Genomic DNA, 72,089 nt, shown 5'->3' with positions numbered 1-72,089 from the left:
TCTCTGAACGCAACCTCTATTAATGAGAACCTCTATAATTGACACAACGATTTTTTGAACCTCGTTAATTGGCACGACCTGCTTAAATGAAAAACTTGGTTAATTGAAAAAAAAATTGCCGGTCCCTTGAGATTGCAATTATCCAGGTTTCACTGTATTATTAGTCCACAAATTGTCAAATCGTATATCGTTGTCATGACACTAATATAGTTGTGAGAAATGGGCCCCTGGATTAATTTAATTAGTAAAATAAGATTTCTTTATTGTCAGAGCTGGTACATAGGTCTTATAAATATCACAAAAGTCCATGACACTAATATAGTTGTGAGAAATGGGCCCCTGGATTAATTAGTAAAATAAGATTTCTTTATTGTCAGAGCTGGTACATAGGTCTTATAAATATCACAAAAGTCCATCAGCTTGCCCGTTTCGGGCGTACAATTATAAACTAACCTAGTGCATGCAAAAAACAATAACATAACATCATAAAACGATTAATTGTCTATGTACATAAAATATTGATTTATTTGTAGTCTAGTCGAAATGGGAAAAACGAACCCCGTCATGTCCGTCCTTCCGTCCGCCCGCCTGTCCGTATGTCACAGTCATTTATTTCAAGAAGTATCACTACATAGTATAAAACAGGATAGTTTTTATCCCAAAAAAAACCTCGGTTAAAAATGAAAGGTAAGGTGTAGGATTGTATGGGGAATCAATAACCGCTAAACCGATTTGGATGAAATCTACATCTTTGATTTAGTTGAAAATGATACTAAACTTTACTTAGAACCTAAACTTAAAGAATTATTAACCTCAGACGACGCAGACGCTTAAAACTCCCCCACCCCCCACCTGCATCAAAAATCTGGGTGGCTCCACTTCTTAAATAAATTTTAAGAACACAGATTAATTCTGCCAAAGGAAATCTTTCAGAGAACGCCGTGGTTGACCTTTGTAATGCCCAGAGCACACTCGACTAAATACCCATAAATGACATAATGCAAAGATGCAAAAACTATAGGTATTTCCTTTGTTGTTATGCATTTGACCCGCAAGCTATTTTCCTTGTTAACAGTATGTTTGGATTTTGTACCATTATAACTTTTTTTTATGAATCACTACAACTTGCCGTATAGTAAATTTTATTGACTTCCCAGCTATGAATAACCCTTTTGGTTTCGCCCTGCTTGGCAGCGTCTATTCTGTGTTCCTCCGTCGCCGTCACACAAGGAAAATGCCAATATTTATACAACTTGTTTAATTAACCATATAAATAATCAAACACGAGAAACCTACAGGATATTTGTGTCTGGGATTCGAGGTTTTCCAAACTACACAATTTGATTTACAATTTAAGATTCATATTAACTTATTTACAATATAATGTATGTACCTAATTTTAAAACTAATACGTAGCGGAATTATGAGTGAAAATCGTGTTAGTTTAAATCAACATAGGTAGTGAATCACGACTTTTACAACCAACAACAGTCGTGTAAAAATAGGACTTCTAAGTAATAATTTGAAATGATACATATTTAATGGTGTTCATTCATATTTGATTGACTAATGTTAGACGTAAAAAAGAAGCGCTCAAGATTCCATTTTTTGAACCACTCGCTACGCTCGCTTGTAAAACAAATAAGTATTAAAGCCATTTAAGCATAACATTTGTATGGCATGGCCGTTTCCTAATAAGATCAAGTTCGCCATACATTTAGGTACTATGGCGTACTTGATCTTAAAAATAACAGACGGACTATACTTAACAATACTTATCTGGGGGCACGGTAGTGCCCCCGCCAAGTCGAGCGCGAAGCAAACACTGCCGTACCATCCTTTACTGGAACCATTTCGCCGCATTTTCAGGCCCCTATTTGAGATCCTCTGGATAAGACCAGAACGCAGAAATTTTCGTCATCCAGTAAGCTATAATCACATACTTAAAATCCAAAATTTCAAGTCTGTAGGTCTGTAGGTCATTTAGTTCCGAAGTTAAGCGAAAGCAAAGTTTCGCATTTATGACACTCATTCATTCACTCATGATCATCAGAATAGAATTAGTACTTCCCATAAACTCAAGAGAGCTGAAATTTGGTACAGAGTTATGGTTTAATGGCCACATAAAGGATAATCCTAAAAATATTGCAATATCAGTCACGTTTTAAAGATCTAAGAACTGCACAAGTAAGTTTGTAATCCCATATAAATATATGATATTACAAAGTTACTGTTGCAGTTCCTACAAATAGTAGGTAAAGTACACTACGATGTACGATGTGAGTATTAATGAAGATATGTTTAGTTATGATATGTGTATACATAGTATGGGTATAAGTACCCGAAAAGAAGGACTGCCTACAAAAAGAGATGAGATCCCATCAAAAACATTACATGTAAAAAGGTGCAAGTCTCACAACGCTTTTACTACAAAAAAGTTTTGAGATGTAATGTGAAACCAAGAACCAAGTCAGTTATTTTAATCAGTGCCAGGGGGTGTTAAAACCGTATCAATAAGATATCTTTAATTTGTAATACATATAATGACTTGGCAATCGCACATAATGCTTTACTCGTACCGTACTCGTAAATATGTGTAATGCTCAAACTGTAATTAGCGCTAGCGTTATGTTCAATTAGAATTATTTTTAATAGGTGACGATGATCCTTTTGTCATTATACTCATTATGCAGCCGTGCGATGGCTAAGTCATTATACGTATTACAAATTAAAGATATCTTATTGATACGGTTTTAACACCCCCTGGCACTGATTAAAATAACCGACTTGGTTTCACATTACATCTCAAAACTTTTTTGTAGTAAAAGCGTTGCGAGACTTGCACCTTTTTACATGTAATGTTTTTGATGGGATCTTATCTTCTATCTATATGTATGTCTATAGGGAAAATAAAAATAAGTATGAAAAATCGGATGTGAATATTATTCTCAAGGGTTTACCTACTGTTTCACATAACATTTCCGCTTCTAATGGATGTGCCATGATCAGCCGTAAATAAATTAAACCGTTCAATTTATTACGTATGCATATGCTAAATAGTAGTCCGGTTTTGAGCACCTACCGACCGCTGAAGATCTGCCGAGGAATTTTAATAGGAATATTATGCTATGTTCTTACTTTACAATGTAGTGTAGTGAACAACCATTATACACGGGTGATTTATTTAAAGTCATTTAATTTGAAGGGTGCATTCCTGAGCTTAAATTAAGTAACTTTCTCAAAGAAACCGGTATTCTAATTAAATTCATTTTGGAGATGATTCATTATTTATTTGTACGAGCGTGTGTATCTAACACTTTCCATGTTTACATGCATCTTATACCTTTAAACGAGCAATTCGTGTATATTTATTTATTTATTTATATATATATATTTCGGGGATCTCGGAAACGGCTCTAACGATTTCGATGAAATTTGCTATAAAGGTTTTTGGGGGTAAAAAATCAATCTATCCCTGGGAAAACGCGCGTTTTTTAGTTTTTACATGTTTTCCGAGCAAAGCTATTAAATTAGTGTTTAGTATGAGTTCATTTGCTACTAAACGCAAGTACCATCGCCCACACCACAGACGTACATGTCATTGTCATCGCTTACGCTTACATACTATTTCTATGGCCCACACTGTTAACTGACAGTATTACGAAAGGCATAAGGTCCACCGATGGACAGTTAAAGATAAAGAGTGTTGCTGTTTTTGTACAGTCACATGTTTTAATTTATGACCCATTTTTGTCTCTTGTCACAGTGACAATAGCATGAGGTTTCATATTGATTGTCACTGTGACAAGGTACAAAAATGGGTCATAAATTAAAACATGTGACTGTATCTTCTCGGACGATCGATATTCGAACGAAATGATTAGATTAGATATATTTATTTCTTAAAGAAAAAGACACAGTATTTTACACAACAGGATAAAACAAAGGCTTTCATTAAAAGATCGTCAATTTAACATTAAAAACAGAAAGAAAAAATAAAACAATATAAAATTTACAAATAAAACAATGTCATAATAAAAAGAAATGTTAATGTATACATAGTTAGGGCCAACCCAGGTATTGTCGAATGTCAAGAACAGGGATGTTGCGAACATCCGCATCCGCAAACGCGGAACTTCCGCATTATTTTCAACATCCGCATCTGCATCCGCATCCGCATAAAATCGATGCGGATCTTATGCGGATGCGGATGTCGAACAAGTCGGTACAGTAACGTCTTAGCGGCGGCGTAAGTCGTTTCGTCATTACCTATAACGAAATCGTCTAGATCCAGAAAAGTCGGCCAAGTTACTGTTTATTAAATATAACGCACCTATATTCTTACTTAAATACTAAACGTTTCGTTTTTTTTTAAATAAAAAAATACTAAAAATGTAATATTTGACGTTTTCTAAGTACCTAATCTTGACATCCGCATCCGCTTCCGCGGATGTGAGCCTTTAAATATCCGCATCCGCGGATGTCAAAAAATCTGCATCCGCAACATCCCTGGTCAAGAACAAAAAACAAAATATTACAAAAAAAACACTCAGTTGTAAATAACTTTATCAGATTATTTAAATCAAAAATAAAATGAAAATAATATATTAAATGTCAACGATCTTAATAGGTAGCGAAAAAAATGTCATTGATATGTCATAGACTCATAGTTTTAGTTTTCTATTCAGATTTTAATTACTGGTAAATATTGGTTGGTTCAGAAAAAATCGGAACTCTTAAACCTCGACTACGCTAAGTTTGCACCGACCCGCTTGGCACTTTGGGCGTTTTCAATTGTTTGGTTGATTTAAACATAATGGCCGTGTTATAATAACGAAATTATTTACTTTTTATGAAAAATAACTGCCACTCAGTTTCCTTAAATGTAGCGGCATGGCAGCGCAGCGGTGTGCCACGCCCCATGCTTTATTGCGCACCTAATCTTATACCTTTAAACGAGCAATTCTTGTATATTTATTTATTTATATATTTCGGGGATCTCGGAAACGGCTCTAACGATTTCGATGAAATGTGGTATAATGGGGGTTTTTGGGGGCGAAAAATCGATCTAGCCCTAGCTATAAGACCTATCTTATCTCTGGGAAAACGCTATATTTTGAGATTTTAAATGTTTTCCGAGCAAAGCTCGGTCTCCCAGATATTTAACCTAATTTGCGCAACTCATGGAAGGCTCTACATACTTAAAGCGCGTGTGGCAATGTTAATGTGCATGTAACACCCCTGTAGTGGCAAGCGTCCATAGGCTAAGGTGACTGCTTACCATCAGGCGGGCAGTATACTTGTTTGCCACTGACGTGGTATGAAAAAATGTGACGTTTGTATTCAAATTGCTGCAAAGTTAGCTTAGACGGACTCTAATTATTATTATATTTATTATGGTACGAAGTGGATACGAATTTTTTTTTTCATAAGTAGACCAGACCAGCTACCATGGTCGCATTTTTATCACCTGTCATGCCATGCGTCACTTTCGCACGTACATATTTGTCAGAACGTGACAGCCATGGTGACATATGATAAAGAGCCGGCCATCTTAGCCCTACAGGTACCTATTTGTGCAGTACCTATTAATTAAAAACATGGAAAAAGCGAAAATATGATTTTTAGTTTGAGATTTAGGTGGATTTTTAGACCTGGATTTCTTGGTAGGTGTATGCCAAGGGTTCACGAAGATTATTGTAAAAAGTTCGCGAAATGGCACAGCACAGGTTTCAGCATGTGATAGGAATTAGGAGACGCGTAACTGACTCGCTTTTGCGTTTAAAAGAAACATAAACATCAACATCTTCCAACTGCGAATGAAACCCGTTAAAATTCGTAAACTGATAGGTAGGTTAGATTTACGTCATTAAACTTAGGTATTCTTGTTACGTCAGTGCGTACGTTACGTGACGCTCTGTCGTGAACTTGTGCTTGTTTTTTTTGCTAAGGCGTGGCTAAGGCAGTTGCTTTTTGGCAATCAATAAGTGTTTTGTACTTATAGAAAGTACATTCGTAAAAGTAAATCGCATAGTTTTAAGTTTATGCCAATGACTTTAAGTCTTTGGTCTTTGCAGTGTCGAACTAAAACGGAAATCGTATATGTCAATGTTTCCTTATTCCTACGGGGATTTCCGATAATTGTGAACCTGTACAATTACTGGGTTAATACATAAGTACTTACTAACTTTTTATCTTCCCGTTGTTGGGTTTCATTGAATTTCATTAGTTTACAATCTTATAAACCTACAATACAATACATCACTACACCTTAAAAAACGAAAGTCCCTCGCCGCGTCTGTCAGGTTGTGTTGTGTGTGTGTGTGTGTATGTATATTCGCGATAAACTCTAAAACTACTAAACGAATTTTCATGCGGTTTTCACCTACCTATCAGTAGTGAATAAGAAAAGATTTGGGCGTTGTAATATACAAACTTACTGAGGCGAGGTGGGCCGAGGTTGATTGTCCAATTTTTGATTAGATTTTTCATGCGAGTTGAAGCCCGAATGAAGGTTAGCGTTAACTAGCACTTAATTTTTCAAGGTGCAAACTAGTGATTTTTATGAACATTAAAATAAAAGATTGTAATACGAGAGAGTTTCTGTCTACTTCTATTGGTATACTCTAATCTAACCCGATACTGATCTAGCGAAAATCTAAAAACCTGTTATACCAGCTATCGTGAAGAAATACCTCAAAATTTGCATTCAACTTTGCACACTGGTTTCACAGAATAAAGAGAGCCTGGATGCATTCTTTCCGAGCCGGTGTGGTGCTAATTCATGTAGGTAACATGTTAGATATATGTACCTACCTTCTACCTTTTGGTTTAAGAACCCTTAATTCATAAGATTCGATTAGGTACTAGAGTCCATTTACAAACATTATAAATCTAGTCACGTTACCCGGTTTCACAGTAGGTACTCGTATAGATGTAGATGCACGTGACAATGCCAATCGTTTTGACATTGGGTATAATGGCCTATCTTCAACTACCTAATAATTCGGGTAGTTGGCTAACAGTAACCTCATGATAGCCATGATACGAGTATTATTGACCTTGAATTGTTGCAAGTTAATATATTATGATTAATATTTATCCAAACCCAAAGGTATTTAGTAGATACAGTCGACGATCGCCTACCTATTTAGTTCTCTTGTTGTGTTGTGGCCAGAGGGGCTACCGCGAAAACCGAAATTCGCAAATCGCGAGGATCTTTCTCTTTTACTCTAATGAAGGCGTAATAACCTATATGTAATTATATGCAAAATTTGATATAAATAATATACATCGTATTGAAAGTATTAACTTGTAATGAACATGTAGGGGAAACTGGGGAGGGTTGATCACCCCTTTTGTTTTTAGCATACATATTCTTAACTATTTGTAGTATTAAAAAACTTTATAGACCATACGACTCAGAATTTATCTCTTCATTAATAGTTTGAATTAGAACAGATTTGTGCAATAAATTAGATCATTATTTAATGAAAACCCATACTGTTGACTTTTACCATGTAAGGGAGACTTGTTTACCCCTGGTCGGGAGCCTTGATCCTAGGGGATCAAGTGACCCTGGTTCTTGGGACACATGGTAAACATATTTTTACCATGTCTCCCCATACCAGATTCTCATTGATTATATAACTCGGATCGCTATTAGCAATGCATCTATAATTTGTAAAATACACAGCAAACATATATATATTGCATCTTCCATGCTTTGAAGTTGTATTTCCGGTAATCCGATGTCTAAGCCGAAGGGATCAAGTTTTCCAGATTTGGGGACACTTGGTAAAAATATTTTAAGTGGCAATGTCATATTTCGAGGGTAGTATCTACATTAATTTATTCACTTTATCTACGGAAAATTAATATATGAAGATATCAAACACATATTAATCCATAATCTTATACTTTTAAAAAACAATGTAATCGTATTATCCATAAAACAACATAAAATAGGGAATCAATTTGTGTACCCAAAAAAAAACAAAAATCTAAGTTATTAACATAAAATTTCTTGTAACAAGCTAATTTTTTTTAAAGTTCTTATGAAGGTATTTTTAGCGTCAGATACCTACAGCAATTTTAATTTTTTTATCCATCACTGGTCGTTATTGTTTACTATAATAAATAAGTTTAGAAATTTACTGCTCACGTTTTGAGGACGGTGTTTGAGCTGCATAATCCTAAAATCCTTTCTATGGAACGTCGGTTCTATAGTACATAACGTCGGAAAGCCATTGAAATAGCATTTCATCCATAAAAACAAATATCGACGGTTGAAAACCAAATATCGTTATAAGTGTTTTTTGTCGGCCGAGTAACATCCCCTGTGTGTAAAACGTTTAACTTGATAAAAAAGACCAAGTACGGGTAGTTCGTAAAATGTTGATGTCAACTTTAGTCAGTCTTTTCAAAGGCCACCGGGATAATTCCGTTTTCGGAGTCGGTTGTATAATTAAAAACGGAATTATACGCCATTAAATTCCGTTTTAATAAACAATAATGAGTCAAAAAGTTCAAAAACCTTGAAAGTTTAAATCAGTGTTTCTCTGGTCGTACTTTCGCGGCATGATTTACTAAAGAAAAGAAAATATTTATGATAGCTCTATGAATCATTTTGTAAGTAAATTTATTACAATGTATACTTGATCGCTTTGGGGGTGACATGATCCCGGAATCATATCTCCCCTGAAGAAAAAGACAAAGTCACCCCATACATAGTAAGATTATAAAACGTGCCGTACTCGAAACATGTGTTCGCGTATATCAATGTAATCCAAGTTAATCATCACTTCAATAAACAACAAATAAAATAAGCACACTCACTAACATCATTTCCATCTCATATTATAAAATAAATCCAGTTAAAGCTTACCGAAAATTGAATATAGTACGCAGAAAATCTTTCACCGTCCGCCATTTTTGAAGCACTGACTTTTCCGATACAGTGCCATGACCTTGGAGGATACAACTAAACGGAGTAGCCATTAACAAGCTTTCCCCTCTGTCGAAAATAGGCGGCCAACGGTCATACACAATGTATGGACTGACGTTTATCTGACATGGCTATTTTTACGTTATGCATACATTTGACGTTCCCCTCCCCCGCAAAAATCGGCAGACTGTTTTGTACAGAAAATTACAGACAAGGCGTCTCCCTTTGATTATATCCTCTAAGGCCATGACAGAACGTGAAGTTAGGAACGATGAATGAGTGTTACCAGCGCAAAAAATTGTATCTCGTTTGGTTTGATTAAAAATTAAGTTTACCAAGTGTCCCCTAGGGATCGACTCTCCCCACCCTCACCTACGCATTCTACGTCACTGTTAATTCATTTGCGCCCCGCACTTGTGGCATATCTTGACCTTTTAAATACGTAATGTTGACTAAATAGGTATCCAAAGGTTCGGTAAAATTAATGGACATTGGACGTAATTATATACATACTATTAGGTAGGTACGAATATTTTTCTTATCAGTGTGATGATATCGTCATCACACTGATGCGAAGCGTTATATTAAACCGGGCGTCAAACCAGTTTGCTTTTGAACGGTGTGCAAGTTGTCCTCGTACGGAACGCAATGCGCAATACTTGGGCTTTTCCATCTCAAGTTAACATATTATACAGGGTGCTTCCTGTAACAGGAGCAATAAATTAAACTGTAGGCTGTACTCCTCAAACTGACCAACATTTGTTCAGCAACTTTTGAAAATAACTCGTGTTTTGATTTTTATTACACTTTAAAGTTTATTCTAAGACGCAATGTATTGCAAATTTAAAAATAAAAAACATAACAATGTTTAAAGCGTGACAAGCAACGTCAATGTGTTTGATGTCAGCGTACATTGAAGACAATATTTATTTTGTATGAAAGTCTAAAGGATTCATAATGTTTAAAAGTTGCTGAACAAATGTTGGTCAGTTTGAGGAGTACAGCCTTTAGTTTAATTTATTGCTCCTGTTACAGGAAGCACCCTGTATAGGTACCTATATAACCTGTCCTGAAATTTACAACTTTCTGTGCTCCGTTTCGGTTCGACGTCGATGACATTTTTGTGGGTGATTATTTGATTTGGTGTAAATCGCATGTCGCCGGCGTTTTCCGGTACTAAACAAAGTTGGATCTTTACCGTGTCTTATAATTATAAGTAGTAAATAAAAAAATATTTACACATGCCGTTTTCCATTTCACGCTAACTTTAGAAGATCTATGTTCTTTAAGGCTCCCAAGCATAGGTTCCCAAACTTTTTTGGGCCACCGCCCATCACTTAGTGGACGCTCGAGTTGGGCGTGCAGCGGGGCGGGGCGTGCGGCTTGCATGTTAAACAAATGCAAACGTATAGGAGCGGCCTGCTCAAATCCCTTGGCAGCTCGACGCCACGCTGCACGCCCCGCCGAACGCTCCGTTTCGAGCGTCCACTCAGGCCTTACACTTAGGTGTCAAAAAAAATTTCAGCACCCACCATCACAGAATAAAAGAGGAATTAACGTGTGGGACACTATTATTGAGAAATTAAATAATAAATCTTCGATAGATAAAAACGAATTACATTTTATTTGTCAAACACAAGAATAATCATCCAGTCCGTAAGTTGACACACGTTAATCAAAATTGGCTTACCGGCCTGCGTTCGCAGGCGGAGGTAAGCGAATCAAAGAGGTTCGCTACAAACGTATTTTTAATTCACGGAATAACCGTGAATGTCTACCGATACTTATTACCATAGAGAAAAATATACATAGAGTGCTCACTCCATACATCAGTTCAGACTATTAATTTCAGTGTCTACATCTAACATCGAGTAGCGGAACTATCAGTACTGCTACTTGACAATAGATTTAGCACCGACCGGAAAGTCTTATCTCAACAGCATAAGACTTTCCGGTCGGTGGCTACATCTATTGTCAAGTAGCAGTACTGATAGTTCCGCTACTCGATGCTAGATGCTAATAGTCTTTTTGGTACTAAAACTGATGTATGGAGTGAGCACTCTCTGTATTTTTTTCTCTATGCTTATTACGGTTTGATGTCAGGGGCACGTTCGAATTGGCCTGAAAGACTTAAAGAAGACCTAATTTAATAACTTTCTCAACTTGTTAAAATTACATTAAATTAGAATTTTAGACAATACGAATAGATTTACATATTCCTAAGCATACAGTTTGTGTTTCCTATCAAAAAAGCATTTCGAGGAATGAATCCCCAGCAAGCTGGAACCCATTATAAAACATTCATTTTCATTTGCTCAATGCCAGGAGGTGGTGTGCATACAATTCTAGCTCATTTTCAGTTTTTGCTTATAGCTCGTAAACGGTACCTACGTATGACGGAAAATTTCGTCTAAACATGATAAAAATTGATATCTGAGGATCCGAAAAGTAACTTAAATATGAATTCGTATTCGTAGTCCAAAGGGTCAAAATGTCACTACCAACGCGTGTCACCTAAGCGCCTAAAACTATATTAGTACATTCATTATTGATTGCACAAATTAAATTGTGTCGTCCAGAACTAAATGGCAACATCGAACATTTTACCGTGAACGCGAACAGATTCGTAGGTATAAATCCGAGCTCGCGCGGAGAGTTCCATAGGCCTGGCACAGGTAAGGTATTAGCTGAAACTAAATATATGGTCAGTTAAGTTAGGTAAGGATACCTGCATTTTCCCATCGTTTACTACGTAGGAGCGTTGACTCAGAAGAACCAGGACGCGTAGCCAACACGCCAATCGCTTACGCTCCGTAGCGATCGAAACGCAACTGTCACTGTCACACAATATGGAAGAGTGATAGAGACACAAAGCGTTTCGTTGTCGAAGCGATAGCGATTGTAACCTTGGCTAGGCCGGCAGTGTTACAGTGTGCTTCGATGGTGCATAGCTGCTACATTTCTCGAAGTCACTATACTGGTTCTCCAGAATGGGACACTCACCTGCGCGCTTCAAGCAATAGTTACTAGTGTCCGAACGTAAATTGCTTCAAATGGCAGCGTGCGCCATCCAGTCCGACTGGCCGTCACCTTGAGTGGCTGACCCGTTGTAGCGTCACACGGTCATACATTATTAAAATGGAGGGCGAAGTGTTTTTTCTGCCTTATCATCTTTTGTAAATACGTATCTGGACCCTCATATTTGTAAGATTTTAAAGAGGTTCCGCTCAAACACTCCACAAATTTACTTAAATAGATATTGTATGAAGATACTCGTTCTCCGTTGCCCCAACCTTTATAGTACATATTTGTTATAACCAAGAGATCAAAGGGACGCATGCCTGTCGAGGTAGTTTGGCGACTTCTGTCTAATCTTTGAACCCAATGGGAAAACTAGGACCTTAATAAGATTGGCCCGGTTCCCTCATGATGTATGACCTATAGGTACTCGTACTTTACTGGATCCTTTATCTATCTAATACCTTTAAACGAGCAATCCTTGTTTATTAAATATATATATATATATATATTTCGGGGATCTCGGAAACGGCTCTAACGATTGCGATGAAATTTGCTATATGGGGGTTTTTGGGGACGAAAAATCGATCTAGCTAGGTCTTATCTCTGGGAAAACGCGCATTTTTGAGTTTTTTTATGTTTCCCGAGCGAAGCTCGGTCACCCAGATATTATTTTTTAACATAAGAGGGGGTCGGGATTTCGCATGCCAAATTTAATAGGGCAGATACTTGAATAGGTATTACCTTTCCGTCGTTTTAAGAAAAAGTACTTTTTTTTTAAAGTATGATGATGAACCTATGAAAAATAACATGAAATTAACGTGATAATGATATATATGTACTACCCGCTTTGATTGACTCAAAAGTTTTGTGCGTTATCAACTTATCATAGTGTGGTGTTATATTACTGGTGTTTATAAATAAGTAACTGTAGTGACTTTACGGAGTAGCGGAGCGGAGGCTATTGTGTAAAAAAAAACCGATTACAAGGGACACCAGCACAGCAAGTTGGTTTCTATACTTTATAGCAAATATTTTAGTAAGTTTTTTAATGTCATAGAAAAGGCAGTGGAACAATAAGTATATGTAGGTCATTGTAGGTAGGTAAGAAACTAAAAGTTCATGATGCACGTCATGTTTATTTCACTCAATTGTGCTATTATCTATAAAAAGGGACCTTATTGCCGATGGCGCTTACGACATTGACATCGATAAGCAAAAAACGTAGTAGTTTAAAATTGGGGATTCTGGCACATGTTTAGTTGTTTTGATTCCCAATTTAGCAATTAAGTTTCTTTGAATACTGGAACAGTCAATGTTGCTGTCTATCCAATGCGGAGGTCAATTTATGTTATGTGACGCTGATGAACTGATCAGTCATGTTGTGCTAGAAAACTTAAATCGGATTTAAAGGTCCCTTTGTAGTTTTTTATAAATAACTCTTAAACGGTGACCTGTAGCAAAAATGTTCTGATACATAAGTAATCTTCATAAAATTGTCTACATTAAATATTCTATACGCTTTTTCGCTAGGATCAATATTTAAAAAAATATTTAAGGGAGAAAGTTAATTATAATCAATTGTTAATATTTTTTTGTAAATAACTCGTAAATGGTGGCCTGTAGCAAAAAATGTTCTGATACATAAGTAATCTACATAAAATTTTCTACTTTAAATATTCTGTACACTTTTTCGCTGGGATCAATATTTCAAAAAATATTTAAGGGAGAAAGTTAATTATAATCAATTGTTAATATTTTTTGTTAATAACTCGTAAACGGTGGCCTGTAGCAAAAAATGTTCTGAAGCATAAGTAATCTACATCCAATTTTCTACATTAAATGTTCTATAAAAAAATTCGGTAGGTTCAATATTTAAAAAAATATTTAAGGGAGAAAGTTAATTAATGGGGAAGTTAGTGCACTGAGTTGTCCCTTTTGTCCCAGGCGATGCCGCTTGACACAATTGTTCCTTGGATCATACTTAATTGATCTGAAGTCTTAACCTGCATATTAACTTTTGATTTCCCCCCAAAAAGGGAGAGGAGAAAAGTGGTTCCGGCGGTACACTCACTGCGCTCTGTTTGATATAAAGCCGCAATCCGATGATTGATTGACATAATTGTTCTCCCAGAAGGAGGTTCGTGGGGTATTTGTCTTTGGTACGGTCGTATAGAGGGCGGCTGGGTGACCTCCAGAAAATTCCGACTTTTGGTCTACCGCTTCCGGTCAGAAAAATGTTTGACGGCCCGGCCAAATGGTCGGACCTAGGTGGGGGATGCTCGACCAAATGTCATAGAGGGACCCTGGCAGTTTTTGACGCCGCCATTTTTTTTTCAAAATGGCCGACTTTTTTATTTTAATTTTTTCAAGTTTGTCCTAGCGCGCTGAAATTTTGGTCACGGAAACTCGAGGTCCCCTAGATTCCTATGAAAATTTCTTTTTTTGAAAAATGTTTTAATTGCGGAAAAACTGGGCACATTTATTTTGTATGGCAACTTTTAAACGGTGCGTGATAGGTGGGGGGTGCTCGACCAAATGTCATAGAGGGCCTCTAGGAAAATAAAACTGCATTGAAAAATATTCAAAATGGCCGACTTTTTTTTTTTTTGATTTTTGAAGTTGGTCCGAGCGCGCCGAGATTTGGCATGGCAGGAGATAGAGGCCTCTAAATTCCTATGAAAAAAAATATTTTTGGAAAAAACCCAAGATGGCGGAAAAAATGGCAATTTTTATATTGTATGGCAGCTTTTAAACGGTGCGAGATGGGTGGGGTTGCTCGACCAAATGTCATAGAGGGCCTCGAGAGTAATGGAATTGCATATAAAAATTTTCAAAATGGCCGACTCTTTTTTTTTCAAGTTGGTCCGAGCGCGCTGAGATTTGGCATGCGGCTGACTGACGAACCAAGCAAAATCCTATACAAAAACTGTGTTAAGCGAGCCCGAAGGGCGAGCTTCAGGCTGGGAGTAGACGTGTGCGCCGATTAAAAAACGATCGGCGGCGGCGTTTTCCAAAAAATCGCCGGCGGCGGCGTGTTTTCGGCGTGACCTTGACTTTCAAGTTTCTACAGAAAAATCATTAATTTGTTGTTTTTTCTTGAAAATTTGATTAATCCTGAATGGTGGTAAGTGAACTACGTAATCTACGTATAGTTTTGAATAGGTTGTGAGTAAAATAGGGTCGCGTTTGTAAATGAATATAGGATATAATAACTTACTTTTCCTAGTAACTGGCTTGCATTAAGGGGTTACCAGCGCTCGTAGCACGATCGCATTTTTATCACCTGTCACCATGCCTATCACGTTCTAACAAGTATGTAAGTACGAAAGTGACAGGTATAATGACAGGCGATAAAAATGGAACCATGCTGCCACCACTGGTCCCAATGACTTTCGATCCGATCTGTGTCGCTCTGTGACTGTTTTCTCATGTTTTCCATGGCTTATCTTTAAATATCCTTGAAATTTGCTAGACATAATGGACTGCTATGGCTTCCCTTTAATGGTTTTCTTGTCGTACTAGCACCAGCCTCACTGAGACGTATCTTCATCTTTCTCGTTTTATCATTGCTGAGGATTGCGACCACTTGTAATTTGTCTCCATTTCGTGCGTTCGCGGTCATAAACCGTGTGAACTGCACGGTGCAGACTGCAGACTACCACCAGCCATCGACTATCTCACACATGCTCCACTCCGAGCACGTTTGCCATCCATCCTTCACTTCACTTTGCTTGCCTACTGTTCGGTATTGTGAAGTCTCAAGCACCTCGATACCTGCATGAGAAGCTCCGGTTTTTGCAGCGCCAAAGATTATCCACTCTACTCATGTGTCCAAAACACAAAACTGCAGCATTTCGTGGCAGTTTTAAGTATACCGCCACAAAATGCTGGAACTACCTGCCACCACCTTTTAAGCAACCTTTTAAACATCATCCACATATCTCTTCCACAACTTCACTGCCCAAGGCCCACTGCCCACCATCCCCGTCACTTACAATCAGTTGTTAGCTCGTTAGTCAACAGAGCACAAAATCTGTGTGACCCTGAATATTTAAAGAGCGAGATGTCGCATATTCAGGAGGTACTAAGGAGGAACGGGTACAAGGTAAAAAAGTGGCAACCCAGACGGAAGTCAAGAGGAAAACGTCCTGATGTCTCCAGACAACCGGCATTTTTGCCGTATGTAAAAGGGGTAACCGATAAAGTTGGCACGGTACTTGGAAAGTACTCTATAAAGACGGTGTACACTCCTTTATTCAAAGTAGCAGGGAGCCTAAGGTCACCGAAGGACGTTATTCCGTATCAGTCACCTGGCGTTTACAAAATTGATTGCAGTTGTGGTAGTTCCTATATCGGAGAAACAAAGCGCACAATAGCAGAAAGAGTTAAGGAACATATTGCAGCTGTCAAAAATCGTCAGGTGAACAAGTCTGCCGTGGCTGAGCATTTACTGGAGTCAGGACCAAACCACTGGATTGAGCTGCATAACCCTAAAATCCTGTCCACGGATCATCATTTCTACAGCAGGAAAGTACGGGAAGCCATTGAAATCAAAAAACATAGTAATTTCAATCGGGACGAGGGTTTCAAGATCTCATCCACATGGAATCCAGTCATTAGTAAATGTAAGCGTAAACGAATATCGACAGTCGATAAATCGAATATCGTTAGTGTTGTGTGTCGACAGAGTGACATCCCTAGTGCGCAAAACGTTCAAGCGGATAAATAAGACCAAGTGCGGGTAGTTCGAAAAACTCGCGCGGTTAGACGATGCTGATGTCAACTTAAGTCAGTCTTCTCCGAGACCACGGGGACAACGCCGTCCTCGAAACGTCGGAGGTAAATCTTAAAACTTAGATACGCGATTAAGTCCCGTTGTATAATTTGACTCTGACACTACTTTTTGCTTGGACAGAAGATAACTTTTTAGTTTAACTTTAAAAGACTGTAAAGAAGTTAGTTGCTTACAAGGTGGTGGCAGGTAGTTCCAGCATCTTGTGGCGGTATACTTAAAACTGCCACGAAATGCTGCAGTTTTGTGTTTTGGACACATGAGTAGTGGATAATCTTTGGCGCTGCAAAAACCGGAGCTTCTCATGCAGGTATCGAGGTGCTTGAGACTTCACAATACCGAACAGTAGGCAAGCAAAGTGAAGTGAAGGATGGATGGCAAACGTGCTCGGAGTGGAGCATGTGTGAGATAGTCGATGGCTGGTGGTAGTCTGCAGTCTGCACCGTGCAGTCCACACGGTTTATGACCGCGACCGCACGAAATGGAGACAAATTACAAGTGGTCGCAATCCTCAGCAATGATAAAACGAGAAAGATGAAGATACGTCTCAGTGAGGCTGGTGCTAGTACGACAAGAAAACCATTAAAGGGAAGCCATAGCAGTCCATTATGTCTAGCAAATTTCAAGGATATTTAAAGATAAGCCATGGAAAGCATGAGAAAACAGAGTCACAGAGCGATACAGATCGGATCGAAAGTCATTGGGACCAGTGGTGGCAGCATGGTTCCATTTTTATCGCCTGTCATTATGCCTGTCACTTTCGTACTTACATACTTGTTAGAACGTGATAGGCATGGTGGCAGGTGATAAAAATGCGACCGTGCTACGAGCGCTGGTAACCCCTTAATGCAAGCCAGTTACTAGGAAAAGTAAGTTATTATATCCTATATTCATTTACAAACGCGACCCTATTTTACTCACAACCTATTCAAAACTATACGTAGATTACGTAGTTCACTTACCACCATTCAGGATTAATCAAATTTTCAAGAAAAAACAACAAATTAATGATTTTTCTGTAGAAACTTGAAAGTCAAGGTCACGCCGAAAACACGCCGCCGCCGGCGATTTTTTGGAAAACGCCGCCGCCGATCGTTTTTTAATCGGCGCACACGTCTACTCCCAGCCTGAAGCTCGCCCTTCGGGCTCGCTTAACACAGTTTTTGTATAGGATTTTGCTTGGTTCGTCAGTCAGCCGCATGCCAAATCTCAGCGCGCTCGGACCAACTTGAAAAAAAAAGAGTCGGCCATTTTGAAAATTTTTATATGCAATTCCATTACTCTCGAGGCCCTCTATGACATTTGGTCGAGCAACCCCACCCATCTCGCACCGTTTAAAAGCTGCCATACAATATAAAAATTGCCATTTTTTTCGCCATCTTGGGTTTTTTCCAAAAATATTTTTTTTCATAGGAATTTAGAGGCCTCTATCTCCTGCCATGCCAAATCTCGGCGCGCTCGGACCAACTTCAAAAATCAAAAAAAAAAAAAGTCGGCCATTTTGAATTTTTTTCAATGCAGTTTTATTTCCCTAGAGGCCCTCTATGACATTTGGTCGAGCACCCCCCACCTATCACGCACCGTTTAAAAGTTGCCATACAAAATAAATGTGCCCAGTTTTTCCGCAATTAAAACATTTTTCAAAAAAAGAAATTTTCATAGGAATCTAGGGGACCTCGAGTTTCCGTGACCAAAATTTCAGCGCGCTAGGACAAACTTGAAAAAATTAAAATAAAAAAGTCGGCAATTTTGAAAAAAAAATGGCGGCGTCAAAAACTGCCAGGGTCCCTCTATGACATTTGGTCGAGCATCCCCCACCTAGGTCCGACCATTTGGCCGGGCCGTCAAACATTTTTCTGACCGGAAGCGGTAGACCAAAAGTCGGAATTTTCTGGAGGTCACCCAGCCGCCCTCTATACGACCGTACCAAAGACAAATACCCCACGAACCTCCTTCTGGGAGAACAATTATGTCAATCAATCATCGGATTGCGGCTTTATATCAAACAGAGCGCAGTGTACCGCCGGAACCACTTTTCTCCTCTCCCTTTTTGGGGGGAAATCAAAAGTTAATATGCAGGTTAAGACTTCAGATCAATTAAGTATGATCCAAGGAACAATTGTGTCAAGCGGCATCGTCTGGGACAAAAGGGACAACTCAGTGCACTAACTACCCCATTAATTAACTTTCTCCCTTGAATATTTTTTTAAATATTGAACCTACCGAATTTTTTTATAGAACATTTAATGTAGAAAATTGGATGTAGATTACTTATGCTTCAGAACATTTTTTGCTACAGGCCACCGTTTACGAGTTATTAACAAAAAATATTAACAATTGATTATAATTAACTTTCTCCCTTAAATATTTTTTGAAATATTGATCCCAGCGAAAAAGTGTACAGAATATTTAATGTAGAAAATTTTATGTAGATTACTTATGTATCAGAACATTTTTTGCTACAGGCCACCATTTACGAGTTATTTACAAAAAAATATTAACAATTGATTATAATTAACTTTCTCCCTTAAATATTTTTTTAAATATTGATCCTAGCGAAAAAGCGTATAGAATATTTAATGTAGACAATTTTATGAAGATTACTTATGTATCAGAACATTTTTGCTACAGGTCACCGTTTAAGAGTTATTTATAAAAAACTACAAAGGGACCTTTAAATCCGATTTAAGTTTTCTAGCACAACATGACTGATCAGTTCATCAGCGTCACATAACATAAATTGACCTCCGCATTGGATAGACAGCAACATTGACTGTTCCAGTATTCAAAGAAACTTAATTGCTAAATTGGGAATCAAAACAACTAAACATGTGCCAGAATCCCCAATTTTAAACTACTACGTTTTTTGCTTATCGATGTCAATGTCGTAAGCGCCATCGGCAATAAGGTCCCTTTTTATAGATAATAGCACAATTATCATTAAATGTGTCAACATTAAAAATATACACACGTACCTGCTTACAACTTGTTTCCTCTTAAATAGGTTTAAACTTAACCCAATATAATAGGAAACGGAACATGGAAGAAACTCAAGAAACCTTTATAAGTCTTATATCACTTTTAAAGTTATATTGGGTAAGTAATGCAAGATCACATTATTTTTTCTAAGCACAAAAATCTAAATTAAATAGGTGGCTATATGGCTACTTACAAAAAACGATTGTGAATTGTGATTGTGTGAATAACTTATAAATCACATTTACAAATAATGTGAAAACAACTACTTATATAAAAATCTAAAAACAAATTATTTATTTATTTTTGGATTTCACACAACGTTGAAAATTTTCATAGTGGTTGAGCACCCCCTTGTAGTTGAGATAAAGTTACAAGACTTGGTGTACATTATCAGCATAATAAGTGTAACCAAATAAGGGGGTGCCACTTATTCTAGCTCGAGTTTGAATTTTTCCCATACAAACGTGAACCACCCTAAAGTACGTAAGAAGGACGGCCTGTATGCATTAGTAAGACATTTTTACCTTGTTGCTCCAAATGGATTTTTTTACAAAAAATATATTTTATGCAATAAAATATTCTGCATTATATAACTAAAAATTGAGGTTGTCGCTATTTTCCAAGTATTAAAAAAAATTAAGCCTTTATGAACAAGTTAGAACCTTGATTTTTTTTAAATGAATTTCTATTAGGTGCATGTAACATCCAAATTTCAAAGAAATCGAACAACTAATTTGGCTACAAAAAAATAAAAACGATATATTTTTTTTTTAGTTAAACCAAGGGGATTCTACGCTTGAAATTTGGTAAAACGGTAGGATTCCGGTCAGACCCTAATAACAATAACAGTCTGACTTGCTTAATTTGTTTATGAGTTTCTTTCAAAGTCGTCTAAGTCTGTTTATAAACTCAAGCGTACACTACTTAATAAAAATGGATTCATACAAACAAAGATACCTCTGCTCTTGTGAGTATATAATATATTATATGTATAGATACCTAAGTATAATAAAAAATATTATTAGTTTTATCTTATATCAATTCAGCAGTTTCAGCACGTATGTGTTTATTTTAGTTACCTATAATTATAACTATTATAAGTACGCACATTATGTATAAATAATTGTATATTGTATCATATTGGACCAATATTATTGGTAAGTAAAGTAAATACCGTCACAATTCGCAATGAGGCGATCGCGATCTTGTATCATTTCAATATCGCCCATCGACGTTGCTCGCCGGCCACGGCGCCGTTCAACGATCGCGGCACGTGGAGCGATACGTTTGCAGGCGGACTGTGCTCACTCACGTATACACTTTCAATTGTATATTCAGAATATTCAGATATGTCAGAATGCCTCGATCGCTTCGCCCCACGTAGACGACTTGTTGAGAGGTAGACCCTGCCGATTCCATCCGGTAGTGTTACGTCATTTTGCTGTCGTGTCAAGCCCGTCCGTTCGTCCGTAGAGCGAAGTAGATATAACCAATTGACTGGCGTTCTCGCTCGCTCTTACTAAGTCATAGGACGTAGATTTCAACATCTCTGTCAGTGTACTTTTGGAAGTGGTGGCGAAGGGTCGCGTCGACAGGACTAACAATAAGTCCTCGCGTAATAAAGTACTCTAAAACTAACCGCTAAACAGTGACCGTGTGTCCTCGCGTCTGAGTGATTCCGGCGACATAAACCTAACTTTGTGCGAACTCACATAACCTACAAAATGTCGGAAAATTCGCAGGACGTTTTAAAGGATGCAGCCGCGGCGACTGCAGCAGTCGTTGGCGGATCACTATTTAGCACATTTGATATCATAATGTTAGTTTTCTTATTGGGAGGTGCAGCCTGGTGGTTGTGGACCTCTAGAAAGGACAACAAGAAAGATGAAATACTTCTTAGCAAATATTCCATACAGTAAGTAACTTGTTGCGTTGTTTTCTTAATGTTTTTTCCTGTATAGGTATATGGCGAAGATAGGTATGCCTATACTTAATAATTATTTTTGACGTTTCAAATACATTGCAATAAGTTCGAATTTAATATTTCAATAAGTTATTTGGTAATTACTTACATGTAGTTACGGGACGATTTATTTTGCAATTAAATGTCCTAAATCAAGAGACGTGATAAGATAAAGTTGAAGTGGGTATCCATTTTATCATATACATAATTAACATGCTTAACTAGTTCTGTACTGAGAGTCAATAAGACGTAAGTATCCCTGCAGGCTGCAATATTGTATCTAAGATCTAGATTTATCGATGCGTACCTACCCTAGGCGAACAATCTCCATCAGATATATCGGTGCGGTTTAAAGCCCCTCACAGACGGAGCGAAATAATCACTACATAGTATAAAACAAAGTCGCTTCCTGCTGTCTGTCTGTCTGTCTGTATGATCTTTAAAACTACGCAACAGATTTTGATGCGGTTTTTTTAAATAGATAAGGGATTCAAGAGGAAGGTTTATGTATAATTTGTTAACCCGTGCGAAGCCGGGCGGGTCGCTAGTATAAATATATACAATTAATATACCGAAATATATCTTATATATAGCTAAGTACCATACACGACCACGATACCGAGGTGTGTTAATTTTCGTCCAGGTCTAGTTTTCGTCCACTTGACGAAATTTGAATATAAAGCTACATTGCTGCACAAATTTGGACTTATTGCAATCCTTAATGTCTAAACAATATACATATCTATCTACACAAAAATGATATTTCGCAAGTAGCAAATTAAATATCAAATATAATTAATCTTGCCTTCTAATTGGTAATAGCATTAACTAAAGTGGTATAAAATTCTGTTGTGGAAGGTGCTATGATCTTAATTTTATTAACATTATAACATATTAACTTCGTAAAGACAAGCCTACGGGCACTACGAAGTTCGTTGGTGCACACATGTTCGCTCGGAATTATATATGAACGGGTCTATCTTTTTATATTTGACATCAGATCTTTACATCTAGGCATCTAACATCAACATCTCATAGATCATAAACTAGGTATGTTAAATAATCCTATTTCTTGCATTCAGGGCTGGTTAGTTTAATACGCGTTTAAAGCGCAAGATGCGGCATCTGCCACCATAACTACGCGGGAACGAACGCGACTATAATACGCCAGTCCTAATTCTTTACCTGTCTTTGCTTGTTTGCTTCAATAAATGATGCGTCGTGGCATTTGAGATTGGAGGACATCAATGGGAACATTGAGAACAAACTAAAGTGGATACTAGCTATCAAGTAAACATTAAGTATTTATCAAGGTATTGTGACTACAAAAGACTTGAAATGACGGTCGATTCGGGCAACGTAACTAGGTACCTATTTATTTACTTGATTGCCCGCCACGCGGTACTCACATGCTTATACCTGTGAGAAATGTAGGTATAACTTTATGTATACAGATAGCTAATAGCATGATCTTTTAACACGCACTCCCACGTAAAACTACGATCTCTATTTAAGCGTCAAGGTGGGGTTTTGTGACATTACCATTTTCTGCTTACATATGAAAGATATACTTAGGACATCATTTTTATATGAAGCTTAATTTCCAGACTCAGTAATGATCTTGCCTGGGTAACTCGTTATCCATCATGCCCTTTCCCTCCATCCGAACTTTCAAACCAGACATCCAGAAAAATAAAGAAACAGAGTTTAATAGATAATTTTACCGATACGGACCCTAAACTATGAGTAAGCCGACAAGTACTTGTTTTTTTTTGTTTTAATACCTACGTTCAAGAGTGGCCAAGCACACATTTTGCCTGGGTTGTTTCGGTAGCAGTAAATTTTTATAGGTAGGTACGCATTTCGATCAGTACTGGGGTCAATCAACTTATCCATGTAGGTCGTTGACATGAGTAAGTGCGTATTTTAAATAACATTTTATAAATATGCACTTTCGGTCAAGTGTGATATGCAATGGACATGAAACTCATAACTTGTCAAGAAAAACATTATATAGGTATACCTACTCTATTGGGTGTCTATTTGGATATCAATAATATTTAAATAGATACAAAACAGCACAATATGACTAACAGCAAGTAAGTAGGTACAACTAAATCATCAAATGATTTTACAGGCCAGCTGGTACAATTCAAATTACGGAAAATTCTTTCATAAAGAAACTACAATCATCAGGAAGAAGCTTAGTAGTATTTTATGGATCTCAAACAGGCACCGGTGAGGAGTTCGCAGGTCGCCTGGCTAAGGAGGGCATCCGATATAAGATGAAGGGAATGGTCGCTGACCCCGAAGAATGTGATATGGTAAGTTGTTAACGCACCTACTGATAAACATTTAATTATAGAAATAGCATATAATAAAGACAAAGGATTCATAGTCCAGAGAACTTTCACTACATTCAATAGTTTAGGTAGGCAATCATCAAGTTCCAAATGGAGTTCCTTTTTTTTAAATCTTAAAACTACATAATAAGGATATCTGATTAGAGAAGCCTCTTTTTTTTAGGAAGAGTTAACTAAACTCAAGGATATACCTAATTCAATGGCTGTGTTTTGTATGGCAACCTACGGTGAAGGAGACCCAACAGACAATGCTATGGAGTTTTATGAGTGGCTGAAAAATGGAGACCCTGACCTAACTGGATTAAATTATGCTGTGAGTTCTTGACACAAAATAATACTTTTTATGAAACTATTGTATTCAAACAATAATTAAAAAAACGTAAAGTATAGTTTCTCACCCATCTCTGATTACTGAATGATGATAGAATGTAATGGTTGGGTACTGAATTTAAAAATAATAAGAATAAATAAAAGTACAAACTTGATAACCCATTGAAAATTAGGTAGGTTGGATTTAAATATAGAGTTGAAAAATTAAGCACTTCACCATAATCAATGTAGGTATCTTCTTTGATAAATTAAGTGATCTATATAAATATATAATAAACTTTAATGAGATTACAGCAGGGGTCGGACATTTAGAAATATAGTTAACATTTGCATTAGTAAAAGAAATTAAAAACTAGCTTAAATCTAAAATAGGCCCTTGAGGCATTGTACCAAGGATGCTGGCGACATTTCCACGCTGTATCGCAATGCTGATACGTTGTGCGAGGTAGCCTAAGTGATCTATATTATAATTTTTGAGGAAACTAGTTTCATTCAGTCAACAGACTTCTCAGACACCAACCACACTTCAGACTTGTAACAGATTTCCTTAAATGTCAACTGGAAGCTGGAAGAGATACCATACAGGGATAAGCTTGCCTTTGTTGTATTTAATTAACTCTGTAACTGCCTCGTCTCGTGTTTCTTTCACTATGTACAATAAAAATACACACATGTCTACAACATGTGCTGAAATAAGATAAAAACTATGTTTAAACTTACAGGCACCGCGTTTTTAAAAGTTACGGTATGGTATGCATACATAATAATTAGAAAGAAAGAAAGAAAAGAAATTACATTTATTTATGACAAACACAGATGACAAAAACTTGTTGACAAATATACAATGTATATATAACCTATAGAGCAAATGCCATAAAAAGGTCACAACTCAGCATGTAACTGGCAAGCCAGCGCTGTTCTTCCGTTGTGTTACTTATAATTATGCATTTTCTATTTACGAACTTAACGGCGTATTACTTAGTACTATTTAAGTACATAAGGAACCTGTTTTCTAAATCAATTACCTAGCTTGATGTACGTAGATAATATAGGTATTTACACAATTTACATTAATATTGCAAATATGGAATATCTAATAGCTCTACCAGTGAGCTTACCATGTTAAACGTTAGATCTTATAAATTTAATAGTTACACGAATATTCTCTTACCTGTTGATATAACAGCAATCAGATTTGCAACGAAAAAATTAAACATAACATACATACATACATTACTTATTTAAACAAGACATATACACTTAAAATGAGGGATAAAGAACTTAAACTTTCGATAGTTTCGATTCATTTAAATTGAAAACTATCGAAACGATAAACGAAACAGACCACAGATAACAATCAGATGAATCAGATCTCCGGTTCATAGATGTTAGGATCCTATAGATGTGCTATTAGGGTTGTCAGATGGTCGGGATTTGGCGGGTTTATCCCGATTTTTAGCATGTGTTCCCGATTCCCGACAAAGTGAAAATTGTCCGGAAAAACAGCTTCACGTTAAATACCTAGTGAAAAAGGCGAAAAAATTGTAAAATCGGTAAAAAGTAACATAAAATACATGTGGCAAGCGCAAAATCCCGAAAAATGGTTATGAATTCCCGATAATATCGCCTTTCGTTCTGGTAACCCTATGTGCTATACGCTTGCGTCCGTGAGAGACAAAACAATACGCAATGCGACACTATGATTGGTCGAATTTATTTGTTACCCACCATAATCCATAAGTAATTATAAGACCAGCCGTTTTTAAAACTGATCTGCAAAAAAAAAAACAAAAAATAGCCATTAAATCATTTGGACAGCATACAAGTTTTTTGCTCGCAATAAATAAAAGCGGCCAAGTGCGAGTCGGACTCGCCCATGAAGGGTTCCGTATTTAGGCGATTTATGACGTATAAAAAAAAACTACTTACTAGATCTCGTTCAAACCAATTTTCGGTGGAAGTTTACATGGTAATGTACATCATATATTTTTTTTTAGTTTTATCATTCTCTTATTTTAGAAGTTACAGGGGGCGGGACACACATTTTACAACTTTGGAAGTGTCTCTCGCGCAAACAATTCAGTTTAGAAAAAAATGATATTAGAAACCTCAATATCATTTTTGAAGACCTATCCATAGATACCCCACACGTATGGGTTTGATGAAAAAAAAAATTTTGAGTTTCAGTTCGAAGTATGCGGAACCCCAAAAATTTATTGTTTTTTTTCTATTTTTGTGTGAAAATCTTAATGCGGTTCACAGAATACATCTACTTACCAAGTTTCAACAGTATAGTTCTTATAGTTTCGGAGAAAAGTGGCTGTGACATACGGACGGACAGACAGACAGACATGACGAATCTATAAGGGTTCCGTTTTTTGCCATTTGGCTACGGAACCCTAAAAATCGAGCTACAACTAATGTTCAGCAAATAATTCACAAACGGTCAACACTGGTCAACATTATAAACCAATATCGGTCAGCTTCTGTTATAATTTATCAGCTTAATAAATATAGCTTGTCAAGCAAATCTTGTCAATAAAAATAGTCGCGAAATTCAAATTTTCTATGGGACAATATCCCTTCGCGCCTACATTTTTCAAATTTGCCGCCTTTTTCTACTGACAAGATCTGCTTGACCAGCTATAGTTGAGCTGCAAAATTATATAGTTGGTCAAGCAGATCTTGACAGTAAAAAAAATGTAGGTGTGAAGGGATATCGTCCCGTAGAAAATTTGAATTTCGCGCCTTTTTCTACTGACAAGATTTGCTTGACCATCTATAATTTAGTCGGCAAGATTTAAAAATTGGTTGGCAGAAAAAATATGTCTTTAGGCGGTTTAGCTGAGAGGTATGCATATTAAAGGAATGGTTATCTGATATAATAAGGTGGGTTACGTTTGATTTGAAAAATTGGCAGAATTGCAAGCGGAGCGAGATCAGTCCACTTGATACGAGCAGCCATCGTGGGCGTACATTGATCTAGTATTAAACTGGATTGGGCATGAGTGGTGGGGATAACTGACAGACCGGGATAGTCTTATGTATCTTTCAGTAGGAGTAGCACAGTCACAGTCTCACTTTTTTTTTTTATTCCCCTCCGTAAATTAGTATGCATGATTGGTCGAATTGATTTGTTGCCCACCATAACAAATAAATTCGACCAATCATAGCGTCGCATTGCGTATGTTTTGTCCCTCACGGAGGCACGCGTAGACCACTTCTATAGGATGCTACCTTCTGCCTTGTGGCCTATTTGCTGAATAAATGTTGAAGTTTGAAAACTATTTATACTTGGTCAACCTGATCTTGACAGTAGTAAAAAGCGGCAAATTTGAAAAATGTAGGCGCGAAGGGATATCATCCCATAGAAAATTTGAATGTCGCGCCTTTTTTTACTGTCATGATTTGGTTGACCAGCTATATTTACAATATTATAATAAAGGGTATTTTTATTCTTTATTTAAAGGTACTATTAGATTAGATATCACGCATGCACAAGCAGCTATGTTTATTTTCTTTAACCATATAGAGAGTCCCTTGGTCCGAGCCTTTGCTCCGATCTCATTCATATCAATCTAGTTTACGAACGTACACGGACGTGACATAACGAACGGCTGACGTCTCTGAGTCGAGTCTGACAATAGCTGTCAGAGGGCCTACCGCGAACCACGTTCGACGTGTTGCCTCCCTGTCACACTTACGTACGAATTCACAAGTGCGACAGAGAGGCAACACGTCGAACGTGGTTCGCGGTAGGCCCTCAGAGCTGTCTGGCGGATACGATGTTCAATGTTGAAATTCTTCAATCACATTATCATTTAAAACTAAAATATTAGTTTACTATGAATTAAATTTGGTTTTAGTGAAGCTTTAAGACTTTTAATAACATAGAGTATTTTTATTCTTTTCATTCTATGAAGTGTTGTCTATAAAATAACTATAGTTTAATATATTTAAATTATGAGTGTTTTGGTGCGGACTTTACCCTTATTTTTTAGAAAAATAATATGTAAAAGGCGCAGTTTATCTCCATGGCTTAAATTGCGATATATGGTATGATATTTTCCGTAATTATATTTCAGAAACGTGTAACAAGGTCATCATTACGTCAATGTATAAGGGCTTCCAGTTAACATTAGAAAATGTATCTAAGGTCAATATTACGTGTTGGAGTAATTTAGTTTGTACAAATCAAAGTAATATATAATGTAATTTGTATTGTATTAACTTACGTCTGTCTTTGTCAAAATGTATTAATATAAATAAAAAAATTACTTTGTCAAAAAAGAACTGTACTGAACCTGTAACAGTTTAATTAGGTCAGCCTTCCCATTTATTGTATGTTCATTCATTCAGTGTTAATATAGTGGTCCTATTTTATCATTCAACTGTCAACTATAGGAACCCATCTAATTTTGCCAACTCCATTTGTGTCTGACTATCTATTTTACATAAACCAATAAATTATCATCTAAATTACTTTAAATTATTTTTTATTCTTTTATTTATTTATCTTTGGACCCAAAGTTAAAATTTAAATTTTATTTGTATGCTGCTTACATCAATCAATCAATTCCTTTATTTTAATTTTGAATTAATTGTTTGATGTTGTAGCTTACTTGCAATAAAAAATATAGTTTCAACTTTAGTCACATTTAAATATTGGCTTTTGTATATTTACATTTTTAATGTGTTTTGTATGTTTTTTAGGTGTTTGGTCTCGGCAACAAGACTTATGAGCATTACAATGCAGTAGCTATTTATTTAGACAATAGGTTGGAAGAATTGGGTGGCACTAGAATCTATGAAGTGGGTTTGGGAGATGATGATGCTAAGTAAGTAATGCCAGTTTTATAATTTATTTGTATTTTTCTTTATATCAATTATTAACATAATTGTTTTACTTGTAGTATTGAAGATGATTTTATCACTTGGAAAGACAAGTTCTGGCCATCGGTGTGTGAAATGTTCAACATTGAGAGCACAGGCGAGGAGGAGCTGGTTCGCCAGTTCCGCCTGGTGACACATGCGCCCGAGGACCTCACTCCCAATAGTGTCTTCACTGGTGAAATTGCTCGGTTACATTCCCTTCAAGTGCAGAGGCCGTAAGTATCTAAAACATGCAAACATACTGTTTTTTTTATACAACTATAAAAAAGCAATTTAGTAGAAATAAATATATACCCATAACGAACCAGGCTTGTATTTAAGTTATTTATGGGCATTACAAAAATAATATGTATACAAACATTTTGTATCAGGTGCTTTATCATGGATACTTTACTTAGCTTTATTTATGTGGTGGAGTTTAGACTGTTACAAATACATTTACAAACTTTTGTAAATGTATTTGTAACGGTAAAGACTTCTTTATAGTGTAGATGGAGTTAACATCTGAATAATTTTTCAGTCCTTATGATGCTAAGAACCCATTTTTGGCTCAAATCAAGGTGAACCGGGAGTTGCACAAGGGTGGTGACAGGTCATGTCTACATGTCGAGCTGGACATCTCCGACTCCAAAATGCGATATGAAGCAGGTATACCCACATTGCTTGTACTTATTGGATTATTAAACTTATTTACATGTCAATTACAACAGAGAAGCATTGTACAATCTAATTTTTTTTTATATTAAAGTTTAAATAAATGCTATTGTACAACTCCATACTTACATGTTTCGTCTTAGAACTTATTTACATCTTACATTGAGATACACAATATTTATCTTTATAGTAAGTTATAGGTCTGTTTCTGACCAAATTTTAATTGCTTTGGTTGAAATTATTGACTTTACCAAGTGAACATTAAAGAAAAACTAGCTAAAAGTAAACACAATAAACACCCAACATTAAAAAACGGCTGTGTAGGTACATTGCCAACTAATTTTTATTTTTTGTTATTTACAAATAGCAAAAAATAATAATACTATTTGCAAATCGATTTTTCATGAATAGTAAACGAAAATTAGCTATTGCTAGACCACCAGAAATATAATTAAGGGGCCCACTTATTAACAGTCCGCCGGACGATAACGGCCCGTCAGTTGTTCGGAACTGTCAACTTTTTGTTCTAACTGACAAGCCGATACCGTCCGGCGGACTGTTAATCAGTGGGCCCCTTAATTATACTTCTGGTGGTCTAGCATGACCTGACCGCCTGGTAGCCTTGTATCAACATTCGTTGGGAAATTTTATAACTTTTTACTTTACAAAAATTATTGTTTCCAATAGATTTTTCTAATAATTGCTTTTTTGAAATTTGTAGTAAATAGTGTTTGTTATTTCCAATGTTAGGTAATTAAGGAGAAACATGCGGCGGTAGTTAAGAGTATGCTCTTCCTTTTTGTAGGTGACCATGTGGCTGTATATCCCATCAACGATACAACTTTAGTTGACCAATTAGGAAAATTGACTAGTGCCAACCTTGACGAGATATTCTCTCTCATCAACACTGACCAAGAAAGCAGCAAGAAGCATCCCTTCCCGTGCCCCACCTCGTACAGGACCGCTCTGTCTCATTACATTGAGATTACAGCTCTGCCTAGGACTCACATTCTGAGAGAACTGGCTGAATATTGCTCTGATGAAGAGGTAAATATATCTTGCATAACGGTTTTTCTTAAAATAAACTGATTTACATTTTAAGAGAATCCAAAACGGTCCTTTGTCTATGCTGTGTTACTTATCTGCTGCTTCCATCTTTCTTTACACGTGTTTATCTCTAAAGAAATCATTAAGCTTTATCGCTACCGGCGTGCGCTTTACTTTTCATTGCGCTGAAATTGTGTTTAAGTTCGATGACCATGCTACTATTTTTATTGACTGTCTGGTCTGACGCTGGGGACGGATGGTGGTCAATTGGTCATAGACACTCTTTCCTAAAACAACACAACCACTGTTTGGGCACAGGGCGGACACGCCATACATCAAAAATCATTTGCGTTTATATGTGTGCGTGGCACGTCTGTACACGCGTCATTGTGTATGTGTGGGTAAGTCGCTTTACTCAGAGGACGCCAGAAGTCGGCCAGATTCATGTCGCGGCCAGTCGCGGGGCAAGGTAATGCGAGTCGGGGCGGGGCGGTGCGTGGCCGTTCTGTATGATAATACTATCACTTATTCTGTGGTTTGGGTTCGTTAAAATCGCTTAGAAAATGCGAAAAAATTAACAGTTGTAAGAAAAACAGGCATGTTTATTGCATTATAATTTTCTAATTACAGGACAAGAAGAAGCTGTTGTTAATGGCAACCAACTCTCAGGAGGGCAAGGACTTGTACCAGTCATTTGTGGTGGATTCTTGCAGGAACATCGTGCACATCTTAGAGGACATAAAGTCGTGTAAACCCCCGGTAGATCACCTATGCGAGTTACTGCCACGACTCCAGCCTCGATACTACTCCATCTCTTCTAGTCCTAAGGTATATTTTTTCACCGTTTTACTACTTTTAGCTAATTGTAACTTTATTATAAGAAATTGAAAGTTAATAGGTATGTATGTATGTATAAACTCTTTATTGTACAAACACAAAACACAAATTTATGGCACAGGATAGGCAGTACAAAGGCGAACTTATCCCTTTAAGGGATTTCTTCCAGTTAACCTTTTCCTTCTTCCAGTTAAAGAAAGTTAATAGGTATATTAGGTATGTGATTAAATACGCATATACCTGGAGTACCTATATTTTTTATGACAATTTTGCTTTTTAAATAGCAGTGACCGGGCAAAATTCATAGAGGTGTATATTTTCGATATCTATCTACTTGTCCAAAGTAGATTGTTTTATTATTATGATCTATACTATACCTACAGTTTCTTAAGTGATAACCGGATGTCTTAGTTTAATACCAATACATTTTGAAAAGTCATTCATGTTGTCTATTAGACATACAATCTATTCTGTCATGGGTTCTGCAAGAGAATAGTGTCCCATAACACCGTATTACTCTTATCGATCGCTCCCCTATCGTACATCACCTTCACTACTACTATATTACACAGTGTGATTGAATGAACTAGTGGCTCTGTGAGCTGTAGACCTCGCGAGCATAGCTTATTGGAACCGTGCACGATAACAGCGCCACACAGCGGTTTGATCAATCAACAATACAAAGATTTTAATTTATTAAAAAAAATACGAAGTTTAAGGGAAAAAAAAATACAAAAAGTTATGTCTTACTGGGGATCGAACCCAGACTTTCTGTGTGCAAACAAAAAAAAGCGATTATTTACAAAATGCGCCATGATAGTTCTTAGCTAAGCTGACAAAATTCGGCTACCCATTCTCGAGTACAAACTAAATATCTAAATACCGCCTAAACCAGCAATACAATTTTTCTGCATTTTTTTTCCATTTACTATGTAAATATGTCTCAAAAAGAAAATACTCTTATGATATCGATACGACTATTTGTTTAAGCGCGAGGTATCACAACTCCTCCATTTTTGAAAATTTCCAAAAACGGGATCGACAAAAAAAAATTATTTACTCATAGAATCTGGTCACAAAATTTCACAAGAATCGGTTGAGAATTGTGACCTGTAGAGGAGAACATCCGGACATACAAAAGCAAAATGCCCGAGTCAAAACGTAGACCTTCGCTACGCTTCGGTCAATAATAGTTACTAAGGAAACTATTACTCAAAACAATAGTTATTTGTACAACAAGTGATCAAAGTTTGATATTTCTTCGAGTGCTTATTTTGAGTCCCGTGCAAGCGAAAGATTCTATACTAATTTAGAATCTTGAGCGTGAGAACTTTTTACCTCAGCAGTGAGAACATATTAGAGAATCCGAAAAATGTATTCCTTCTTCATCACTTACCTCTATTCACTCATGTTATCTTAAGATATACCAACAATTAAGTTTTCACCTCAGCAGCTCGAACAAGGGTACTTTGCTACTTAAAAACAGTGAGCAAAATCGCATTTTGCTCATTTTGTCTCACTCAGTGAGCAAAATGCGATTTTGATCACTGTTTTTAAGTAATAAAGTACCCTTGTTCGAGCTGCTGAGGTGAAAAATACATTATTTAATTATCTACGACATTAGTAATGTCGGTGCAGACAATCAACTTTTTATCTTGTCTCGAAGATTTGAACACAATTGCATTTCAATGCCATGTTATCAGTCGAGAAGATCCGTGCCACGAGTATTTAATATAATAATCACTTCGAACAATACTTATTAGAGTAGGTATTAGAGGGTAATTATTATTGTCTATTATTATTCACTACTCCAAGCACAGTGGTGCGATTAGTTGAATATGTTAGCAAACTCCACAAGTCTAGCCGAAAGACATAAATTGTTTTTGGGCAGTATTCTGTGTAATTATTATATAATTATTAGGTTAGTAGGATGGTATTTATATATTCTGTGGAGAACGCTTCGAACCTTGAGTTTTTCAGAACCGTACGATACATATTCGATTAGGTATCAGTCGTTTTTCGGTGAAGGTAAACATCGTGTGGAAACCGGATTAATCCCAACGTGTTCTATTTAAACTCAGGGTTCAAAGGTCAGGTGGCATTCGCTTTCATAAAAACTGACGCTGCGGCAATGCTGCCTATGAATCATGACAAAAATGCCAAGGCTAGGAAGATAACGAATGTCTATCCTATGTTAGGGTTGGACGCACCAAACTGTCCGTCACCGTTGAAACGTTCGCAATGTTTGTCTATAAGATAAATTTCCTAGTTCGCTGCTGACTGGCGTGGATCAGATCGTCAGTTGTGGTTAACCCTTTGACCACCTAAGACGTCAACGGACGCGCTCGGTTACAGCTCAATATATGAATAACCTTCGTGCATTCTGCCAAGGTTCACGATGTCGCGACGCGCACGTAAGGCGCGGCGTTCAAAGCAGGGATGTTGCGAACATCCGCATCCGCAACCGCGGAACTTCCGCATTATTTTCAACATCCGCATCCGCATAAAATCGATGCGGAGCTTATGCTGATGCGGATGTTGAACAAGTCGGTACAGGAACGTCTTAGCGGCGGCGTAAGTGCTAGGTAATTTCGTCATTACCTATAACGAAATCGTCTAGATCCAGAAAAGTCGGCCAAGTTACTGTTTATTAAATATAACGCACCTATATTCTTGCTCAAATACGTCGTCTTGTAAAAATACTAAAAATTTAATATTTGACGTTTTCATGTACCTAATCTTGACATCCGCATCCGCATCCGCGGATGTGAGCCTTTAAATATCCGCATCCGCATCCGCGGATGTCAGAAAATCTGCATCCGCAACATCCCTGGTTCAAAGGGTAGCAACTGGTCCTTATAGTCGTAGTATTTGACGAATTTGTTGTTTTATAGCTACACCCGGAGACGGTGCACATCACCGCCGTGGTGGTGAAGTACAAGACGCCGACGGGCCGGCTCAACAAGGGCGTGGCCACCACGTGGCTCGCCGAACACAAGCCGAAGGATGGCGAGTACCCGCGCGTACCGGTCTTCATCAGAAAGTCGCAGTTCAGGTAAATTCAATCAAAAACATTTCAAATATTAAATATTTTTTATCAAGTAAAATGGTAATTGTTTTTTTTTTTATCGATTATGGCAAGAAGTAGAGAAATGGGGATGGGATTATCTTTGTTTCGTTATCACGTTTTCCGATATCAAAAATCTATTTTAGACAACTATAGGTATAATTTTGCCTTAGTACTTTACCGCCGTCATAAAAGTAGAATAAAAAACGGAATAATAATATATTATGTTGTTTAAAATTTAAACAATATAATACATTTCGTTCGTTCATTTAAACTTTAAATGAAAGGAGCTGTTTCTCATTCTCATTGTTTGATGAATGATGAGGTGACATTGACTTTAGTTACCAAATTTTTATTAAAGGATCAGCCAGCGGTGTGCTTAGTACACTACACGGTAGGTACCTACTGTTTAAGCGGCAGTAAAAAACGCAATGCAAAGCACGCGCTGCGTGTTAGCTGTATCAAGTTGAGTTGAGATCAGCTAAAAGGAAGATGAGGTTTCTATAGAAACTTATGCGCAACATATTAGTGTTTATTTTTGGTTATAAAATATATAGTCTTGAGTATAGTATTGACCTTCGCACGATCGTGGCCGCTCCATCCGCGTTACTTATCTTATCAGAGAATATTAAAAGAAATCATGAACATTTAGTCGTAAAAACATTACCACGTACATGAATACCTATAATCGACGTTATATGTTCTGCATTTTCAGTAAAAGACTGTTTTATTTAATGAGAAATGCACGTGAGTTCACCGGGTTCCTATAGTCATTTTGTTTTAATACCAATCATGGTACATCTGCATACCAAATCAGACCATTTTAACCTTCGATCAACACGGGGTTCCGACACGTCGGAAGGGATAGGCCCAAGCGATATCTTAACATACAAATCATTCTGCCATTTTTCGCGGGGGGAACGTGCACAAAGTCGCACTTCTCACACACTTACGTACAAAATCCAATCTGTAATGACGACACAAATACATAGAAAATGACACCCAACACAGACAAATCTTGCACACCTCGATCTGTTTTTGTGTACGGACGAGTCACAAGTGTCACAACACGCACACTAACACATTTTCGTCAAGAGATGAGAAGTCGGATTTGTCGCTCGACCGATCCGCAATTTGTACTGGGCGAGAAAAATCGATAAATCCAACAATTACATGAAACTAAAATATAATAATTGTGTTTAAATGTAATTAAGCGTATGATATGTAAAAACATTATTACATGTTAAATGTAACACCATCTTTTTGTAAATTTGATGTATTCTACCTGTTTTTACAACAAAAAACCGAGCAAATAGGCATTTTTGTGTAGCAGTGTTAACTCGCGCGAGTCGCGCGACTGGATTCGGTCTAGTTTAAAATCCAAGTGCAACTAGTTTTATTACCCGCGCTAGATCAGTTGATCTTGTACCTCGGCAGAGGGGAAATAGTGCGAATACCGCCTCCCTTCCGTGTTGCTTTAAGATTTTAACATAAATAGCTGGTTATTCATTTGAAGCGTGCATGGCTCATAAACAAGATTTTAAAACCCAAACCCGAATGATGACATATATGTAGATTTAGTGTAAAAAGAGTACAGTCACGCTCCGTGATTGTTACGCCATTTAGGGTTCTAGCTAAATTGGACACTCCATAGGGAACAACCAATTTAGCTAGGACCCTAAATGGCGTAACAATCCCGTGTAGTGGCTGTACATAATTTATTTGGAACTTGGGATTTAATTTATTCCATTGTGGTACGAGACTTGCTCCGTTAAATGTATGAGGCAATAAATTGACGAATCTTTGTGGTTCTTAATAGTTAGTCTGTTAGAAAAAGAAGTTTTAAACTGAACCGCGATTACGGTGCAACCTACATTTGACTTTAAAAAGCGGCCAAGTGCGAGTCGGACTCGCCCATGAAGGGTTCCGTATTTAGGCGATTTATGACGTATTAAAACAAAACTACTTACTAGATCTCGTTCAAACCAATTTTCGGTGGAAGTTTACATGGTAATGTACATCATATATTTTTTTTAGTTTTATCATTCTGTTATTTTAGAAGTTACAGGGGGGGGGGGACACACACATTTTACAACTTTGGAAGTGTCTCTCGCGCAAACTATTCAGTATAGAAAAAAATGATATTAGAAACCTCAATATCATTTTTGAAGACCTATCCATAGATACCCCACACGTATGGGTTTGATGAAAAAAAAATTTTGAGTTTCAGTTCTAAGTATGGGGAACCCCAAAAATGTATTGTTTTTTTTTCTATTTTTGTGTGAAAATCTTAATGCGGTTCACAGAATACATCTACTTACCAAGTTTCAACAGTATAGTTCTTATAGTTTCGGAGAAAAGTGACTGTGACATACGGACGGACAGACGGACAGACAGACAGACATGACGAATCTATAAGGGTTCCGTTTTTTGCCATTTGGCTACGGAACCCTAAAAAGTATACGTAATATATGTATATAGCAACTGTTACCTAGTGGTTTTTTTCATTTATGTAGAATTACCAGCAACTACAAACTACAAACGTTTTAAGTTCAATGTCCTAACATATCATAGGTATCACTACGCGACAAGTTTCTAAATTTGACTTCTCATTGTGTGCCTATCAAGGTATGTAATTAACTAATTTGCGCCCGCTGTACTTTGTGCACTAATGGTCTCGGAATGGGTTAACGTAGGTATATAAATTGAAGATATTTAAATTTTTGAAGTGATATGGAGGGGTTAATCCAACTAGCCAAACGAGCTAGGGAATAATGTAGCGTCCGATTTTAAAAACATTATACGTGTCGTAATTAACAAATTCGTAGACGTCTATTACTTATTTCTGTAAACGTAAAAAATTGCGAGAAACTACCAAGATTTTAAATATGAATGTGAACAAGAGTATTATTATTATTAGGGTGGTATCGGGCCTTTGAGTGTCACGTCGACCACGTATTGATCTATGGTGACGGCCCTTTAAAGTTCATTACTAATGCCCGTTGCATCCAGAAAATTACAGATGCTTTGGGCCGTAACGTTCTGTACCTCATAGGGTTGCAATACATGTCGCCCTAAGTAGGTACTTCTTTTTGACATTAGTGGTCCACAGGAACAGAGAATGTGCATAGCAGTCTCCTCTGACTCCTGGCAGAACCTGCATGTCGCATCTGAACAAGACTATAACGAGCTTTGTCTTTTTAGGCTTCCACTGCAAACTCAGACTCCAATTCTGATGGTGGGCCCGGGCACGGGTCTCGCGCCTTTCCGTGGCTTCTTGCAAGAGCGGGCGCATGCGCGCGAGAGCGGCATGGAGGTCGGCGACAACATACTCTACTTCGGCTGCAGGCATCGCGACCAGGACTACATCTACCAAGAGGTAAGCACTTGTTTCCGTAATAACCTTCAGTCACCTCAACCTTAGAAACCCGCCGCCAAATAACACTAGACCCTACCAGGCGTGTCTCACTCCGCGATTTCGTCGCTTTGCTACAGGTATCTAAAAATACATCCATTCCACACCAATTTTGGTGGCTAGCCATAAGCCGCGCGTGGCGCTGTCGCCACCTAGCGGCCATATCTGTCCTGATCGTAACAGACGCGTTTTGTTAGAGAGTGAGTCTTCTGTACCTAGTCTATTATTTATTCTGTGACCCTACTCATAGTGTTGTGTTTCTGCCGGTGAGTAAGGTTGCCAGAGCTCAACGAGGGTGCGGAGTGTTAGGGTCGCAACGCGCATGTAACACCTCTGGAGTTGCAGGTGTCCATAGGCTACGGTGACTGCTTACTATCAGGCGGGTCGTATGCTTGTTTGTCACCGACGTAGTATAAAAATCTTGAGGGGAGATAGAAAAGTTAACGGCAAAGAGATTGAAGAGGAAGTAGGTGAGGAAGTTGGAAGTAAGGCCGTATCGTATATTATTTAGAGATTTGATCGTTTAAAATTTTAAATCATCGGCCAAGGTGACAATCGCTTGCGCTTCGCCATCGAATCGCTTTGTGTCTCTCTATCACTCTTCCATATTAGTGTGATAGTGACAGAGTTGCGTTTCGATCGCTACGGAACGTTAGCGATTGGCACGTTGGCTACGCGGCCAGGTTAAATAAGATAAAAAATAAAGAACAATGGAATTACATGTTTTATAGTAATATTTTACATGGTTATTTTAAGTTAACACAGTTATTTTTTAACACAATTAATTTTTAATAAATCGGATAGAACTAAAATAAGTAGATGACTTCACCGTGACGTGACTAGTGCAGATTTTATTAATTTTAATTAATTAATTTTATATAAATTCTATTGGTTAATCGTTTTGACACTTCGAAAAAAGGAGTCGAATTGAAAACTCATTGAGAGTAGTCCGGCTGTTAACACATTACTTACTTTTTCCTGTGGCGCCACGATCCGAAGTGGATCTTGGCCTCCGACACCAATAACCATGCTTCTCTGTCCAAAGCTTCTTTGCACATTCTTCTTCCTCGCATTATCCCGGCATTTTGCCACGGCTCTTGGGATCCTGGAGTCCGCTTGGCAACGAATCCCAAGAATTGAAGAAGGCACTAGTTTTTACGAAAGCGACTGTCATCTGACCTTCCAACCCAGAGGGAAAACTAGACCTTATTGCAGTGGTTTCTAACCTGGGGGTAAAACTGGTATTTTACGGGGGTAATAAGCTAACCTAATAATAATACGTACACGTTTTATTTTTTATTACCATTGGGAGGAGGGGTAAAATCAGGTTTCCTAGTTAGTCATAGGGGTGACCGGACTGCAAAGGTTAGGAACCACTGCCTTATTGGGATTAGTACGGTTTCCTCACGATGTTTTCCTTCACCGAAAAGCGACTAGTAAATATCAAATGATATTTCGTAGGTACATAAGTTCCGAAAAAGTCATTGGTACGAGCCGGGGTTTGAACCCGCGACCTCCGGATTGAAAGTCCCACGCTCTTACCGCTAGGCCACCAACGCTTGTACACACATTACAAAAAACGCTTGCGCTTGTTTACACATTATCACATTGAATATTGCAGGAGCTCGAACAGTGGGCCAAGAACGGTGACGTGTCACTGAACCTAGCGTTCTCCCGCGACCAGCCGCAGAAGGTGTACGTCACGCACCTGCTCGAGAAAAACCTGGAACAGATCTGGGACGTCATCGGCAAGCGGAACGGACACTTCTACATCTGCGGGTAAGCTCATATGCTGATCTAGGTTTTATTCTTCGTTCTGTTTGACTTTAGTGAAACAAATGTCTGAGACAAATGACCAACAAATGTTTTGGTATAGTCTGGATTTGTATAAAGTTTATAAAATGTAAGAAACTTAACATATTTTTCATTTGACGTAATATTTTCACAAAGTCTATCTACATTGGAATATAAATAATCAACAGATATTGTTTCTAAAAGTACTTATCTAATTGGAAGGTTTGGTAGGTAATTAATGAATGTTTTTAAAAAGTACGAGATTACGGAGTAATAAAAGTAAATTGGTTTATTTTACACTTTCTTTCGATCCAGACTATACAGACCAAAACTATCATAACTATGTTATCTAATTGACCCGTAACACGTATGTTTGATTCCGTTTCTGCCTGTCGTTATCGGGCACAAGAATGTCTTAAAATTATAACGCTTAGATTTCGCCGTAGTAAGTTCGAATTGTGGACATTTATGTTATGATATTGTATATTTTAATGTTTTTGGAGCATTAAATTACTCTGTCTCGTGAAAATGCATCCTCTCTTACACATATCTACAATCTACGCGACACACAGTAGACAGTTAATATTATTCCCTATGTAAAATAATATTTTTGGTTTTTATTTTAAGAATTGTAATATTAGAAAATTATATTTTTAGTCCGAATATTGCTTAAATTTTTATACTATTCGAACTTCCTACCATCTTATAAAATCTTACTTTACCAATGTGTTGTACCAATTTAAATAATAATATCTGGGTGACCGAGCTTCGCTCGGGAAACATATATAAACTCGAAAATGCGCGTTTTCCCAGAGATAAGACCTAGCTAGATCGATTTCTCACCCCCGAAAACCCCCATATAGTAAATTTCATCGAAATCGTTAGAGCCGTTTCCGAGATCCCCGATCGATATATATATATAAATAAATAAACAAGAATTGCTCGTTTAAAGGTATTAGATTTCACATATAATTAAAATTAACCGCATATTGAACAGCCTAGTGGTAGCTCCCTTCAGTAATCTATTTGTTGATGAACGAGATATCCGGTTTTGTATAGATTGAAGGTTAATAGTTGCGCGACTAATGTCCGTTTGTGGTTGACAGTGACGCAAAAAACATGGCGGTGGACGTGCGCAACATCATCCTCAAGGCGATCCAGGAGCATGGCGGTAAGACCGAGCCCGAAGCCGTGCAATTCCTCAAGAAACTGGAATCCATGAAAAAGTATTCAGCGGACGTATGGAGTTAAAACCTTCACATAACACGCTAGGTAAATTAATTCAACTATTATCGAGTATAGGCTAGTTTCAGTTAAATCAGCCCTAGTAGCACGGTCGCATTTTTATCGTTTATTATGTTACGTTCTAACAAGTATGTAAGTGCGAAAGTGACGGGTATAGTGATAGTCGATAAAAATGGAACCGTGCCGAGTCCGCAGCATCATGGTGAGACTTCAAAACAACTAGATAATTTGCAGAAGTTCCATTCGTTATATTATTATAGTCTCGTGCATTACGAACCTGGTTCAAGTCTGTTGCTCATTGATTTTACGGATGTTGTCAGGTGACAAGCAAAAGACACTAAGTACCTCCACAAGTTCATAGCCATAGTGAACCATATTAGTACGAAAATAAGGTTGATTTTTGTTTAAATATTTTATAGTAATTAGTGACTTTTGCTTGTCACCTGACGATATACAGAACCTTATGCCGTTGTTAAGGAAAACATAAATTACCTATAAAATTACCCCACCTTGACTTGCAAAACGCAAGTCATTAGAATGACAAAAGCGGAAACTTGAGTGTTTGTAATATTATTTACCCGTTTACTTCACTGATTTCTTTTCTCATTACTGCTGTTCCTAATTTAGCTTGTTTACATGAAACTAGCCTATGATTAAGTTCGCACAAAATGTATGTTTACATGACCTAGGCAAGCTGTCATCGAATTTAATGATGTTTTAGTACGTACATTTAAAGTGATGATTTTTACTGCCGCGAAACAGGTAATTTACATATTCGACGAAACTCGCCGCCCCTCACGCACACGTGTTTGTTAAAGAAACGTAGAACATTCCTCATTATACAATGACGTCAATGACTTATCACCAGACATCGTAAATTTAAATTTTGTTAGTTCTCATTGCAGCGAGGTTGAGTTAAAAAAATTGGTAGAATCAAAGATTATCGAAACATATCAGACAGATTCTGGGCATTCTGGCTGAACCGAAAATTCTATTAAATTTACGATGTCTGCCTATCACAGAACAATAAATTCCTGCAAATAGCTAGAATGCCTACGAGCACGGCTCTGGATTAGCGACATACTTACTTACAGGTATTTTTTTCATTCGTTAACAGGCAACTGAAGAATTAAATAAATGTAAGATTGTTTTAAATGACCTACTTTTGTTTTAGCTAATAGAGAAATAGGTGCCTTCCTCGTACTACCTATACTGTTTTATATCCCTATAGGTATAGGAGTGTGGAAAGTAATTTTGATGTTTGATTTTTACCCTACAGTTACCTAAGTTGTCAAGTATATTATGTAAGTATCCAGCATTCGTATAGTGTGAGACTTTGTATATGTATAGCGACGCGGTATTGCGTGATAGTGCGACAACAAGTGGGTTATAACACTAACCTTAGGTTATTTTAAATACATTGTTCTGTTGACCTTCGATTACTAAGTGATTGAACGTAGATTTATTTATTCATATACCGAAGTTTAATTACCTTATTCGTTATGTATATTTCAGAACAAATATTTATATGGTTGTGTTAATTACTTATCCATTTGAAGTTATTTACTAACAGTTCTGATAGGAATGATCGGCTGTGGAAATGGACACAGTAATTTTGTAATTATACTTTATTGAATATTTCCATGTCATATGATTTAAATCATTTGTTTTTGTTAAATTTTATTTCAGTTTTTTCCTATAGGCAAAGTAATACTAAGTAATGACCTCAAATGGAATAGTATTTAATTTGTCTGCGTATGAAAACATAGTCAATATATTGTTGAACAAGTTTGTAATGTTTGTTATTATTGTATTTGTACAAGTACCTAAAACGAATAAATTGTTGTCATGTTTTTATGTAAGTGGACTGGGAATAGATTTAAGTATATAAAAGATTATGTATTTTTGTATTTATGAGACATTATAATTAAAACAGTTTTATATTACATTGTGTTATCATTATCATTACATGGTTTATGTTTATGCTCATATCAGGTGTATGTTTCCCCGCTTCAATACTTACCCTACTAACTTAAGCATTAGTGTCCGACCGAAACATGTATTTTTGCCGAAACCGAATGTTCGGCTCTGGCTCTAGTTTCGGCCGAAACCGAAACTTTTGAAGACTTGTTGAAATTGTTGAAAAAATGTCATAAAACCGCTTTTAAACTCATATTAAGGGGCTGTCAATACCCAATGTCCTTGAAATTGATGTTACTTAAGGGGCTCCGTCACGCCAATGACCTTCGATCTGAATCACTTAGTTTTCTTATGTTTTTTGTAGCTTATCATATTAACAGCAACGGCTTTAAGCAATGTAGTATTCCATATTTACTTCAAAGTTCATTGTCTTCGAGATATTTGGCATCAAAGTTGAACAATTTAAGGCCAAAAAACTGGTTTTCTGGCCATAACTTTTGTGTTAATTCGTTTAAAATTAAAACCCTAGACACGTTTTACGAATATTATTTGGGTTCGTCTTTGACGTGTCGTAAATAACCCAAATAACATATGTAGATTTCCTATAAGTAATATCCTTCACAGCAATCTAGATACGAAAAATGTGTTCTTTTAGACAATGTTTAAAAAAATCATGAAATAGTATCAATTTCTTTCAAAATCCGGTAGACAATAATGGAGATAAAGATTGAAGAACCCGATAGCCGTTTGTCTTATAAAAATCTATCTGTAGTGCAAAAGTAGGAGATACGATTCAAAACTTGTCAAAAATCGATGAAAACCGTACCGTAGCCCTTTTTAAGAAAAACTATTTGATTTAGTAATGCAAAGAATATATTTATACCTATGTTAATATTTATTATATTTTAAGAAAAACGGCCGAACCTTTCGGCCGGGCCGAAACATACGCAATGGTACTTCGTTCTATGAAACTAAACTATGTGACAAAAACCAAATTAATGTTGTGGAACAAGTAGGACTACAATATTAATACATATACTGATTTATGCATACAGAAATTAATCGGTTTATTATTAAACACAATTCCACTAATGATGGGGCCACTGAACGGTCGACGCAGTCTTAAGAGGCTGTCAATACCTAAAACGCGCACACTGTCTAATTGTATCGTAGTAAATGAGATAGCACTGTCGCATGTTACTGGGCCTGGGCAAGGGAATAATAAGAAAACTCAATCATCTTCCTCGTGTTATCCCAGCATTTTGGCCACGGCTCATGGGAGCATGGTCCACTTGACAACTAATTCCAAGAATTGGCGTCGGCACTAGTTTTTACGAAAGCGACTGCCATCAGACTGACCTTCCAATCCAGAGGGTAAACTAGGCTTTATCGGACTAGTCCGGCTTCCTCAATGGTAAATATCAAATGATATTTCGTACATAAGTTCCGAAAAACTCATTGGTACGAGCCGGGGTTTGTAGTGTTTGTACCTGCTACCTTTGGATTGAAAGTCGCACGCTCTTACTCAACGCTAGGCCACCAGCGCTCAAGGGAAATAAGAAAACTATTGAAATAAAAATAAATGTGGATTATTTGTGTAATATTACTGATCGTTAGCGGTTTAGGTATAAGTAAATGTTTTGACAAATTGATTTTAATTTCAGACACATAAGTCAAGAAATAAAGACATTACAACCGTTTAATGGTGATTTTAAGACCAATATTTGAAATTATTTTCTATCGAGCCGATGTCGTTCAATCATGTATCGAGTGCGGCCACGGTAGAGATGTAGTAGGTACCGTCTTTACTATACCTAAAGGCACACAGGGGCCCCGAAGGACAGACAGTAACAGTCTAACAGTAGTATTTGATTACCCTTACCCATAATAAATAAAAAAATACTTTCCAAAAGGGTCCCAAATTCTTGATTTAAGACAGAAAAATATTGTAAAACGACAGTCAGTGCTGCCTGATATTGAACGCGGATTTTACGTCGATTTTTGCGGCATGGTGGAGACTAACAGCGGTTACGCACTACGTCCGATCTAGGGATTGCAGAACCGGTAATGTTTCAAAGAACCGGGATTTTCGGTACCAGGCAAAAATGGAACCGGGATTTCCCGGTATTTTCGGTACTTTCGGGACTGCCTTCAAAAATCAGTTTTCACATCAATTTTCAGTAAAAAAAAGCGTAAAACGACCACGAATCTTTCTTAAAACAATAAAAAAGTAGCACAGTGAATGTACACACTTCTTTTGTACCATAATATGTGTCTTTAAGTCACACAATCATTAATATAATTTGTTTTTTTTCCTAAACTACATGATATTTTTACTATCTTTGTTGATTTGATTGGCAAAAACTGAATTGTGGCTCAGTAATATCTTTTTTTTTAAATATGTAAGACGTTTTGTGAAAAAGGATAAAAAAATTGATAATTTTCGCATGCGTTCAAAATGGGCTGTGGACCTTCGAACACATAATAACTATCAATACGACAAATCAAGAAATTATTCAGCCAGAATTATTAATTCATTTAAAATTTTTAAAATATCATTATCATATGTGAGTTTCTTATACCGTGTTTGAATTTGAATTAAAAGTAGTATTTTATTAATTACAAAATTGTCTCTATTTTTGCTTCTAGTTAGTATACAAATATGAAATAACTAATTGTTCGTATAAAATTATTTATCGTACAAACATTTATGCCCTTAAAGTATCAAATTACGCAATTTTATATTGTCAGCATTGTCAAACCCATTGACTTTTTTTTAATTTATTTTAATGTAGCGATCAGCCGTAAAAGTATTACCATCAGCCTTAGATTGACAAAATATATTTACTTTCTTTATAAAACATGATATTTCATGCTAAGTAACAGGAAGCAGTCAAATATTAAATTGTACCGCAAATTTTAGTCCCGAAAATCCCGGTACTCCCGGGATTTTTATTTTGAAATCCCGGTTCTTTGCTTGGCTCTAAATCCCGGGAATTCCCGGTACTTTCGGTACCGGTATTTCCCGGGAGCAAACCCTAGTCCGATCCGAATCCGTGAAAATATGGTCCGAAGTAGCCGTAGAACTATTTCTATGGTCGCACTAGATCTGTCTGATTTCTTTCCGAAATCGGATGACGGAGTGCGTAAATTACCATAGAAATAGTTCTACGGCTACTTCGGACCATATTTTCACGGATTCGGATCGGACGTAGTGCGAAACCGTTCTAAGAGTTAATTAGATGCTTGCGTCTATCAAAGCGTCAGGCTGGAGCAAATGTCAATTAACTTCAAGTTTATGTAGGTCGATGACGTGATACGCTGACGCGTAATGGCTATTAGGCAAAATCATCATTTAAAAGTCAATTCTACCAGCAAATATAAGAAAACAACTCAAAATTTGCATTTGATTACTTTGCCTCACATGTGAATAAAATGCAACTTTGCTATTCGTTTTTGAAGTGCAAAGTAAGCCTTTCCGAGCTGGTGTGGTGAAAACTTGTTTACCTATTTATTTTTGGTATTAACCCTAAAACTATGCGAATTACAGAAAAGTTTATAGGACATTTAGTCTTTAATTATGATCGAGAATACACTGTTAAAATCTTTCCGGTTGCTCGTGGACGTGTTATGTTATGACTGTTATGAGAATGTTCATGAGGCAGACCAAGATAACTCTGCAGCGACTTTGATAGCACAGACTATCAAAATAGCTGCAGTTATCTTGGTCTGACAGTTTCGTTGGTTTCGTGTTCGACATTAAAATTACAGGTCGATTGGCCAATGTACTACCCAAAGATCCTGGTTTTAGTAAGTATTAGATAAATTGGGACAATCGAACTGTTTAGTATCTGGGACATAAAAAAGTAATAAAAATAAGGTTTCATAATCTATAGTAAAAGAAATGGAAGGGACCCAAAATGTTAAATCAAAATACTTTGTAAGTGGTTTTCAAAACGATAATTTATTGATTTAACCGCAAATATATTAGTTTATATACAATAGGGACGTCAACAATATGCAAACCGAGCCGAGTGTAATCTAGTCATTACGCTAATAAATGTTTTATCGTCGTTAACAACTACGACACGTAAATTAAATTAAATGATCACTGGCTGTTACTCGACGAAGTAATTAATCCTAATCCGGCCACCCGCGCCGCAATCTCAAATTAACTACAAACGAATGTCACATTCTAAGCTTCCCAAATGCCAAGTTCTACACAATACGCATACAAAAATCAAATACACTAAAGACAACCACTTAATTTTTCAACATATTAAAAATACTACAAATATCAAATATCTTTAAATCTACTTAAAAGGTTCTATTATGTACACTATAAGACTATTGAAAGTCAGGATAACGAACGTGCTCATTATACGTCAATTATAATACAAACTCAACAATTTACCATCTTTTATTATGATATTGCGGTTATCGTGTTCTGTAATTCGATATCTGGAAGAAAGCAAACTGATTGTACTCTTTGTGAAAGCGGAAGGATTTTTGGTTAAAATGGCTAGATAAATTGCGCTAGTGCCTCTTGCGAGTGATTGGCTAATAGTAATATGTAGTTAAAAAAAAACAATCGTAAGCCGAGGGGTCTGTTGCTAAATGATGAGTAGTTATTGGTATTTCAAAATTTCTAGCCATCTTTCTCAATAACAAACAAGAATAATGTTGACAAGTTCATACCGATACAATATCACCTGCTTCATTCACACTACGTTTAACGCACTTGCAGTTTATACAGATATAATTTACATTTATTCTCAGTCATTTGTTACAAAAGCAAAAATCCCCGAAATGGGGATAATTTACAATCTAAAAATATAAATAAAATACTTGTTTGTCACAATCAATCTTTACATGTGTTTAGTTTTGTTGGCGAAACTAAACAGTTTTTGAGGTTTAGATAAATACAAATCAGTACATTCCTCATGGTTGTGGCACTGCTCCAGTGCCGCGGTTAGTCTCGCCAAATTAAATAATGTTATTAAGCATATTTGTCTTTGTGACAAATAATATTTTACATACATCGGTGTATGCTGGAAGTGTAACAGACAAATTCCATTTCAAAGGCACATCCTTACAAGGCTATTATAGCCTCATGATTTAAAAAAATATTCATGTAGGTATACACATGAACACGTTTATATTTGTACACATTTACATCAACTGAAATTTTTGGCACTAATAAAACAGTGAAAATGAAACTAAATCCAAAGAATCCAATTGGTTAATGGTTATTGCTAATAAAACCACTGCATATAATGCCGAGAAAATTTAAGGAAAAAAAATGCAATCGGCAGTATCGTTAGTAATATAATGAGCATCCTGAAACTCTTATTTAAAATCTCACCACGTCAATTCCGTCGTGTAAACGTGAGTATCTGACATAAAAATAAACTTAAAAATAACAGACATGATTCAGTTGCAGTTATTAGGTCTACAGTTTATTTATAAGCGTATTGTAATCTAGTTTAACGGTTGTGGGAGCTTAGACATATTACTGCATCAATAGTAAGTTAGAAGCGATTTAGAGCGTCACTATATTAATATAACGTCATCAGACGGTCACTACGCTACGTCCTCATCGTCATTATAATTTACTACTCATACACAAATAAGCTAAAATTAGAGATAAGTTTTCGTGTTCAAGATATAAGCAAAGGGTAATGAAATAAAACGATGTTTATTGAAGAGCTCCAAGTGCCAAGTCATAGACTAAAAAGTACGCAAATAAAATTGCGAGACCGCGTCTGCTTAACTACAATAGGCGGTGCCCGGAGCGGTCCGAGCACGCGATAACACGTCGATTGAAATGCAATCCCATATAACTAGTCAGCGTCACGCCGCGGGCGCTCACGAGTCGGCCGGCACTTCCCACTCCGCCAACCCGCGGTCCACCAGCTCCCTATTCAGGAATATCACTTGCTGGAAACGAAATAGAAAAAGGCGTTTATATCGTCTAGCCACTACATGACAAAAAAACCGGCCAAGTGGGAGTCGGACTCGAGTTCCAAGGGTTCAAGTGGGAGTCGGACTCGAGTTACAAGGGTTCAAGTGGGAGTCGGCCTCGCGTTCCAAGGGTTCCGTACGTTGCACAGTGAAACTTGAGTGAAATGTCTTTAAAAAACCCGTAGGGTCGGATTAAAAACCAAGTAATTACTCCGAGTTGTGTTGTACCAATTTGTGCCATCCGCGTATTCATCGATATTTACCGTTTTCATTTTGGATCAGACAAAAATTATAAAATTTAGCGTTTTTGACCGAGGGAAAGTTCTGTCTGACCGCTGACCGTACGTTCGATAGAGATACAGTGAAACCTGGTTAATTGGCACCTGGATAAGTGCAAAACCTGAATAATTGCAACCAAAGGTCCGTCCCCGGTCACTTAAGACCAAAAGGCCTCTATAATTGAAATTTCGTAACCTCTATAATTGCAATTTTGATTTGTGCTTTTCGTAATTTCGCTTTTCGACGATTTTTTGAACCTCGTTAATTGGCACGACCTGCTTAAATGAAAAACCTGGTTAATTGACAAAAAATTGCCGGTCCCTTGAGTTTGCAATTATCCAGGTTACACTGTATTTCATGTTGTTACAGATAAAGCCGGTAATGGTTTATAAAATTTTTGGGATTATTGTAAATTAAAATATGTATGACATTGCAATGCCCTGCCAGGGCCCATATGACTCTAAATGTACCTAGTTATAAGATCTGTACTACACTATGGTTGCAATATATAAATGACTAAATGACTAAATGTGATGGTTGTACCTGTGGATGGAGGGTGAGGTAGAGGTGCACTAACGGCAGGCCGGCCTCGTCGTAGCCCGCGACCTGCGCGTGCAGCAGCTGGCCGGCCGTCAGCCCCGCCATGATGCGCAGCGCCTCGCTGCTCCACTCCGGCTCTATACACCGTTCATACACCACGTTATACAGTGTGTAAGTCCAATACGGGCAATAAATTAAACCAGATATAGAATTTACACGTCTAGTCATTAATTAAGAAGTTTTTTTAAGTTACACTTAATTATGACCCCGTAATTATTTTTTTTCCGATGTACCGAGCAGCAATGTACTGCAAACATTAAGAAACATAAGATGACATGACATTACGAGATACGAGCTTTTTATTGTAACTGCCAACAAGCGTTCACAGTTACTTTAAAAAGCTCGTATCCCGTAACTTGTGTAGTGTATTACATTGCGGGCCTAATTATTTTGTATGGTTAAAAAATTCATTGTATTTCTAAGTAAAATCTATCTCAATATACTTCTTAGGTCCTGTGCTAACCACCGTTTAAATTTTCGCCCGTATTGGATTTACACACTGTACAACTAATATGTATACTTATAACTAAGGTCTCATTTAGACGGTGCGAGAACTCGCATGCGAGTTTCATTACATTGCGTCGTTTGAGCGGTCGGCTGAATTGATGTAATCTCAATGTAACTAAAATCGTATACGAGTTCGCGCGCCGTCTAAATGAGCCCTAAGGGCCAGTTGCACCAACCAAAATTAGCGTACGGATCAACGTCACTCAGCAGTGAACTGTGAGACTTCCCATACAATAAAATTTACCGTAAAACGAGGTGACTTTAGGAAATTTTGGGGATACTTTGATAGTTTTAAAACTGCCACTAAATTATCATTATTCATTATTTTCTCGAATTGTTCGTGTAACAAGTTAGATTATTATACATACTTGTTTACCTACTACTAAAAAATCCAAATAAAAATATGTAACGGCTGAAAAACTGAAATATCGAAGTCGCCCCTGCATTTGAAAATCACCCCGGTTTACGGTACTGATAGTTAAGTGCACCCGACCCTTAATGTACCATTGCCAGACAAAGGGAACTTTTGTATAGGTATATGAGGAACTATAGAAACAACCATAAATAAAAACAATTTTGACGGGGCGTATTTTGAAATTTGGAGCCCCGGGCCAAGACGTTTCGCCGCCCCAGAAGTCAAGGAAGAAAAACAAAATGCAATCCGCTAGGGGCGGCATATGCCGCCTCATGCCGCCCCTGAGGGTTGGCGCCATACGCCCCTGAATCTTCTACAATGCGTTAACCGCCATGTTTTAAATTATGAAATTTATTTTGTTTTTAAAGTTAAGGTAGAAAATCAAATGGATTAAACCCATTTGTCAATTATAAAAACCTCAATGTTAATTTAAAAAAAAACGGATGTGATAATGGGTTGGTAATATCGTTTGTTTATATTTATGGTTATTTCTGATGACTATCAACATTTACTATGAGACATTACTCGTAAGAGTAGGAAAATAATGAAGCAAGAGCAATATTAAAAACGGGGTGGTGGATTAGTCATAAATTAGCAAATGCGTTTATCCCAATTAATATATTTTTATGTAATTCAAAGGTGCGATTCTCTAAACTAAAGCAACATCAAAGCTTGCCCCTATCTCTATATTTCGTTTTTTAGTATTAGAAAGAACTTGAAAGAAGGTAAGCGATCTTGACATGTCTTTTAATTGAAAAACGCTTTTTAAAAATCAGTAACAATTACTTATGAAAGCAGAATGAAAGCGGAAGCAAATTCATAATTGTTACATATTTACCGTAACTTATTTTTAAAATGTGTTTTTCAATTAAAAGACACATCAAGATTGTTTACCTTATTTCTAATGCTAAAAAAAAACGAACTATAGTTTAGTTCTATGAAATTTGGCTTTAAAGGGCTGACAGACTGACATCCAGGGCAAACAAGAATTTGACAGAATGGACTGACAGGGCAAACTACGCTGGCGCCATCTGTTAAGTTCTCATGGGGATAGGTGCGAGTATGTCCCTTTTGGAGATTTTCTTAAGGGAATGAACTGTTTATTTCATCTTAAGGTGGTCCTTAAGATAAAATAAACAGTTCATTCAGTTTAACACTGGTTATGTTGCCAAGAGAATCAAAAATCATTCAATTATATCAGGATGTGTCAATTTTTTAGTCACGACCAGCCAGCCTATTATGGATAGCTTTATCCATCTTTATCCACGTGATAAAATAACTCTCACTGTTTAACACCGTGGGAAAGAAAGTGACGGACACCGTTTTATCACGCTGTCACGTAGACAAGAACGACCATCATATCCGTACAGCATGTCTAAATTATATCTACCTGCCTCATAAGTCATAAGCATAGTTACCTACAAATAAGCAAATTAAAATTGCCAGAACAAAATAATTGTGGAAATTCATTAAAAAATTGGTAAATAAAAGAAGATTGAAATGATGATAAATACAGAAAATAAAGTAAGTAAGACTCGTGTGGTACGTACTACGACTATAATTGTGAGCTTCAGTTAAATTTCTGTTGCATTAATGTTTACGATAACTCTATTTGATGACTGTACTTTTGCTACATGGTCAGTGTCAAATAAGCGTCTGTAATCGAATATAGGCCAATATTGCCGAGAGTGCCGAGACACAATATTAATCGTAGTACTGTAACAGTAGTGATATGTTCTTGAATAATACTGTAAGTGTCACAATACTAAATATTGTAGACCACAGCTTCACACATAACCAAATTTACAAATAAAACAAGCATACAAATAATATTTAGTTTTAAATCAATTGCGCGAGTGTGTTTGGCAGTGCGATTAAAACGCAACGTAGAAGATATATTTGTACTTTTATACCATATTTCACTGCGAAAAATAGATGACGTTGACCAATAATGGTCAGACATAAAAGCACGTACTAATCGCGTCGTCAAACACACTAATCTTCGCTCGTATTCATATTTTGAGATGGTACCTCAGGAGTAGCCTCGCCTCGCAAGACCCACATTTGTGGCCTACGTATTTACATTTTAAGCATTGGGCCTTACGAAGTTCACGTAAAACACGGCTTGCTCTAAAGAAAGCCATTTTCCTTATTTCTATTGTCAAAAATAGAGACTGGAAAATGTGCACAATGAATTACTTACAAGCGTGAAAAAAGCATAGTTAATGAGAAAATAATAAGAACAGAAACAGTGAAGTATATGACTTGTCGCAATTTGCTGCACATGAAATATTATTAATTCACAAACATTATTTATAGGAAATGAAATGTCTTTCCACCTACTTTAAAAAGGCGATATTAACAGTCAACAACAAGCAGATAGATAAGCAAACAAATAAAATTAGGCGGCTATAATGTATTAATGATATCGAATTAGGGAATGCGTCATCGCGATTAACATTATGGGCATTTATTCAACAAAGCAAAGGCGCTTCTTATACAGGGTGACATTTAAGTAGTGATCAGTAATATGTTTTTCTAACTCCATAAACAACGAGCAATTTAATGCCCCTACTCTTACTAAAATCAGACAAGATTTTTTTATTTTTTTGTTTATTTTTTGTCATTTATTTTACTTTTACAAGTGGCAATGTGGTATTTAAACAGCTTTTTAAGATATTTCAAATGAAAAATTAAGTAAATTTTATTTCTAACTGGGACAAATGACAAAATTGATGTCAATGACAGTTCCGATTCAAAGAGGCGATATTTACTAATTGAAATATCTTAATAAGCCGTTGTAATATCCTAAATCCACTTATAAAAGTAAAATAAATGACAAAAAATTAAAAAAAAAAATGTCTGATTTTAGTAAGAGTAGGGGCATTAAATTGCTCGTTGTTTATGGAGTTAGAAAAACATATTACTGATCACGACTTAAATGTCACCCTGTATAGATTTTGGTACACTGACCCGGCTGTTGCTATCTCTATTGCACTCGCATAATTATATTGCTGTCCCGCCCATGATGCCGGTTGTTAATGTCACTGTGCGAGCGTGATAGCAATATAATAATGCGAGAGTCAATGTACGAAAATTATATGGAACGCGTCTCTTCTTTAGACATGTCATAAATATCATTATTGACTAGCATGCATCGAAGTGTAAGCAATAAATAAAATTAAAAATTAGTTCTTATTAGGTTGATAAACTTTTGTTCTGATAATGCCATTAACATGCATGAATCTCCTAAGGTGATACCATAAAGTAGTTACAACACGATGTTAAGAAATTATTATCTACTTAAAACGGACTTATTAGCGTTTAATTACGAGTACGTGTTAAAATTACGTTAGACCTGTTTAAGAGTAATGTTCCTTTATGGATATTAACATTATAGAAAGATGTTCACATAATTTGATGTAACGAATGGGTCGTTTTTGGTTTTTAGATTATTATAAGAATTAGGAGAATTTTAAACGCTCAATTATTAAAAAATGTAAAGAAGGGGTCATAGCTATGGTTGATATGCAGAAAATTGTGTCAAAATATTTTCAATAATATCCACAGAGGAAAAAAGGCGGTTTACAGGTGGTCGTCCACTTTCATCTTAAAGAATGTTATCCTTGTTCTTTATAACTCTTCATAACTACTGTCTGGGAGATCAGAGGTCAAACATTTTAAAGTGATTTATTTTTAATGAAGTATTTTTTTACAGATCTATGAATGGTAATAAGCTTTAAAGAGCGAATTATGATTTTGTAAGGGATTTAGGCGACCGAATAGCAAAAGTTGATCAACCTAGGGTCTCCCCATACTTATCGACGCGGTTTCGGCGAAAGCCGATAGTAAACAGCATAAACAGGTAAGGTTCGGTTCGGCTCCGTTCGGCCGTCGACGGCCGACGCGTCGGCGTCTTTTTCGCTCTTATTGCGTGGACATAAAGTTTCATTTCTATTGGCATTGCCGATTCCGCGTCGATAAGTTTGGGGAGACCCCTAGGCGCTACACCTCAGGGATCGGATACCGGTATTTTTTGTATGGGAACGGAAACGGTATTTTTTCGTTCTTTGCTAATTACTTCATTTCTAATTGGGCAATCTAATAATACGAAGTCGTAACCTAAAAACACAACTGAGTCCTACATTTCGAGTATAAAATAATTCGAAAAATATTCCGATCCCTGCTACACCTTACAATTCGGCAAGCAAAGGTAATAAATGTTGTGAACCGTTATTTGCTGGCTTGACGAACGCCAGAAGAGCCTCGGTGGCCTGGAAGGGCAGGGTCATGAAGTCGGAGCGGATCTGCTTGAGCTGGTCGTTGTCGACGGTGAGGTACCCGCCGAAGTCCACCAGCTTCACGATAGAGGTGTCCTGCTCTTCTGAGGTTGAGATCACTTGAGCGCGGTACCAGTTGTTCTCTGTGGGCGCCGCGCAGATGGAGCCCTCTGTTCAATAACAACGATTTAAGATAATATTTGGAGGTGATGCAGATCTAAATAAAGAACATTTTCCTCGCGTTGTCCCGGCATTTTGCCACGGCTCGTGGGAGCCTGGGTCCGCTTGGCAACTAATCCCAGTAATTGGCGTGGGCACTAGTTTTTACGAAAGCGACTGCCATCTAACCTTCCTCATGGGGTAAACTAGGCCCGTATTGGGATTAGTCCGGTTTCCTCACGATGTTTTCCTTCACCGAAAATCGACTGGTAAATATTAAATGATATTTCGTACATAAGTTCCGAAAAACTCATTGGTACGAGCCGGGGTTCGAACCCGCGACCTCCGGATTGCAAGTCGCACGCTCTTACCGCTAGGCCACCAGCGCTTCATCTAAATAAAGAACATAATTCCAAATTTAATATGAAGGTTAATACTTAAAACACCGTTCCTGTATAGGACTATAGACAGCCTTCTCACACTTTAAATGTCAAAATGTGTTATACATATGTATTTATATTGAGTGAGAAGGCTATGCAAAGTTCAACATAAAAACCTGTTTTTTACATCGCTACAACGCAAATAAATGCATCACCTGCATTAGTGTAATAAACAATTTATAATCAAGAGTCAAGACGAATAGTATTCCAATTACGAATACACGTGGCGATTACGAAAGGTCTCATATCAGCTAGATTTTACGACTAATAAATAAATAAATAAATAAAATCATTTTATTTCGGACATAAATCCATAATCTAATCTAATTAGAATAAGCGTTGCAATATTATTATAAGTTTATAACGAAGGTATTGATCCGACAATAAAATAAATATTCTATAGATCGTGGAAAGCGTAACAAAACTAGTTTCATGCTTCAGGTTAAGGATTAATCGTTATTTTATTTTACAAGCGGGCAAAGCAAAGTTATTGTTTTAACTCCTTGTGCTGATATTGATATCCGAGGAAGCCAAAGACTCCAAAATGGAGCGTTGCGAGAGTTCTAGGGTTAGATAAACTTTGCTCCCGAGTGAAAGACGAAAAGTTTCATCACACCAACGTGAGGAAAATACTAACTGTAAAACATTACAAATAAAATTCAAATAAACGTTATTAAATATTTAATAAGTATTTATCATTAAAAATCATCATTTAAAAGTCGATTCTATCGTGTGGTACTATACAGCACGTCCACGGATGATTTTATCGAACGAGCGAGCGAAGCGAAGCGAAGTTCTTACATTCGACTTTGAACACACGGCTGGCTAGGGGCACGTCCCGGCATTTCAATGTTTTTAAGCTGAACTTTCAGAGGATAGTTTGATACTCAATAACTTAAGTAAATGTGTTCTAATTTAAATGAAATTGGGTGAACGTATAGTCGAGGGCATTATATTTTAGTCATTAAATTTTGAGCTGGCTTGAACAAGAGGTTATTGAGCTAGAAGAGCTTAAAATGCTAAAAAGCCATTTGTGAGGGGTCTTGCTATTCTGGTCGTTTTAATTGCAAGAAAGTATGGTCGAGTTTGGTATCAAATGAAAGTGCTCGGTTTACACATTTAAAATATTGTTTTTTTAAAGATTTTTTTTGAAAATTATGACAATTTTGGAATCTAAGATGGCGGCCATGCACTGTCATTAAATCGTAATGGATATCATTTTATAGGTTTTAGGGGGCGCAGATTTCGAAAATGATGATCATTTTGGATTCCAAAATGGCGGCCATGCACTCCATGCAGTATGTCATAAAAGTCGTCATGGATATCGTTTTATAGGTTTTAGGAGGCGCAGATTTCGAAAATGATGACCATTTTGGATTCCAAGATGGCGGCCATCCAGTATGTCATAAAAGTCGTCATGGATGTCGTTTTATAGGTATTAGGGGGCGCAGATTCCGAAAATGATGACCATTTTGGATTCCAAAATGGCGGCCTCATGCAGTATGTCATTAAAGTCGTCATGGATGTCGTTTTATAGGTTTTGGGGGGCGCAGATTTCGAAAATGATGACCATTTTGGATTCCAAAATGGCGGCCATGCACTATGTCATAAAAGTCGTCATGGATGTCGTTTTATAGGTTATAGGGGGCTCAGATTTCGAAAATGATAACTATTTTGGAATCCAAGATGGCGGCCATGCACTATGTCATAAAAGTCGTCATGGATGTCGTTTTATAGGTTTTAGGGGGCGCAGATTTCGAAAATGATGACCATTTTGAAATCCAAGATGGCGGCCATGCACTATGTCATAAAAGTCGTCATGGATGTCGTTTTATAGGTATTAGGGGGCGCAGATTCCGAAAATGATGACCATTTTGGATTCCAAAATGGCGGCCATGCAGTATGTCATTAAAGTCGTCATGGATGTCGTTTTATAGGTTATAGGGGGCTCAGATTTCGAAAATGATAACTATTTTGGAATCCAAGATGGCGGCCATGCACTATGTCATAAAAGTCGTCATGGATGTCGTTTTATAGGTTTTAGGGGGCGCAGATTTCGAAAATGATGACCATTTTGAAATCCAAGATGGCGGCCATGCACTATGTCATAAAAGTCGTCATGGATGTCGTTTTATAGGTATTAGGGGGCGCAGATTCCGAAAATGATGACCATTTTGGATTCCAAAATGACGGCCATGCAGTATGTCATTAAAGTCGTCATGGATGTCGTTTTATAGGTTTTGGGGGGCGCAGATTTCGAAAATGATGACCATTTTGGATTCCAAAATGGCGGCCATGCACTATGTCATAAAAGTCGTCATGGATGTCGTTTTATATGTTTTAGGGGGCACAGATTTCGAAAATGATGACCATTTTAGATTCCAAGGTGGCGGCCATGAACTATGTCATAAAAGTCGTCATGGATGTCGTTTTATATGTTTTAGGGGGCGCAGATTTCGAAAATGATGACCATTTTGGAATCCAAAATGGCGGCCATGCAGTATGTCATAAAAGTCGTCATGGATGTCGTTTTATAGGTTTTAGGGGGCGCAGATTTCGAAAATGATGACCATTTTGGATTCCAAGATGGCGGCCATGCAGTATTTCATAAAAGTCGTCATGGATGTCGTTTTATAGATTATAGGGGGCGCAGATTTCGAAAATGATGACTATTTTGGATTCCAAAATGGCGGACTTGCACTATGACATAAAAGTCGACATGGATGTCGTTTTATAGGTTTTAGGGGGCCCCGATTTCGAAAATGATGACCATTTTGGTATCCAAAATGACGGCCATGCAGTATGTCATAAAAGTGGTCATGGATGTCGTTTTATAGGTTTTAGGGGGCGCAGATTTCGAAAATGATGACCATTTTAGATTCCAAGATGGCGGCCATGCAGTATGTCATAAAAGTCGTCATGGATGTCGTTTTATGGGTTTAAGGGGGCTCAGATTTCGAAAATGATGACTATTTTGGAATCCAAGATGGCGGCCATGCACTATGTCATAAAAGTCGTCATGGATGTCGTTTTATAGGTTTTAGGGGGCGCAGATTTCGAAAATGAAGACCATTTTGAATTCCAAGATGGCTGCCATGCAGTATGTCATAACAGTCGTCATGGATGTCGTTTTATAGGTTATAGGGGGCTCAGATTCCGAAAATGATGACTATTTTGGAATCCAAGATGGCGGCCATGCACTATGTCATAAAAGTCGTCATGGATGTCGTTTTATAGGTTTTAGGGGGCGCAGTTTTCGAAAATGATGACTATTTTGGAATCCAAGATGGCGGCCATGCACTATGTCATAAAAGTCGTCATGGATGTCGTTTTATAGGTTTTAGGGGGCGCAAATTTCGAAAATGATGACTATTTTGGATTTCAAGATGGCGGCCATGCAGTATGTCATAAAAGTCGTCATGGGTGTCGTTTTACAGGTCATTGTCATCATTTTCGAAATCTGCGCACCTGTTTCAAATAAGATATAGATGCATCCTAGTAACTCAACAACATCTATATCTACTATCGAAATGTACTTTTGATAGTAGTAGTACGAAATGTAATCTGAAAGGAATCAAGTAATGCATTCCTGTAATGAGGAATCGACATTGATTCCAATTACTAGTAATTGTAATATTCGAGAAATTGATTCCTGATTCCTCAAATGGAATTGTACTTAGTAATTCGGTATTGTTACATTACAAAGTACCTAATCTGGGAATCGGTAATCAGATTAAAAAGTAATTTCAAGTAATCGTGGAATCAGGATTCAATTACGAAATGCCCATCTCGGACTAAGTAGCACTGCATTCAATTGATCTTTTTGACGAACCGCGAGTTCTCAGTTCGGGGCGAACTACTAGTTATTTCTTTTGCGGTACATATTCATGAAAAGAAATGTACTTTTATGTACTTATGTTTTAAAAAAATGTACTCGCACGGTTTTGGCATAGCGACATACAGGTTGTGGTCGTGCTGAGTAGATACTCCCTGGCACGACCACACTATATTTATGGTTAATTTAATGGTCAAATGAATACAAAACAAATGTACTCAAATTGTACTATCTACAAGCACATCAAAATGTGACAGTGGTACTGCAAAAATCGCTGTCATGATTTAAAAAGGTGAACCTAAGGGCTGATTTAGACGGCGCGCGAACTCACATGCGACTTTCATTAGATTGCGGGTTTTGATCGGCTGGTTGAAAAGCACGTAACCAACAGTTCGCCATGTAACTAAAATCGCATGAGAGTTCGCGCGCGCGTGATGTCTAAATGTGGGATCATCTAGTATGTCAAAGGGACCTTATTGTCGATGGCGTTTACGCCGCACTGCGACGCGCAGCGTTGTATTTGTATCGGAGCATCGTTTATAATGGCGGAAGCGCCATCGACAATAAGGTCCCTTTACATAGATGATCCCACATTTAGACATCACGCGCGTGCGAACTCTCATGCGATTTTAGTTACATTGCGAACTGTTGGTTACGTGCATTTCAACCAGCCGATCAAAACCACAATGTAATGAAAGTCGCATGCGAGTTCGCGCGCCGTCTAAATCAGCCCTTAGGTTCACCTTTTTAAATCATGACAGCGATTTTTGCAGTACCACTGTCACATTTTGATGTGCTTGTAGATAGTACAATTTGAGTACATTTGTTTTGTATTCATTTGACCATTAAATTAACCATAAATATAGTGTGGTCGTGCCAGGGAGTATCTACTCAGCACGACCACAACCTGTATGTCGCTATGCCAAAACCGTGCGAGTACATTTTTTTAAAACATAAGTACATAAAAGTACATTTCTTTTCATGAATATGTACCGCAAAAGAAATAATAAAATCATCCGTGGACGTGCTGTAGTACCACACGATTCTATCAGCATGTTGGCTGCCAAACTCAAAATTTGCATCAGATTACTTTGCCACACATGTGGATAAAATGCAAATTTCTTATCAGTTTTTGAAGTACAAAGAGAGCCTTTACGATCTGGTGTGTTATTTTACTTATTACGATTGTCACCCCGCGCGCCTCTTCTCTATTTGTGTACGAGTAAAAAACGGCTATAAAATATGGATAGTAGTTTCCTGTGTAAGGACTATAATAAAAGTACCTACGCCCTACGCTTAATAGAATCAGGCCAAAATTATCGCCGTGTTTTTGAGTTCAAATAGCAAAATTATCGCCTCTCATCATGGGCTTCATTTAGCCTTTTGTGATTGTCCCCGTCCTTTAACAGCGCGCTAATTATCCCGCAAATAATCTGCGTGCAAACTAGTTTACTGGTAATAAAAAAAAACGATATTTGCAATGTTGACCTAGATACGAACCGGTTAGTTGCCACGGTAATCCAAAAAGTAGTATGTAAACAAGTTTAACATGGACATAGGCTATTTTTGGTTTGGCAATAGTTATGTAGTTTACCTTTCACAGGGCGTGGCAACGCGGGCACATCCGGATTCTGGTAGGTGGCAGCCATGAGGCGGTGCAGCGCGTGCAGCGAGGGGAAGGTTGGGTGCAGCGGTTGTTGCAGGAAGAAGTGGCCCGCGCTCACCAGGCACGTCATGATCGTGTCGTTGTTGACCGACTCCACGAGCTGCAACTGATGTGGTGACGCATAAATGCTCGCAGCCACGTTCGTAAGTGACCGATTACCATTGTAATGGACGAAGTTGATATTTATGGCAAGCGTAAATGGGCTTTTTCGATATTTGAAAACCCGATTCTTTCAAATATGGACATTCTTGGGCTCATTCTACCCAGAATCGACAGCACTCTCCATCCTACCATTAAAAAAAGATGTCCCAAAATGTCCATTCCATTACGTCACGTTTTTAGTATGAGAAAAATGTTCACTTGTATGTAACGTGACGTAGTGGAATGTACAATTTTCATACAAAATTTTGGGACAATTTTTTTTATCATCACGATTGAATATGCTAGTGATTCTGAGTTGAAAGAACCCAAAAACACCAGGATCTGGGAGAATCGGGTTTTCAATATTTATTTTAGAAAACGCCCAAATGGGTGATTGAAAAATGAAAAACTACTTTATTAGATATGAAATATTACATTATGAAAATGATAACCATGTGGTTCTATTTCTATTAGAGTTTCTAGACCGACACTCAAAAATCAATTTAATTTTTAAGATAAAGAAACGTCTGCGACCGTTGCTATTAAGCTTAGAATAAATTTAAAAGTGGAAAAATTACTGTCTTGGGTGAGACTTGAACTCGCCGCCTCTGGGTCGATACTCCAGCGCTCTGCCATCTGAGCAACCAAGACCTCATCCATAGCCAGCAAATCTCCAGATCCCGTGGCCGTGATCCAGAGGCCGTGAGTTCAAGTTTTACTCAAGACAGTAATTTTACCACTTTAAAATTTATTCTAAACCCAAAAATTAGTAACAAACCAACAAATGAATACTTGAATTATTTAATTTACTTACTTGAAGGAACTCTGGGACAAGTGGTACAAGTCTTTGATACAATTCTGCACTAATTTCTTGTAAGGAAAAGTTTGGAAACCTTTTCTCAGGGAATTTTTCCTTGATCATTTCTAATGCTGCTTCAATTTCACTTTGTGTTCCTGTAAATATAATTAAACATAGTAGTATGGAATTATTTACTATCATATTTATTATTTTATGTAAACATGTACCTCCTTATTCATAAAACTTAAGCCAATCTCTGTTAAATGTTGTCTCTTTCTAGCAAAACACAAATGTCAAAATGACAGATAGTCATACGTTTTTGCCCATGAATTTGAACCACTAAGGGCCAGTTGCACCAACCACATTTGACAGACTGATCAACGTCAGCCGGCGCGCCCCGGCGCCTTGCTATGAAACTTTCCATACATACAAATTTAGCGAAATCTTTAACGATACGAACGGCTTGGTGCAACCGACTCTAATTCCGTCTTTTGTATTTTCTTTTGTGCAATAAAGATTAAACAGATAAAGATAAATGTCACAAATGCGATCTTTATCCTCACCTTCAACTGCACAGATCTTTTGTTTCACAGAATCCGGATGCCTCCTGACGTACACGCTTGCACCAGTTTTAGCTTTAATTTGGGTTACAAAAGAACCCTGTTTTCCTATTAAAAGACCAACCAGGGTCTGAGAAATTACAAATTGATGTATTCTAAGCCCAGCCTCAGTGGGCACAACGTTCATGCCAACAGGTGGAGGGCTGGCCGCTTCTGAGCAACCTTTTCCACTGTCACTTGAGCCCTGAAACATAGTCAACATGTCAATATGTGGAGAAATACAAATATCATAGCATTTATAGCAATTTGCGAAACGGAAATGTTTAACAAAGAATGTATGTATTTAGAGACCACAGGCATTTAATTCCTATCCTCACAATAACACCTTTTAATGTGTCACCAACAACAATTTTATTATATCATGTGGCAATTGTTATGGTAATAGGTATGCATGAAATTACAGCCCAATGAAATTGGTTGTTGCCTGTCCAAGTTATATAAAAACACAGCCATAGGACAAACAAAGATGAAACCCAGTGAAAAATGCATAAGCACCACCCAAACCTGAAGCTGGATTAAATCACAGGAGGTTTTTCAAAATGTGTAAATAAAATTTTCATCAACTTTAAAGTTAACTAAAGGGAGAATTTCGAAAGCAAGAGTTTATTAAGTATACAAAATGATTCCAATGATTACCTCACTATGGTTATCAGAGAAGTGACACATTGAAGGACTAGCTAACATAGGATCAACAGGACTATGGTTCGCAGAATCTCTTTCAGAAATGCGTCTGGCTGGTGCTGTTGAGAACCTATTAGTACCATTGTCACTTCTATCACTAGATTGATTATCTAAATTATTAGTGTGTGTATTTTCTGTATCAGCTTTTGTACTCTCCTCAACTATTTTCACATCTAAAGCTGATTCCTGCGTCACACTAGATGTCTGAGATGTTTCTATTGATTCAGACATTCCATTACAGTCTTCCACACTTGTGCCATTAGCAGATTTTAGTGACAAATTATCAAGTTCATTTTTAATGCACGCCATCTCGGATTGAAGCATGGAAATCTGTTTTGGTGGTGACTCCTTTACAATAAATGAGGCCTGTTTAGTGCTAACTGACAAGGTTTGGCTGCCAACAAATGAAGATTTCTTTTCTTTTTCTATAGACTTCTTTCTTATTATCTTTTCAATCTCCATGTCAATCTCTTCATCAGTAAGCTCTAGTGGTGAGGATCTCTGAGAGCTGCTGCCTTGAGGTAGAATGTCAATTGGTGCAGATTTAATAATGGAGCGTTCTGCTCTACCCAGTGGGGATGCTCTCTGAGCTTCAATTTCCGCTTTCAAGGCTTCTGCTAGTTCCTCCTGCAAACTCTTTATCCTTTCTCTTCCACCTGGGTCAGATTTGGCAAATTCCCTCTTTTTTCGTAACCAGAAAATCCCAAACAGCACTGCTATAGATGGGACAGACCACATAAACAACTGGCGACAAGGAACCATCGTAATGAGCCACTTTTATCAACAATCTAAAACAAAAACTTTACTTCAGGATATTGTTAACGTCAGTTGAATTAAAATCTTATTTTTTAATGATACTAATGATTGTGATGACCTGTTATAAAATATAAATATATATATATATTTTTTAATCTTAATTTTTAAAGGGGTTTTGTCACACAGTGACTATGTCACCCCTGTACTGAGATCAAGTAATAATGTAGAAGCGTAGCATTACTACACCACTACATTATTTTTAAGTATAGGTTGCACATCATCCTGGCCTCGTCCGATAGAGGCGATGCCAGGACGACGTTCCGGTTTATAACTATTTCATAACTAACAAAACTATCTAACTTTTATATCATACAGCACCCTGAGGGTTTTGGTTATCTTTGCTGGTGGCCTAGCAGTAAGAGTGTGCGACGTTCAGTCCAGAGGTCGCGGGTTCAAACCCCGGCTCGTACTATGAGTTTTTCGGAACTTATGTACGAAACATCATCTGATATTTACCAGTTGCTTTCCGGTGAAGGAAAACATTGTGTGGAAACCGGACTTATCCCAATTGGGACTAGTTTCCCCTCTGAGCTGGAAGGTCAGATGGCAGTTGCTTTCATGAAAACTAGTGTTTACGTCAATTCTTGGGATTAGTTGTCAAGTGGACCCCAGGCTCCCGTGAGCCATGGCAAAATGCCGGGATAGTAAGAAGAAGGAGGTTATCTTTGCTGACCTGACATCACATTGGTGGAAAGTGAGGCCCTTCATTTAAATTAATATAAATAAATCATATAAATTACATCATTATATATTAAGAACTAAGAAGACACTAACCCCTTGAATTCCATCTCTGTAAAAATTCAAAAACATCTAAAACCTAGGTGTGTTGATTCTTTATATATTTTCTACACTTTCAAATCACCCAATATATTTTTATGCTGACCGAGGGTATCCCATAGTGGAAGTTGAGGAGTTAGTTACAATAAAAAGATTATCAAAAAAGATGGTATCAAATAATCTATTGTCAATTTTTTAGAAATTTAGTAGTTTTGTTTTTCAGTCATGTTCGAAAATAAATAGTTATGTACCATGCAAGCATTATTCTTTGTGCCTTATCTAAGAAAATTATAGATGACAGAGCTCACGAAATGTGGCTTCCTATGCAGGGTCCTTATGCTTCATGCGCAATAAAGACCTTTCTGACAGAATTTCAAATGAAAATGACCTTATTGCACTTGAAGCATGACTCTTCTGTCATGGAAAGCCACAAATTTGTGTAATGCATAAATATGTGACATAGAATAGCTAAAAGCGTAAAAGTCTACTGCCTTAAATTGTTACTTAAGTACAGAGTTGAGTATCATTAACCATGCACTAAACACATGAAAGATGAATTAAAAGCCACAGTCAAATTAGACACACTGATAATGATATGATGTGACACATTAAACACACAAAATGTAATGAGGGTAGAGATGTATTGAACGGATGAACAAGAAATATGGCACCAAATTTATTGGCATTACCACTTGACTACAAATCTAGAGATTGATAGAAAAGTAACATACCAATTAGATAACCTAACTTAATCAAAACATTGCTTTCCCTGCCAGTAAACTAAACACCTTCACACAAAAAAGAAACCAAAAGAGATGACTGAAGTTAATAAAGAAGTCACACAATGAGCATGTGGCAAAATCTAATATAAGATAAGAAATTGACCTACTTACTTTTGGCAAATCCATATTATTGTGTTTGCAACAAATCACATGGCAATTTAATGTGGGCGACTGAGCGCTTGCTGATTTATAGGTTATTGTCCTCAAAATATTATGTTTACTTAATAACTTAACAATTTGTCACATGAAGGAAAATATAATAACAACTATAGGAAGGATTTAAAATAATTGAGGTTAAAGATATCGTTTCTCTATCTGCCGCGCCGGCACACCGTCCGTCAGCGCTCCAGGCGATATGAGCCACGACTCGTGTTATGCGACTATCACAATCACTTTCCAACAACTGTATTTACGACACGTATACAGTGTATACGCTCTATATCAATCACGTTACATAAAACAAGACCATATGTATCTAGCTTTTCGGCACAACGAGTCCTCGACTGAGGGTCACGAGCAAATAGCAACGTACAAAAAAAACCTTCACGGGCAACACGTAAGCTAAAGGAATTTTAAAAAGGTTACGCAATTTTATGTATGTCGTAAACATATAATATATCAAGGATGTTATTATGCTCAAACTACTGAAAATGGAATAAGTATTTGTTTAGGTGTTAGTATTTAGTATCATAATCTACATCAAACCCCCATGACCATAATGTGGAATTAACGTCGCCGGCAAATATTTAGCATACTTACTTTGAAACCACACAATAAATAATGAATGTTATTCCGAAAGAACTGAAAAACAAGAAAATCAATGAGTTTACTGTTATTACTATCCAATTTCGCCTTATTAAAAATCCAACAGTCCACGTGCTCACAATGTTTTCCGAAGCACAACAAAATTCAATATGGCGATTGCAGATTTGCAGTATGGCAACATCTATTTTTTTTTTTTTTACAATTCTGGTTTGGATGCGCATACTTTAAGCCAACCTATAAATTTTTGAGGAGGCGTTTTTATTAAATTATACTTGGTCAACCAGATCTTGGCAGTAGAAAAAGGCGGCAAATTTGAAAAATGTAGGCGCGAAGGGATATCGTACCATAGAAAATTTGAATTTTGCGCCTTTTTTTACTGACAAGATTTGGTTGACCAGCTATATGTTCCAAGCGTTTCTTCTTGTTTCGTTGGGTTGGTATAGTACACAGGTATACATACTTGGTCAAGCAGATCTTGTCAGTAGAAAAAGGCGGCAAATTTGAAAATGTAGGCGCGAAGGGATATCGTCCCATAGAAAATTTGAATTTCGCGCCTTTTTTTACTGACAAGATTCCTTGACCAGCTATAGTTTATCATATTTTCATTAAAGGCCTGTCCAGGCGAGAACAATTTTTCGCCAATCTGATTCAATTGTTCGATCAAATCAGGGTTATAACCGCGAAAATCTAATTTCGAAAATTGGGGGCATCTTTCTCTGTCACTCTAATTATGTACACTTTCATTGGAGTAAAAGAGATCTCCTAATTTGCGAATTTCGCGCTACGCCCCCAGTGGCCCAGGTGGTACGGTGATACGGTCGCAAACGCCAATTTGACTACTTTCACCAATTTAAAATTGATGGTGATTATTGATTGTCCTCGTCTGGACAGGCCCTTATGCACGGATAAAGCCCGTAGCCGTCCTTAACGACTGAGGGCCTCTCGCTAAACTCGAATTTCGTTAACTGCCTCTCTATCGCCCGAATATGCAAGAGTGAGAGAGAGTAGGCGCACTGGCTACCAAGATTGCGATGGTCCAAAGTCAGCCTAGACCTAGGTAGGACCGCAATAATGCCAATAATTTTGGACCATCATTGTAGTTTATTCCTACCCTGTAAAGGCCCCAGTAGACAATGGGCCATCGCCGGCCACTCCAAACGCATTTATGCGTTAGAGGGAGCAAGTGATATTGCTATCTCATTCTACCGCATGGTTGCGTCCCTTGGAGTGGCCGGCGATGGCTCATTGTGTACTGAGGCCTTAACAACTGTAGGAATAAACTACAATTCGCGGTGCGTTGACGAAAGCCTCGTTCCTTAAGCACCCTCCACACTCGTCGTCGTCGTAGATTTCGCAGATCTGTGAACAGTGCGAACTCGACTCCACACTCGCGTTCGCGGCTTTGCGCAGGAGTGTGCATTACCGCTAATGTGGTAGGTATACTTTACTGAATCTAGGCATCTGGCAGCTATTCATTTGTGGACTTTGGAATAGCAAGTCAGCAAAGGTATCACCGTTTCGTTTATGAAAACTACAATATCTCTTTCAGCCTCTCATAATAAATACGGTTGTTAGAAAGAGAGGTAAATAGCGAACTTGTATTTTTATGAAATGCGACCGAGATGCTTCAGACACTGAGGGGCTACCGCGAAAACCGAAATTCGCAAATTGCGGGGATCTTTCTCTTTTACTCCAGTGTTAAGAAATACCAGAGAATGTATGGAATTAATGTATGGGGCCCAATACATTCCACGACTCTTCTCTTTCCGAACAGACTATATTTCAGGCGTAGGCATAATAAAAGGGGAGCCTTCGCCTTACAATACAATATCAAGAACAATGTTGTGGTGCTGTAACAAGAACGTAGGCGTTAGTATTAAATGCCTTTGACGTCACCTGGCTCTACTTTTACATGACTTTTACCCTAACCCATGGTATAATAATATACTCCGCCTGGTACTCCTCTTCCGACTTGACCTTGACCACGTGACTGACACAAGCTACGTCATCATGCGACAGCGCTATATGATAATATGCGATAGCGCTATATAAAGTGGCAATGTTATTGTGACGTAGGCTTGTGTCACTCTGGGAAGAGAAGACCATGTTTTATTAGACAGACTATGCCCTAACCAATGTAGAAAATACTAAGAGTGTGTGCGGAAAGAGAAGAATCGCGGAATGTATGGAGCCCAATACATTCCACGACTCTTCTCTTTTAAAAGATTATGTAAGTTATGTTGTATTTTTGGTATTTTCCTAAGAACATTGGAAGGTCTTTTTACAATTTTTAGGTATCTTGGGGTACTAGATTGATACCATTTAACATCCTATGCATTCAGTTTACAATTCTAAACCTTTGTTGACAGGTAAATAGTTGAACAAAATTATTTAGTAATTAAATTATAATTGGTGTAATAGTGTAAATCAGCGGTCGGCAACCTTTTAGCAGCCAAGGGCCACATAGTAGTTAACAAAGTTGACGCGGGCCATACGTTGTTAATATTTATGACTTTATCAAACATTGTTGTTTGTCAATATTACATACAAAATAGCCAGGGAGGCTCGCGGGCCGCAAGTCACAGGTTCACAGGCCGCAGGTTGCAGACTGCTGCTGTAAATTATGACTTAAATAGCCAGAATTTTATGACATCTTAAATACTCAAAATATGTTATTTAGATTCCTTAAACCCAGCTTCAATAGGTTTCTAGTGGCCAGAGGGCTAACCACCATTTTACTTAGACTATAAGTATTGCCATACTGCAATGAAATACCGCCTGCCTTCTGGGCACCTTGCACATAGATAGTGATTTGCGATTTGGGCCAAATTTTTGTATTTAGTAAGTTTTCTTGTTAATGAATAAATAAATCAATTTAAAGTGCCAATATAAACATCAATTAAGCAAATTCAATGAAGATTCAATAATTTTATTCTCTTGTTAAAGAATTAGATCAAAAATTACTATTTTATCAAATTAATTTACTTGGAAATATTACATGCTAACTTTTGTATGAGAGCCATTTCTTGGCAAAGAGTGGAAGTAGATATCAGAGCCAAAATTATTATTAGAAGAGTAAATATTTATGTTGAAACCTTTTATGCATTACTAAGTTGCATATTCAATAAAGAGCACACAACTTGTTAATGTCTGGTAATTAGAAGTAAATAATTACAATCAGTTTTGGTTTTTATGTTTAATAAGTTTAATTTATATACATTCCTTAAAACTTGGTGAAACAATAGCAAGTAAGAGGTGAATGATTAATCTAAGGAATGTTGCACAATATTATGATGTTGTTTGTGATACAAATAAATAACAATAGTGTTCACTACAAGTTATAATTTAGGAAATACAAAGAAAGTTCTAGACAATTTAAAATGAGGTTCATGAAATAATTTTGATCACTAAAATCACCAAGTCATGTTTATTCATAACAGGGAAACAATGTACACGGACTTACTGTAAACAATATAAATATAGGTTGACATTCTCATATAGCATCTACCGCATCAGCTTCATCTTCTGAACTAACTTCATCGCCAAATTCAATGTCCTCATCCAGGCCGTCCACAGAATAGACCACAGTCTCATTGATGCGCACTGTTTCTGGGAACTCTCCGTACGTCTTCAGATTCCTTGCCTCGTCAGGAGTGTACTTTAGGATGACATCTGCCTTGGCGTCTTGGTAATCTCGTAGGCCTATCAGTATGATGTCACCTTGGTTTATCCATACCTTTTTTCTTAGCTTCCCTCGAATATGACAGAGACGTTTTGTGCCATCGAAGCACATGGCCTCCAAGCGGCCATTACCGAGCATCTTTGTGACTTGGGCGTACTCCTGTCCGTCTTCTTTGAATACTAATTCACGCTTCTCAGTTTCATTCTCGTTCTTACCCCTTCTCCTGTTTTTACCTCCTTTTCCTTTATTTTTCGGCATGTTTTATATAATCTTGAGTACAAACATATACAATTATGCTATTAAAATCTCATGAATTTGCTTTCTCTGACTGATGTTCTTGACAAACAGCCACGCACGGTGTGGTTGGGGTTGTCAAATCACAAAAGATCCGTTCCAATCATGTTCCAATATAGATTATGTTAGTTCAGTGCTACCATACTACATTAACAAAGATAAAACCTTGCATTCGCGGTGCTGCTCGCAGTTTTGCAGCGCTGTTGCATAGCATTATTTAGTAACGAAGACAACTAAATTTAAATTTTCAGTGTTCGCGATAAGCCCTGTTATTTGATGGAGACTGATTTTTAGTATTTTTACACCATGAAATTAAGTGGAGTCCACGAGACAATTTTTCACCAATCTGATGAAATTGTCCGATCGAATCAGGCCGTGCGGACGCAAACGCCAATTTGATTCCTCGATGAAATCAGCAGATGCGCACACAAAAATTTAGGAATGCAAATTGGTGATTAAATTGTGTACGTGTGGACGCTAGATGAGATTGGCGCCAGTCATTTTCCTGATCAAATCGTTCGATTTGCCCAGCTCGTCGGACTACTTTATAGACCACCCATAAGTGAGAGCGAGTAACAGATCTCTTTCTCGCTCTCACTTATGTGTGTAGCGCACCAGGTGCGGTGCGGTAGTGTGTTATGGCTTGAAGAAATAAATGGAAAGTAAACTGAGGGGCTACCGCAAAAACAGAATTTCGCAAATTGCGGGGTTCCTCCTCTTTTACTCCAATGAAGGCGTAATTAGAGTGACAGAGAAAAATGCACACAATTTGCAAAATTCGGTTTTTGCGGTAGTCCCTCAGAGAGTGAAAATCTTTGCGCTTACAGTGCAGCCAACCGCTTTGTTTTTTGGTAATGGTATGCCCAACTTAACTTTTTTTTCTACGTACTACAACGCCAACGGAGATTATTTGAAAAAAGAAAATATTTGAAAAGTGAAATACTCATGTTAAAAACATACATACATACATGTTTTTAGAATAGATAGTCCCAAGGCTTATGAAAAGTTTTAAAAGCAAGGTTATTCCTAAAGAAAACTTCCTGTAAGTATATGTATTTCGTTGTTCCCCGACAAAATGTCGTTTTTAAAAAACATTATTAAATGTGAATAGTTATGTTACAATCACGTATTTTCAGCAGCTTACAATGAGCGTTGGTGTAGAGTCCGACTCGGGCGACTGTTTAACCGACTCCACCTCCGAAGACTATACAGACATGAGTACTGATGGTTCAAACTCCAGTTGTAGCAGCAATGTTGAATCAAATCAGAATGGGCCCTCCAATACCAAGCAACCCAGGAAAAAGGTAACATTAGCTATGC

At 37.3% G+C, this 72,089-nt stretch overlaps 3 protein-coding genes across 6 annotated transcripts; 1 reads left to right on the top strand and 2 right to left on the bottom strand.

Annotated features, from left to right (window-relative positions):
- The first annotated feature begins 21,281 nt into the window (after positions 1 to 21,281).
- On the top strand, positions 21,282 to 41,423 carry LOC134648826 (NADPH--cytochrome P450 reductase). Of its 2 annotated transcripts, XM_063503397.1 has the most exons (12): positions 21,282 to 21,654; positions 23,840 to 24,026; positions 24,229 to 24,378; positions 29,109 to 29,233; positions 29,309 to 29,503; positions 29,809 to 29,936; positions 30,748 to 30,989; positions 31,620 to 31,817; positions 34,721 to 34,881; positions 38,098 to 38,272; positions 39,930 to 40,087; positions 41,209 to 41,423. In XM_063503397.1, the coding sequence occupies exons 1-12, from the start codon at positions 21,464 to 21,466 to the stop codon at positions 41,351 to 41,353; spliced, it is 2,055 nt and encodes a 684-aa protein (XP_063359467.1). In that variant the 5' UTR covers positions 21,282 to 21,463; the 3' UTR covers positions 41,354 to 41,423. The 2 variants fall into 2 exon arrangements, with proteins under 2 accessions (XP_063359467.1, XP_063359468.1); XM_063503398.1 differs by lacking the exons at positions 21,282 to 21,654; positions 23,840 to 24,026; positions 24,229 to 24,378 and adding an exon at positions 28,344 to 28,451.
- Positions 41,424 to 48,949: 7,526 nt separating this feature from the next.
- LOC134648829 (A-kinase anchor protein 1, mitochondrial) lies at positions 48,950 to 66,948 on the bottom strand. 3 transcript variants are annotated; one of them, XM_063503400.1, is made up of 8 exons: positions 66,788 to 66,948; positions 63,609 to 64,441; positions 62,916 to 63,156; positions 62,368 to 62,507; positions 61,341 to 61,518; positions 55,264 to 55,482; positions 50,054 to 50,187; positions 48,950 to 49,207 (listed from the first exon to the last, which is right to left on the bottom strand). In XM_063503400.1, exons 2-8 carry the CDS (start codon positions 64,413 to 64,415, stop codon positions 49,136 to 49,138), a joined length of 1,791 nt encoding a protein of 596 aa, XP_063359470.1. In that variant the 5' UTR covers positions 64,416 to 64,441; positions 66,788 to 66,948; the 3' UTR covers positions 48,950 to 49,135. The 3 variants fall into 3 exon arrangements, with proteins under 3 accessions (XP_063359470.1, XP_063359472.1, XP_063359471.1); XM_063503402.1 differs by having other exon boundaries at positions 61,341 to 61,512; XM_063503401.1 differs by lacking the exon at positions 66,788 to 66,948 and adding an exon at positions 66,140 to 66,496.
- Positions 66,949 to 69,993: 3,045 nt separating this feature from the next.
- Positions 69,994 to 70,867, bottom strand: LOC134648782 (eukaryotic translation initiation factor 1A, X-chromosomal). Its single transcript, XM_063503336.1, has one exon. The coding sequence runs from the start codon at positions 70,731 to 70,733 to the stop codon at positions 70,287 to 70,289; it is 447 nt and encodes a 148-aa protein (XP_063359406.1). The 5' UTR covers positions 70,734 to 70,867; the 3' UTR covers positions 69,994 to 70,286.
- Between the last annotated feature and the right edge of the window lie 1,222 nt (positions 70,868 to 72,089).

The sequence above is a fragment of the Cydia amplana genome, chromosome 6 (genome assembly GCF_948474715.1).
Source record: "Cydia amplana chromosome 6, ilCydAmpl1.1, whole genome shotgun sequence".
In the NCBI taxonomy this organism is placed as follows: Eukaryota; Metazoa; Arthropoda; class Insecta; order Lepidoptera; family Tortricidae; genus Cydia; species Cydia amplana.
The sequence above is the reverse complement of the archived record's forward strand: the minus strand, read 5'-3'. Positions and strand labels throughout refer to the sequence as shown.

Bases quoted from the DNA above. Each gene is read 5' to 3' on its own strand.
- LOC134648826 (XM_063503397.1), top strand. From the start codon at position 21,464: ATGTCGGAAAATTCGCAGGACGTTTTAAAGGATGCAGCCGCGGCGACT. The intron at 24,379-29,108 runs GTGAGTTCTTGA...TATGTTTTTTAG, and splicing joins TAACTGGATTAAATTATGCT to GTGTTTGGTCTCGGCAACAA. The intron at 38,273-39,929 runs GTAAGCACTTGT...TGAATATTGCAG, and splicing joins AGGACTACATCTACCAAGAG to GAGCTCGAACAGTGGGCCAA.
- LOC134648829 (XM_063503400.1), bottom strand. From the start codon at position 64,415: ATGGTTCCTTGTCGCCAGTTGTTTATGTGGTCTGTCCCATCTATAGCA. The intron at 63,157-63,608 runs GTAATCATTGGA...ACTATGTTTCAG, and splicing joins TCTCTGATAACCATAGTGAG to GGCTCAAGTGACAGTGGAAA. The intron at 61,519-62,367 runs GTAAGTAAATTA...TCACCACATCAG, and splicing joins TTGTCCCAGAGTTCCTTCAA to TTGCAGCTCGTGGAGTCGGT.
- LOC134648782 (XM_063503336.1), bottom strand. From the start codon at position 70,733: ATGCCGAAAAATAAAGGAAAAGGAGGTAAAAACAGGAGAAGGGGTAAG.